This window comes from Quercus suber, unplaced genomic scaffold (assembly GCF_002906115.3).
Source record: "Quercus suber isolate HL8 unplaced genomic scaffold, Cork oak 2.0 scaffold_600, whole genome shotgun sequence".
NCBI lineage: Eukaryota > Viridiplantae > Streptophyta > Magnoliopsida > Fagales > Fagaceae > Quercus > Quercus suber.
Window position 1 is genome coordinate 367578 of NW_027070044.1, and position 69648 is coordinate 437225.

A 69648-nucleotide genomic window follows, 5' to 3' on the forward strand; every position below is an offset into this window, starting at 1 on the left:
AACAAATCTCGCTGAATTAAGAATAGGCGATTGTAAGAAGTGCCAATATTTGCCACCGTTGTATCAACTCCCAACTCTCAAACATTTATATATTCGGAAAATGGATGGTCTGGAGTACATGACAGAGGGGGATATGAATGATGAGATATCTGCTTCACTGGCATCACCATTAACATTTTTCCCATCCCTTGAGAGACTCATACTCGGTTATTGCCGAAATCTAAAGGGATGGTGGAGGAGTGTGGATAAGGGGAATGAGGCAACAACGACATCAACAATATCATCATCAACTAATCACTATCACCAACACATGCCGTACTTTCCGCGTCTTTCTTCTTTTCATTTCGTGGTTTGCCCTAAGATGACTTGCATGCCGCTATTTCCAAATCTTGAAGAAGGGCTTTATTTGAGGAATAGCAGTTTGAAGGCATTGGAAGAGACAATAGAGATGAATAATAATAGGGGAGGAAGGGCTTCTTCATTTCCGTCCTCTTCCTCTTCCTCTTCCTCCTCCTTCTCCCCTCCTCTCTCCAAATTAAAGAAATTGTATCTGAGTCTAGAGTTGGAGTCTCTGCCAGAGGAGTGGTTTAAAAACCTAACTTCTCTTCAGACATTATATATTCAGTATTGTCCCAATCTGACGTCACTTCCCGAAGGGATGAGTCATCTCACCTCTTTACAGAGCTTGACAATTGAGGGCTGTCCCCAATTAAAGCAAAGATGCGAGAAGGAAAATGGAGAGGATTGGGATAAGATTTCTCACATCCCAAATCTTGACATAAATTGAACTACTGCATACGCTTCCCTGGTATGTTCTTCACTCTTCTCTGATTTTGTTTTTTTTTTTTTTAATTTGAAAAAAAAAAAAAAAAGAAGAAGATTTTGACCACCTTGTCAATGTTCCATTAAATAAGATGTATGTTATTATTATTATTTATTGATGGTGTACTTCTTCAATGATATACGAGTTGAATTTCTGTTACATGCTGAAAGGAATACAGGAATCCAATTTTTGCAACAACATTCAAGGCTTTCAATACCATTTTTCTCAGCCAACTGCGGCAATGTTGAATGTTGATTTTTTTTTTTAAATCCTCTTAAAATTTTGCTGCCTTACCCTCAAACGGCTATGATTTTGAATAAATCAGAACAAATAAGTTATACGTCTGCAATCAAACATAGTCTGTATCATAACATCGCATATATCTCCTGCCGCCAAGATTAAAATGCTCAACTTTCAACATTTCTATAATCACCATTCAAATGGTAATCACCCCTAGAGTCTGGCCACTGCAATAAGTTAAAGAAAAAAGCTGCATTGAATTTTCCTCGGCTTTACTTTACTCAATATGTAACTTGTGCTGTGTGGTTATTTGTGAACATTAATGTTGTTGCCTGCATAAGCAGGTAAGTGACGCAGATGGCTATCTTGAGAGAACATTCACGAGTCCAGCTTCTTTGAGGGCTGGTAACCTTATTCGTGGAAGGATGGAGGATGCTGGTTTGAGAACGTTAGCTCTCTACCTTTTTATGTTGTAAACAGTGTTGGAAGTTCGACTGATATTTATGTTGATTTCCAGTTGGGTAGACCATTTGGGCAATTTAAACGGTCAAGTTGAGGGAATGAATGCAAGTGCCGAGGCTCTGTTGATTGGTTCTCACCTGGTGATGCTTTTTTTTTCCCTATTTTTTAATTTAATATTTAGTTTGCATACAAATACATAAATACACGCACACATACACAGAACATGCCACAAAGACATATTTCATCAATATTGATATGGGATATTCCTTCTTTATGATAGGATACTGTTGTTGATGCTGGTATATTTGATGGTTCGCTTGGCATAATCTCTGCATTATCTGCTCTGAAGGTTTTGAATGTCAATGGGACGATGGGAAAATTAAGGCGGCCGATTGAGGTCAGTAAGACAACAACTTTGGAACATTATATTTACTTTGTTTGTCTTGATTGATATTTAGTGGATGAAGATTAATCTTTGTCTCTTCAGTAACATCTGGGAAAACCTTTTTATATCTGCCTTTTAACTTGTAGGGAAAATATTTAGGATATGCTTTCCATCTTTTGGGTTCCATTGGCTCAAATTATGGTATAGTCTCATTCATGTGCAAGAGAAGCATGTTACAACGTGGGACGAGATTTAAAATCCTGCTATTGGTGAAACAAATAGATTACATGCATGAAATACAAAGGAAATATATTTTGAGACTCTGAAACATATATGTGAGACATGATCTCTTGAATACATCAGTTCTTATTTTTTACTCTATTCTCTATCTAGAGCTTTAATTGATGCAGACTCGATCTTGTCCTGAATTGTTTTTACAGCACTGCAATCTGATTCAGCTGTAAATTTAGATTTGTAATATGTTGGAGGTGGTGGCTATGCAGCAATTCTGATTATAGATGTCAATGAATTTCCTACTATTGCAGGTGATTGCATTTAGTGATGAGGAGGGAGTGAGGTTTCACTCTACTTTCTTGGGCAGTGCTTGGGTGTGAGGTTTTCTAGTTGGCTTTCATTCTTAACAAATCTCATTGAATTAAGACTACACAATTGTAAGAAGTGCCAATATTTGTCACCGTTGTATCAGCTCTCATCTCTACGAGAACTACTTATTTGGGATATGGATGGTCTGGAGTACATGACAGACGAGGATATGAATGATGAGATATCTGCTTATCTGCTTCACTGGCATCACCATCAACATTTTTCCCATCCCTTCAGACACTCCAACTCATTTATTGCCCAAATCTAAAGGGATGGTGGAGGAGTGTGGATAAGGGGAATGAGGCAACAATGACATCAACAATATCATCATCATCATCAACTAATCACATACCCCTGCCCTCCTTTCCGTGTCTTTCTTATTTTCAGTTATGGAATTGCCCTAAGATGAATTGCATGCCGCTATTTCCAAATCTTGAAGAAGGGCTTTGGTTGAGGAATAGCAGTTTGAAGGCATTGGAAGAGACAATAAAGATGAATAATACGGGAGGAAGGGCTTCTTCATTTCCGTCCTCTTCCTCTTCCTCTTCCTCTTCCTCTTCCTCCTCCTTCTCCCCTCCTCTCTCCAAATTAAAGCGATTGACTTTGCGGCAAATTAAGGAGTTGGAGTCTCTGCCAGAGGAGTGGTTTAAAAACCTAACTTCTCTTGAGACATTACAGATTTGGCAGTGTCCCAATCTGACGTCACTTCCTGAAGGGATGAGTCACCTCACCTCTTTACAGACCCTGAGTATCCGCAATTGTCCCCAATTAAAGCAAAGATGTGAGAAGGAAAATGGAGAGGATTGAGATAAGATTTCTCACATCCAAAATCTTCAGATATGGGGATGAAAAGTTGAACTACTGCATATGCTTCCCTGGTATGTTCTTCACTCTTCTCTGATTTTTTTTTTAAAACTTCTTTGATAATTTCTATAATTCTAGACGCAATATTTCTAAAGCTCAAACAAAACCAAAATTAAAAAACTCTATAATTTCTGGTATGAACTTTTCCACACACAAATTAAAAAACAGAACTTTTCATTTTCTTTTTCCCAGTTTCTTTTTCTTCTCCTAGATATAGCCTGGGCCTCATTATATGGGTTTCTGAATGTGTGATTGATGCTAAAATTGCAGAAAGAACAAGAGGATTTCAAATGGGAAGAAGAAAGCGTAAGTATTATATAAGCAAAACTCTACATTTTTTTAATTTGTTTTGATTTTTGTTGTTTTTATGTAAAAATATGAAATTTTATATAAATCTTTTATGGGTTTCATTTAAAATATACATTTTTTTTTTCTTGCTGGGTTCCATTTTATGGACATGTTTGCAGTTATTCTTGACATTTCAGAAGTTGGTACACAAGATTCTTCTGGACAAAAATGGCTGATTCAGACATGGATGATGATAATGACAAAAAAAGTAGCACTCCTGCCACCGGGTGCGTTTTGTGTGTGTGTGTGTGTTGTTGCTAAGAATATGTTTATGATCCGTGTACTTCTATTATAACCTCCTCCTGCCCTGTGTAATCAGCTGTAGCATTATTAGGATTACAACTGTGGCTTTCTACTTCTTCAGTGTGCTAGAACCCCTGTTTCAACCTTCTCTTGGTAAACAAGAGTTGCCATGTGAAGAAAAATATTGACCTATTGTGTCTACTGGAAAAACTAAAATTATATAGTTTACAATAATAGCTTGGTTCACATGGGTATAAGAAAATATTTTGAATTATTGAACTAATGAATTAAGGAGGGGAATACTATCTATGGCAAGATTAATGTTACTGTGTATTTTAGGTAGTATTTCCTTTTTTAATGTCCCTGTAGTTCTAAACTTGCTTGTACCTTCTTGCTTTGTGTTGCAATATAAATCCACAGACCATTTCCAATGATTTCAGTGTATCATAAACTTGATTGTACTGTTTGAAGAAGAGATTGCGAGTTGGTCACTACTGACATCAGGCATCTTACTGCACTAATAATTAGGTTTAAGGATTTCTAGGTTGAGATTGGGCTTAAATAATCACTGGATATGGTTATAAACTCTGGAGAACAAATGCAAAAAGGATAGTTTAAAAGAAGAGGAAGAAAAAAAAATAAAACAGAGAGAGAGAGAGAGAGAGAGATAAGATTGCCTCAGAATCAAAAGAAAGCATTTTTAGAGTTTCAGCTAGAAAATAATTACTAGAATCCCTATTGTCAGTAGGGTGCAACCACTTCAAATTCTTAAGTATCGATGTTTTTAGTTATTTATCCATAACTTGCACAAAACATCTGCATAGTGTTTTATTTTATTTTTTTTCTTCTGATGTTTTGGAAAATTTAATTACTATTTCTATATGTAGAGATATTTTGAAGCGCAAAGCAAACTTTTGAAAGGGTGTCAGCAAGAACAGGGGACGATTGGTAAAAACTTCTCACATCCTAGGTATGTGCATAATTGTTTATTCTATACTGTTTTCTTATGATGAGAAGCATCTCAGTTGATCTCATATGCAGAACCAATTGGTCCTCATTCAAACTTTAGGGCTCTGTAATTGTGCAACAAGTCAGCTAATGAAGCATAGGGAAATCAAGGTTTTATAGCAAAAAAAAAAAGAAAAAAACTTTTTTCTTGGTTGCATATGAGGAACGGAATTTGGATCCTCAATGAATCAAAAAATAAAAATTCATTACCAGAATGACCTCTCAATTTGCCCAAAAAAGGTTGAAAAGGAAAAGTAAAAAATTGCTACTTCTCCTTCAACAAATCATTTCTTCTTTAATGGTAATGTTCATACTTTTTTGGTTCTCTCTCACTTTTCCACTGTGTCTCCCATGACCTAGAAAACCTGACCGCTCAATAGCAGTGGCTTCATGGAGCTTATCAATTTATTTCATGCGGGATTTTTGAAAGAAAGTTGCATTGTTGTGTTATGTAGTGAGTGAAAAAGACCATGCTTTCAGCATTTGATTTTGTGTTGGGTGTGGGTCTGCTGCGAGGTTAATGGGGGTGACAATCACCTGCATTACATTATTTTGACTTGATTCATTCTGCTTTAATGTTGTTAAATATGTTTCTGTTGTTTGCTTTCTAGTTTAAAATTGTCAAGCAAAAATATATTATATTACATAAAATATGGAAATATATAGATATTGACTAATTTATTGTTTATAGTATAATCAAATTAGTTGGATTCTTTGTTCTTCTGCTTATTTACTGTAATGTTTCTGCTACCCAAACTTTGCTCGCTAACAGCTATCTCAAACCCTCTCTGCATTGTGTTTTCCTGTATTTGTAACCTGTGATCACTAACATGGTTACTTCTTCGTTTTTTTTCTTTGTTACTTAATCTCAATTCTCAAGGAAGTTTCAAAATTTTCATACAGGTTCAAATACTTGTGGATAATCTGGATATAGAAAATGTAAACTCTGCTAATTTGAGGGCTGCAATTTCAGCGGCCCTCCTCCTTTTGCCACCAAAATTCACTGAGGTTTGCTTCATTCTCTAATACAGCAATGCTTGAATCTTGATCATTGTTATAATTATTAGATTAATTAGATTCACTAGTAATTATATGTTCATGCAGGAAGATCTATATGCCAAAATATGCAGTCTCTCATATATGGGTGATTTGCGTATGCTTTTTGCAGAGGACAGAAATAAGGTAAAGCTTGACAGCTCAAATCTCTAAAGGGAAATGGCTTCCTGCCTTTTATGTCATTAACACACTTAATGCTTGCCTGGTACATACACTTATGTACATAAACTGATGGATCTATTGAAATTATTAAATTTTATGTTGCCCTGATTTGTAAGACATATTTAGCAATTAGCAATTGGCTAAATTTATGGACTACAATTAGCAATTAGCTCTGCCCCAATATGGCATATACAACCAAGATATGCCTGTGGAAGGCATATTACTCAAATCTAATTACTGGAAGATTTCTTAAGCTCCAGTAGTTTACCTCCACTTCATTACATGATTTGCTGTTCCAACTGCTTATTGGATGTCCTTCTTATTCTCTATTTTTATATTGGGGATATTACTGAAAGTTACATATGTTATGACATTTCATTGACGAAAAAGGACCAATTGCTGAACATATATTGCTTTTACTAAAGTTCAATTGTTCTTTCATATAACCTGCCCCAGGTGAAGAAGATTGTACAAGGGCAGTTTGATTTATTCCAGTTAAAGTATAAGCCATTTCTTGAAGAGTATGAGGCTAAAGAGTTTCTGAGACTTGCATCATCTGGTAGTAACCAAAAAAATATTTCTCAGGTTTGTTTAGATCCTCGAGCTCTCAAATCAAAGCTGATTCAATATGTCTACAGTTTCTATGTGCTATTCTAGAAAGACCTCAACTTTCTAGCCAATGAACTCTAGCTCAAATGGTGAAAGACCTCAACATTCTAACCTCATCTTCTGTTAATGAATCAAATATGTATGTGGCCTAAAACTAATCCATGAAGAATACTTGTAAAGTTTAGCATAAAAATTTCTACTTCCTTTATTTGATGTAGTCATCGTCAGGCAAGCAATACTGAATATTTGTTTAGATTACATTTACTTTAAATAAATAAATCAGGTTTTTCTTTCTGCAAGGCAAGCAATACTGACATAAGAATTAGTTAATTAAGTGTTTAGATACCATTTACTTTAATACATAGCTCAGGTTTTTTCATTCTGCAAAGCTGATACTATTGGATATATTGATACTTGCAGTTTATGATTTTTCTGCCTTTCATCTCCTCTATGAAACAGTTTAAATTTGAGCTGATAGTAAAATCTATACTAGTATAAAGTTCAGGTCGTCAGAAACTTCTTGATGGCATACTAAATGATTTATCTTTTGCTCAATGTGAAACCCCTTAAGTAAATGTCTTGTTCTTTTAGAATTCATTTATCATTAGGATTTTCGTTTAATAAAAAGCAAAAGATAAAAAATTTAGCAAGACATTGTTATTTCCAAGTTGGTTCCAAAGTTTAAATAAACATTGTGTATTTGAACTATCTCCTCTTTTGAATAAAATTAATTTTACTTATAAAAAGAAATCAAAATACTTTTTTACCTCTTATAACAGGATTTTGGCTTATCAGTAGCTCGCTCTCTTGTTAATTCTCTTCCTCCAATGGTCAGAAGCCAAATGGGAATGAAGCTAGGAGAGAAGAAGAAGCTTACTGAATCTGGTATGAGCTTCAACTTGTCTATTGTGTTTTTACTAGACATCTGCACTCATCCCAACTTTGTGCACTCAATTGTAGTTGGAAAAACTTGATTTTGACAATTCATTTTGAAGCGTACTTCTGGATGTCCGGTGACAGGCAATTGTATCACCATGTTAGACTTAATTAGACAATAGTTTCAACTAATGCCAATGTTGAATTGATAGTAACATTTTTTTAACAATAAAATTGAAGGTCGTAAGTGAGTTTTTGATTGGCTCAAGAGAAGAGGCTGCAAAATGCACGCAAAAGATTTTGAGGCGAACAGTCATGGTTTCAAGTACAAGGCAGGCTGTCTCCGGTCTACTGACAGTTGGTGCTGTTACTGCTGTTAGATATCTTTCTAACAAAATGTGCAAGGCTTGGAAATCCTGGAGATGATACTTTATACCCATTTTTATTTTTTTGAAACACAGTTTGCCACAATGTACTAGTTTAGGCTAAACCTGAGTTACACTCGAACCTAATCCTTTGGGTCCCTGGGCTTGACATAAGAGTTATGATGAAGGATGACGTTTTGGTCACGGTCAGCCTGAGATCATACACCAACACTCCACGTGGTCTTGCTTGGATTGCTGATCAACTTGTTTGCAAAATAAGAGGTCTATAAATGTTATACGAATCCTGAGATTGGATAGCAAGAATATTTTCTGGTTGGTGGAAAAAGCAAGTTTTGTATTGACATTTATGGTATTTGAATTTTCTCCTAAATCAATCAAGGAAGTAATAATTCAGTTTTGTCATTGTTAAATGATGCTTTCTTTGTTTCTATTTCAATCTGTTCACTGACAGGGTCACCTTGACATTTTCTTTTTCTACTAACACCACCGCTCTTTTTATTCTTGTCATTATACCATAGAGCATTGAAATAAAGGCTTGCTAGGTTGATTTGTTTGGATGCAAAGAGGACTTCACAAGCAAGGAAGCTGTTCTTATTGAAGAATTTCATGACTTTGATCTGCGTTGTTTCATACAAATAGAATCATTCAAAACATTGTTATAATTATTAGATTAATTAGATTCACTAGTAATTATATGTTCATGCAGGAAGATCTATATGCCAAAATATGCAGTCTCTCATATATGGGTGATTTGCGTATGCTTTTTGCAGAGGACAGAAATAAGGTAAAGCTTGACAGCTCAAATCTCTAAAGGGAAATGGCTTCCTGCCTTTTATGTCATTAACACACTTAATGCTTGCCTGGTACATACACTTATGTACATAAACTGATGGATCTATTGAAATTATTAAATTTTATGTTGCCCTGATTTGTAAGACATATTTAGCAATTAGCAATTGGCTAAATTTATGGACTACAATTAGCAATTAGCTCTGTCCCAATATGGCATATACAACCAAGATATGCCTGTGGAAGGCATATTACTCAAATCTAATTACTGGAAGATTTCTTAAGCTCCAGTAGTTTACCTCCACTTCATTACATGATTTGCTGTTCCAACTGCTTATTGGATGTCCTTTTTATTCTCTATTTTTATATTGGGGATATTACTGAAAGTTACATATGTTATGGCATTTCATTGACGAAAAAGGACCAATTGCTGAACATATATTGCTTTTACTAAAGTTCAATTGTTCTTTCATATAACCTGCCCCAGGTGAAGAAGATTGTACAAGGGCAGTTTGATTTATTCCAGTTAAAGTATAAGCCATTTCTTGAAGAGTATGAGGCTAAAGAGTTTCTGAGACTTGCATCATCTGGTAGTAACCAAAAAAATATTTCTCAGGTTTGTTTAGATCCTCGAGCTCTCAAATCAAAGCTGATTCAATATGTCTACAGTTTCTATGTTCTATTCTAGAACGACCTCAACTTTCTAGCCAATGAACTCTAGCTCAAATGGTGAAAGACCTCAACATTCTAACCTCATCTTCTGTTAATGAATCAAATATGTATGTGGCCTTAAACTAATCCATGAAGAATACTTGTAAAGTTTAGCATAAAAATTTCTACTTCCTTTATTTGATGTAGTCATCGTCAGGCAAGCAATACTGAATATTTGTTTAGATTACATTTACTTTAAATAAATAAATCAGGTTTTTCTTTCTGCAAGGCAAGCAATACTGACATAAGAATTAGTTAATTAAGTGTTTAGATACCATTTACTTTAATACATAGCTCAGGTTTTTTCATTCTGCAAAGCTGATACTATTGGATATATTGATACTTGCAGTTTATGATTTTTCTGCCTTTCATCTCCTCTATGAAACAGTTTAAATTTGAGCTGATAGTAAAATCTATACTAGTATAAAGTTCAGGTCGTCAGAAACTTCTTGATGGCATACTAAATGATTTATCTTTTGCTCAATGTGAAACCCCTTAAGTAAATGTCTTGTTCTTTTAGAATTCATTTATCATTAGGATTTTCGTTTAATAAAAAGCAAAAGATAAAAAATTTAGCAAGACATTGTTATTTCCAAGTTGGTTCCAAAGTTTAAATAAACATTGTGTATTTGAACTATCTCCTCTTTTGAATAAAATTAATTTTACTTATAAAAAGAAATCAAAATACTTTTTTACCTCTTATAACAGGATTTTGGCTTATCAGTAGCTCGCTCTCTTGTTAATTCTCTTCCTCCAATGGTCAGAAGCCAAATGGGAATGAAGCTAGGAGAGAAGAAGAAGCTTACTGAATCTGGTATGAGCTTCAACTTGTCTATTGTGTTTTTACTAGACATCTGCACTCATCCCAACTTTGTGCACTCAATTGTAGTTGGAAAAACTTGATTTTGACAATTCATTTTGAAGCGTACTTCTGGATGTCCGGTGACAGGCAATTGTATCACCATGTTAGACTTAATTAGACAATAGTTTCAACTAATGCCAATGTTGAATTGATAGTAACATTTTTTTAACAATAAAATTGAAGGTCGTAAGTGAGTTTTTGATTGGCTCAAGAGAAGAGGCTGCAAAATGCACGCAAAAGATTTTGAGGCGAACAGTCATGGTTTCAAGTACAAGGCAGGCTGTCTCCGGTCTACTGACAGTTGGTGCTGTTACTGCTGTTAGATATCTTTCTAACAAAATGTGCAAGGCTTGGAAATCCTGGAGATGATACTTTATACCCATTTTTATTTTTTTGAAACACAGTTTGCCACAATGTACTAGTTTAGGCTAAACCTGAGTTACACTCGAACCTAATCCTTTGGGTCCCTGGGCTTGACATAAGAGTTATGATGAAGGATGACGTTTTGGTCACGGTCAGCCTGAGATCATACACCAACACTCCACGTGGTCTTGCTTGGATTGCTGATCAACTTGTTTGCAAAATAAGAGGTCTATAAATGTTATACGAATCCTGAGATTGGATAGCAAGAATATTTTCTGGTTGGTGGAAAAAGCAAGTTTTGTATTGACATTTATGGTATTTGAATTTTCTCCTAAATCAATCAAGGAAGTAATAATTCAGTTTTGTCATTGTTAAATGATGCTTTCTTTGTTTCTATTTCAATCTGTTCACTGACAGGGTCACCTTGACATTTTCTTTTTCTACTAACACCACCGCTCTTTTTATTCTTGTCATTATACCATAGAGCATTGAAATAAAGGCTTGCTAGGTTGATTTGTTTGGATGCAAAGAGGACTTCACAAGCAAGGAAGCTGTTCTTATTGAAGAATTTCATGACTTTGATCTGCGTTGTTTCATACAAATAGAATCATTCAAACAAATAAAATCATCTTTGAATTTTACTGGGTTAAGTCTTTGCAAGGGCCCCCGCCCCATTTTGATGTTACCCTCACCCCGTCTTGACTCATGAGCCTTGACTTATCAACAAGCATGTGGGTGTCCGCAGTAGAGTTTTCTTGTGATGGATAAGGCTTTGTTGGTTATGAATAGCGTGAGAGCCCCGCACACAACACCCAACAGATCACACATGTTACCTTTTTTGTAATCTTGTGGGGGACCTTTTGATCAATTGATTATTCTAGTCTAATAAGAGATAAACTCCAATACCCATTAGGGGTTTGTGCCTGCTTCATATTTTAAAAGGTAAAATACTATTTTGGTTCATAAACTTTATCAAATATTTGTTTTTCATTCCTTATTTTTAAGAAATTCATTTTTTGTCCCTAAACTACTCTCTCCATCCCAGTTTATTTGTTCTCTATTCTATTTTGGGATGGTTCTTAAACTTTATCAAATATTTGTTTTTCATTCTTAAATTTTAAGAAATTCATTTTTTGTCCCTAAACTACTCCTTCCGTTTCAGTTTGTTTGTCCTCTATTTCATTTTGGGATGTTCCAAAATATTGTTCTGTTTCTAAAATTAGAAGTCAATAATTTACTAATGTTCCTATTAAGCCCCTACTTTATTTCCAAAACCATTTGAAAAGATAACCAAAAAATATTTAAAAAAATCAAATTGATTAAAAAGATGAACTAGAATTTGTATTTGAAGTAATCCAAAATTGCTTGGAGCCAATACCCAATAGTTTTTGTATTGTGGTAGTTGTAGATTTTTCAAATTTGATTAAGAGGATAAGTTACAATTTGTGCTGTGTAATTTCAAAAATGCTTATACTGTAAGGAGCAAATTTTTGTGACTGTAATTTAAGATTTAATATTCTTATTTTTTGATAAATTTATTTAAGGGTAGTTTTGAAAACTAATACATTTTTTTAAGGCAAACAAGACAATAAATGATATTCCCTTAAAAAGTTTAATTTTTGAAACAGGACAAACAAATTATTGTGGCCCTATTTTCTTTAATTTCAAATACATGATGTTTTGCCACAATATTTGGTCCTGGTTTTGCCACCAAACACATGATGTTTGGTCCTAGTACTATTTATTTTAATTCTTCTAATGAAGTCCTCTTTTACCAAAAAAAAGAGAAAAAAGAAGCAATCTGAAACGACCTTTTATTTTACATTTATAGCATTAACTTTTGACCCATAAAGTTTAATTATGAATAGTTGGGGAAAATGAATTGAAGTAAAAAGAACAGACCGATTCCGTAGCTTAAGTCTGACAACAGCACCAATCTTTTCCCAAACAGGAAACTCAGATGTGTCCCCAAAGCTCCGATCAAATGTGGTGACTTCCATGGCAGGACTCGTGAACCCACCTCCTCCTCCTCCTCCTCCACTTCCAGTACTCTCTCCTTTTCTTACGAAAAATGGGATAGAGAGGATGGTAAAAATCTAAAGCGAGGCCAATTTGAAGCTAACCTATTTGCTAGTTAAAATTTTTAGTTTTAAACAATTCTTAGATCTATTTTATCTATTTTAATACACTATTTTATAACTCACCCTACATTTTATTTCTTATTTTTCACATAATACCAAACACTATTAATTAATTTATTCATTTCACTGTTATTGTTGAATTATTAATTATTATTGAATTAATTTTCTTTATTAAGTAATTAGATTATTTCAAATCAGAATGTTGAGAAGCTTCTATTAAACATAATACAAAGAGATTATTGTATTTATCTAATAACAAAAGTACATGAAAAATGCTTCAATATTTTTTATGGCAAATTTTTTAATAATAAACGTACTGTTATTAAATACATATATGTACTTTTATTTCTCTATTTCTGTATTTTTATGCTGAATTTTTTATATGTACTTTTGTTGAAAGATGTCAAATTTATACACGTCCATATATTTATTGCATTATACAAGTGTCATATATTATTAACTACGTTTTAAATTAAAATTTACAAATTTAAAGGTGTAAGGACTCAATTTGGATTGAACTCAGAACAGGGATGAGTTTTTAGTCCAACAAGGCCAAACAATAAATTTGTAGAGGGTGAAAGAACTAATTCTATTATGTAGAAAAAATCATAATAATTATTGAGTAAAGAGCATTTAATACAAATAAAATGAGAAAAACTGTCCTCGGCCTGGCCTCAGGAGTTTGGGATTTTATCTTATTGATGAACAAGATTACAAGTGTTTAGTCCTTTTTCTTTCCGGATTTTCTGATGTGTCTCCTCCTTTTTCTTTAGGCCACCTTTCCATGTTATATACCACGATCTGGGCATCATCTTCGCCATACATGTGTAGGTTAGATTCTAGGAACTCCTTCCTGTCCCATCCAACACCTCCCAGAACCTTCAACTAGTAGCCATAAGGCTGCTTGACTACTGTTCAGGTATCACCTCCACATTAATGCGGCCAGAGAGTTAGTTGGGAAGCATTTAATGTGGAGGTAGTAGCTTTAGAAGATATTTGCTATCTCCCTTGGCTCATCCCTTATCCCATATCCATTTCCTAGTTGTAATGCAACCGTGCGGAATATCCAGGGTGATAAGACAGTTGCATCAACCTTGGACCCTCGTTTCCGAGATGTACTTTCTCCTCGGACGTATTTTGGACTATTATATACAATCTCCATTTCTTTTTCTTATACTATTCCCACCATGTTCTTATTTGACCATCCTCGGATGGACTAACATTCTCGGACTGAGCCATTGGGCCATAGGCCCACTTCCTACAGTCATAACAGTACCTTTTTAGATGACTGGCCCCACAAAAGGTATACAAACTTTCAAAGGCGAATACACCAATAAGAAAGAATGAATAAGTACAAGTTGGGGAAATGAAACAACTTAGACGAAAATTCAAAATTACATTGGTAGAATTAAGAAAAAAATAATCAATTAGATAAGTAATAGAAAATATAGTTGCAAATAAAATAAAATGAAAGAAAATAATACATACGACTGATCCTAATTTTTTATGACAAAGAACTTCACCAAGGCAGAGCCCTTTGAACCCTCCCCTACAGAGCAAACACAAATACACAACCTCACCCACCAGAACCATATATTGGGAGTTCAAGAGAACTCTTTATTGGGATTGAACTCACAATATTTGGGTCTACAACTCATCCAAAACTTCCAACCACTAGGTTGCACCCTTATAGGTGACTAACTTCAACTAATTTGTTGAGAATCCATAATCGGCTCCAAAAAGTTGGGAATTAAAATCTTCTTGTTATTTTTGTTGAAAGGTGTATAGATTGACACATCAATTAAACAACGTGATAATCTATAAAGTATTAGATAAAATAAATAAATTAATATGAATCTTGAAATAAACAATATTGACAATATTTAAAATAGAGAGATCATGTTCTCGTGTTTTTACTTTTCTTTCTTTGTTTATTACTTTATTTAAATATTTTTTTTTTTTAAATATCTGAATGAGATTTTTCTTTTAATAGGTAATATAATTGATTAAGTAAAATGGAATATATCTGAATGAGAATATTTCTTTACATCATTTGAAAAATATGAGTGTACCAAGGTACATTCCAAAACAGAATACAGGCTAATCTATTCAAATTAAGGGTCCATTTGAATATAACTTATTTTGCTGAAAACTGAAAACTGAAAACATGTAGCAAAATAACTTTTAAATGTGTGAATAGTACATTGGGACCAATTTTTAATGAAAAAGTTGCTGAAAAGTAGAGTTTGTGGATCCCGTGAATAGTGCATGGGACCCACTGATGTGGTTGAAAATGAGTTGAAAAGTCAAATAGTGCGGCTACTGTTCATGAACAATAGCCGCACCTTCAGTTTTGCTGAGCTAAATGCGTGCAAAAAAAAAAAAAAAAAGAAAGTAAAACGCGTATTTGCGCAAAACGTGAAATGTGAATTCAAACCCACAATAAATGGTTCCACTTCCGTGTGACTATGGTGAGACTCCAGAGTCCGGAGACAATGAATCCAGGTGTGTGATAATTAATACCATTCAGATTTTATCTGCCCAACTTTGGACTCAGCTACAAGCCAAAAATTGTCTGCCCAACTTTGGAATCAAAAATTGTCCTTAGATGAAACGCATTGGTACGTAGAGCTATTTTATGTCCCAACCTATTAGTTTGGATGGAAGATATTATCTTCTATAAGATGTTAATTCTGTACCACAGGTTGATTTACAAAGCAAAATAAGATGAACTAATTTTTTCTGTACTGCAGCCTCCTTTAATAAGATGAACTGATTTTTTTCTTTTAAAAAAAAAAAACTCACAAAGCAAAATATATAGAACTAGTATTTACTTATTTGGGGGAATGACTTTGATGTCCAAATTCTAAATTACTAGGGAAATAAAAGTGATGTCTTGGTCTTAAAGACTACATATATATTAGAAGAGATTAAATTTATGAAAATGTGGTGTAAAATTCAAGTTTTATACCCTTCAATCTCAATATGCCACACTATCAAATCACATATTAAAAAATAGGCCTAACTACACATAATCAATTATAATACCCATCATTTCTAAAAAAAAAAAAAAAAAAATTCTACCACCCATCAATATCAATATATATATAAAAGCAGAGACATCATGCGAGAGAGCATGAAGTTCTGCCATGTGGCGCACTCTATGAAGAGAATTAAAATACCCTTAAGCCACATTAGATATAAGAACAAATTTAAAAGTAGACTTTTTATTTCATTTGGTTTAATGTTTCAAGACTATTTTTGTTACATTATTTATTCAATGTTTTAAGACTACTATTTATTTCATTTGGTTCAATATTCAAGACTTTTCATCTCTCTCACACACAAAAAACTCTTTGCATTTCCATTCACCCTTTTCACTTCTACTTCTTTATATACACATGTCCATAGCCTTTCATACCTATTGTAGTATCATTTGATCGTAACCTGTATGAGTCGGCTATAACCAAGGAAGAGGGCTTGCGTTTTTTATTTAGTGACGGTAGCTTACAGTTTTAATGTTGAAGTCAGACATTGTAGATTTTGTCAAAATTATAATTCGCTTGGAGTCTTTGGGTGTTTGAGATTTTGGTTTGGGAAAATTATAAATGTATTTTTTTTAGAACTAAAGAAAAATAAAAAGAAACACTCTAATTGATTATTTATGAAGTTAGCTATTTTTTTAATAAATTTTGTGTTAGAATTCATAATTTGTTGTTTCTTTGTAAGTTTATTTTATTGTTATTTTGTGTGGTATGAGCTATAGTGATAAAAACAAAAAACAACGGTGATTTAAAAGTGTTTTTCGCTTTTTTTTTTTTTTTAGGATACAAAAGCCCAACTAAAGACAATTGAATTTTGATAAATGAATGTGTTTTTAGAACATTTATCTTTGTTTAATCACATTCTCTTTATGTTAATACTTACAAATGATTCCCTTAATTTTATTGAGATAATTAATTGAGTGTTTGTGATCAAGGTCTCCATATTTGGTTATGAGAATAAAGTGGTTGAGAAAGTGTTTGGTAGGTTGCTGAGGTTCTGTCATGTGGCGCTCTTTATGAAAAAAATTGAAACACCCTTAAGCCACATTAGAGATAAGAACAAATTTAAAAGTAGAGACTCTTTATTTCATTTGGTTCAATGTTTCAAGACTGTTTTTATTACATTATTTATTCAATGTTTTAAGACTACTATTTGTTTCATTTGGTTCAATGTTTCAAGACTTTTCATCTCTCACACACACAAAAAACTCTTTGCATTTCCATTCACCCTTTTCACTTCTACTCCTTTATATACACATGTCCATAGCCTTTTATACCCATTGTAGTATCATTTGATCGTAACTCGTATGAGTAGGCTATGACCAAGGAAGGGGGCTTGCATTTTTTATTTAGTGACGGTCTTACAGTTTTGATGTTGAAGTCAGATATTGTAGATTTTGTGAAGATTATGATTCGCTTGGAATCTTTGGGTGTTTGAGATTTTGGTTTGGGAAAGTTATAAATGTATTTTTTTAGAACTAAAGAAAAAGAAAAAGAAACATTCTAATTGATTATTTATGAAGTTAGCTATTTTTTAAATAAATTTTGTGTTAGAATTCATAATTTGTTGTTTCTTTGTAAGTTTATTTTACTGCTATTTTGTGCGGTATGAGCCATAGTGATAAAAACAAAGGTCAATGGTGATTTAAAAGTGTTTTTCGCTTCTTTTTTTAAAGGATACGAAAGTCCAACTAAAGACAATTGAATTTTGATAAATGAATGTGTTTTTAGAAAATTTATCTTTGTTTAATCACGTTCTCTTTATGTTAATACTTACAAATGATTTCTTAATTTCATTGAGATTATTAATTGGGTGTTTGTGATCAAGGTCTCCATATTTGGTTGTGAGAATAAAGTGGTTAAAAATGTGTTTGGCATGTTGCTGAAATTTATGTAATTTTAGGATATAAAAGTATTATATACTTTAAATTCTTATTTGTAGATTTCAAAATCATTTAATCAGTTTGAAAAATAAAATCTACTTTTAACAGTAAATATTATAATATATTATAATCTTACAGTGTTATACAATTTTTTTTTAAAAGAAAATATGAATTAAGAAAATCAAGTTTCAAAATTAACAATATTGTGGACAAACATAAATATTAAAAAAATATAAGTATTAATTATTATATGTAGATTATAATATACATAAATATTATTTCAAATATGCTTTACAAACTGAAGTATCACATTTTACGTTGAGCCACATCAGCATCCATGTTATTATTCTTTTTTTTTTTCCCAATTTTCCTATAATTATTTTTTAACATTTACTTTTTTTTTTTTTTAATAATTGCACTTTCTCCAACCTTTCTCATGCCTTCACATTTTCATCTCTCCACTACCCTCAACCTTAATATCACTTTTTATCTTTCTTTATTTTGTCTCTTCATCTTTCCCTCCCTTACATTTTCATCTTCCCACTACTCTCAACCTTAATGTTACTATTCATCTTTCCATTCATCTTCCTTTATTTTGTCTATTCATATTCACATCATCTTCTATAAATTTGTTATTCTCTCTTCCATTCTTTACATAGTTTTCCATCACAGAAAGGTGTCTTTTCATCTTTCTCTCCCTTACTTTTTCATCTCCTCACTACCCTCAACCTTAATGTCACTATTCATCTTCCTTTATTTTGTTTTTTCATATTCACACCATCTTTTATAAATTTGTTATTCTCTCTTCCATTCTTTGCATAATTTTCCATCACAGAAAGGTTCTCTCTCTCTCTCTCTCACACACACACACACAAACACATAATAATTTTTGGAATATTGTTTTTTTTTCCCCTTGCATCTATGCTTAGTTTTGTGTTTTAAGTTTTTTTTTGTTCTCTTTAATTGTTAAATATTATACTTTGCGTTATAAAAAAATTAAAAAAAGATAATATATAAGAATATAATATATATTATTCTATTACATAACATGATTTGGGTAATTTGGTATTTATTGTTATATATACATACATACATATATATATATATATATTATTTTTACTTTTTTAATATTTTCGTCTTATTTTATTCAATATTTAAACTCAGTCACATCATCCATATAATTAAATTATTTATATTTTCTTTTTTAATTAAACATATAATATTTTATTTAAATTTAAATAAATTAAATTGTACTCACTTTTTTTAACATTTACACTTTCTCCAATCTTTCTCTTTCCCTTTACATTTTCATCTCCCCACTATCCTCTCTCTTAATATCACTCTTCATCTTTCCCTTTATTTGTTTCTTCTTATTGTTATCCTTTTAGTATAAATTTGGCATTCTCTTTTTCATTATATGCATAATTTTTCTTCACAAAAAAACTTATTTCTCTCTCTTTCTCTCTCAATTTTTCTGATATATATATATATATATATTTTACATCTTTGCTTTAGGCTGAGAAATTTTGTGTTTTTAAAACTCTACTTTAGGTTGATGCGATTTAATTGTGTTTTAAGTTTTTTTTTTTTTTTTCCTTTCACTTTGGTTGTTAAATTTTATCATATTGCAATGAAAAGAATTAAAGATAGTATATAAGAATGTAATATTATAATATTACATAATATGATTTAAATAATTTGGTATTTATTTAGAGATAATTAATTTGGTGTTTATTGTTATATCTTTTATTTTTAATTTTTTTCTTCTCATATTATTTTATTCAACATTATTATTATTATTGCTGTTGTTGTTGTTGAATTAATATATTAGATTGTATATTTTTCAAAAGTCAATATATTTACTTGAAAGAAATTGAAATACCAACTATTAACCAATAATAACTAAAATGATAATATTATCACGCGCAATGCGCGGGTCTACGACTAGTTTTATAATAAATTCTGTTAGGATATTTCGTGTTGGCTAAATTTTGTGTCAAATATTTCATTTCTAATCATATTATTCAATATACACTGAAATTTAATTCATTTGTAATTGCATTGTGTCAAAGAAGATCAAGTATGATGATAGTGTATAAAGTGCTATAGTAAGATTTTCACTTGAGAGAGAATCTCATGTTAGGCGAGTTCAACAGATTTCGAAAAATAATTACCCAAAAATATTTGCTTGAAAGAGGTCTGAATTTGGTTCTAGTGAATTTTCACTAGAGAAAAACTTTGGTTATTTCTTTATTGTATTTATAGCCAATCAAGCCTCAATTGTGACTAATATATCCATGATTAACCCTAAAAATGTAGAGATAAGGCTGAGAGTATCATATCCCCTTCAGAGAAAAATCTTTGTAGCCTCCGTACCTTCACCCTTTCCAAATTAACTTACCCTTTGAGAGGAGAACCCGACCAAACATCTTGATTCCTTTGTGTGTATTGGATTGGTGTTGGAAACCACAAAGGCAATTCCGAACCTTCAAGTGGCTTTAAAGAATACAAAAGATTGGATTTATGGTCAACATCTAGACTTGCAAAACCGAAAGCTATTGAAGAGAAGCAATTGGTGCAACTTGTTGCTACTAGGAGGGAGGAGCTCGGATACAAGAAAATATACATAGACCTAAAGGGTTTTGTATCACAACTATCTTCATAGTTGATTAGTTTGATAGGTTTCACAAGAGCTGTATGGCATGGTTCTCATCTCTCAATCTATACCTTAAGTTTAAACCAAGCCCTTGCCATTCAATGGCTTTCTACCTGCATCATATGAAAAGATTTAGTTAATCAAGAGAAGAACTCGTATCTCCAATCACTTTTCACAATTATATAGTCTCTTTGGAACCATAGAAATCCAATGGTTCATGATAGGAAGACTCCAAATCCGATAGATATTATTCTGACTAACAGGAGGCCTATAAAAATGAATAATCATAACCTCAAGATCTCAGCAAGCCGACTCAAACTCATATCTCAAATAGGAATTCGCAACTCATCATCAAAGTGGTTGGGCGTAGGAAAAGGAAATTCAGATGATAAAAAAAACTGAAATAGAATAATCATCATGGAAGAGACTCTAGCTTTATGTCACAACCCAGTTAATCATGCTAAGTGAGTGAGCAGGTTGACATTACCATTCAAGTGATTAGCTTAATATTCTTTTAGGACAAGTACTAACAATATTTGTTTCTTAACTTCTATGGGTTCCAACTATTTTTACGATTAAAGGTTGGTTGTCATGACCATTTTTGGTCATGAAAGATAATTGCCTGATTGTCTATTTCACTCTGATTATGTGCACTTTTGTGCTGTTTTTTGAATCTCATTGTAAATTACATGATTTGTATTGGGGTGTTGTGCTCCAGGTGGTTGCTTAGGATCGTTTATTTTGAAAATCAATAGCAATTCAGGCAGTGGCAGCTCAGTTAGTATCAGAACTGCAAAGTACTCCATAGCTTTGCAGTATCTGATTTTGGAGGGGATAACTGAAGACAGTGAACAGTAACATTGTTTGTAGATTCAGTCTATGAAAATATAGTTGTTAAATTACTCTCTTCTGATTGAACTTAAGTGTCTGAGTTCTACTATGTCACCATCATTATTGGAGCTCTTCTGTCACAAAGCAACTCCTAATTCTGTGGAAATGCTTAAAACTTCGTAGTATTTATATCTTTTGGCATATGATTTGAATCTCACTATTTCAAATTTTTTAATAAGCAGGGGTTTTACAAATTCAGCTCCAATTTTTTGTCTTAATCTTGGATCACATATTGATTATGCAGACGAATTGGGTTACCCTAAGAAAGAAATAGTAGGAATTAGGTTATTACTTCTTTGATGCTGCTCTCCTTTGGTTTGAATTTGTACATTTTTTCTAAGGTGAATAGGTAATGGACAATTCAGATATCATTCAAAATTTCAATGTGCATCAAATTCTGGATCTTGGAAGCTTAGTTTCTATGGTATGCTGCCTTCGCAAGCAAATGAAATTGCATCATAGGACTAGAACTTCTTGGCAGTCTCTAATATCTAAAACTTAAAACTGAAAATTCATGTTTATCAAAATAGGCAAGCATAGGCAATTTTTTTCAATGCATAATAACAATCTATAACTAGATTTCCCATTACTACTAACTCACCAAAATTTTCGTTTGACTCATCCATGATATTATTCTGCTGAAAGAAAGTTACATAATTAGCTTCTTAGACGAGTGCATCATTATTCATGGTTACATACATTGCCAAGTTATAGTTTTTCACAACATAAACAAAAGAAAAACATCAACAGCAAAACCAAGAAGGGAAAATAGAAGATGACCCATATATATTAGCATCACAAACTTCCCTTTGTGAATCGGATTTTTAGTAAACTCCTTTCTGATAATCGGGTTCACGAAATTCTCCTCCGAGATCATCACAAGCCTTTGTTGGGAACACCCTGTAGAGCAATCATTAACATATATAAGATACAATTTTAATTACCCTTTTTTTTTTTTTTCAAATATGTCATTGCAATTTAAAATTATTAAACTCCTAAGATCTTACATCTTCGGCTCATTGTACTCGAAAACTCTCATCACCCCTCTGCAGAAAACAAATCAGCAGTAGAAACATCCATGGACTCTTCCCCTTGTCTTGACAAAGCATCTGCTACCACATTTTCCTTACCCGTCTTATACTCAACCAAAAAATTGTAACCAAGGAGCTTAGTAATCCACCTTTGTTGAGCTCTAGTACCCACTCTTTGATCCAGCAAGTATTTAAGACTCTGCTGATCAGTTTTTATAACAAAAGGTTTACCCACCAAGTAGTGCCTCCACTTTTGAACAGCTACCACCACAGCAAGGACCTCCTTTTCATAAGTAGAAAGAACCAAACTTCTACCTTTTAAGACTTGGCTGTGAAATGCAATAGGCTTTTGATCTTGCATTAGAACAGCACCAAGACCAAACCCATTCCACAGTTAAAGTCTTGGAAAAATCTGGAAGGGCTAACACTGGAGGATTAGAAATAGCAAGCTTGAGCTGTTGGAAAGCCTGAGCAGCAAGGTCAGACCAGACAAAAGAGTTTTTCTTCAAAAGAGCAGTCAAGGGTGCAACTATCTGACCATAACCTTTAACAAATTTCCTGTAGTAACCAGTGAGATCCAGAAATCCCCTCAAGGCTTGACATCGTTAAGGACAGGCCACTGTTGAGATGAGATGCCCCAAACACTCCACTTCCTCACAAGCAAACATACATTTGGATTTCTTGGCATATAAATGGTCTTTAGCTAATAACCCCAAGACAGTTCTAAGATGCTCCACATGGTCAGGCAAAGATCTACTGTAAACTAGAATATCATCAAAGAAAACCAAAACAAACTTTCTAAGAAATGGCTTAAACACCTCATTCATTAAAAATTGAAATGTTGAAGGGGCATTTGTTAACCCAAATGGCATCACTAAAAATTCATAGTGGCCTTCATGAGTTCGAAAATCTGTTTTAGGGATGTCTTGCTCCCTCATTCTAATTTGATGATATCCTAACCTCAAGTCTAATTTAGAAAAGAGACAAGCCCCGTGAAGTTCATCCAACAATTCATCAATAACAGAGATAGGTTACTTGTCTTTAATGGTAGCTTGGTTTAAAGCTCTATAATCGATATACATTCTCCAAGATCCATCTGCCTTCCTCACCAATAGGACAGGAGAAGCAAATGGACTCTGACTATTTCTACTGAGCCAATAAGTTCCTAAAACCACTTCACAAACTCCTAAGGGCAACACATGTAATTGCACCATAAAAGTATAACCTTGCACCTGTATCGCCACATCTCTACATACTCCTTGTGTTTTGATAATTTAAGCAACAAAGCAGCATCAACGAAGTTATGAGTACTACCAAAATCTAAGATAATGATCAACCCTTCTCCCATAATCATGCCATTAACCCTTATTGTGCCTGGAGTGGGACTACCAACAAGTGCATACAGAGTAATCTCAGCCTCTTCTATTCCCTCATCCTGAGACTTAATGACTCCCTCCATACCATCTTCTTCCATTTCAGTAATCTGCACCCCTGAAGCTGGAACTATCTCTACACCTTCTAACAAAAATAGCTTAGCACTCTTACACTTATGACCTAGTGCCCATTTATCATCAAAGTTATAGCAGAGTCCCTTTTTCTTCCTCTCTTCCATTTGTGCTGGTGAAATTCTCTTAATAGGCATTCTAGTCTTAGCGTCTATAGGAGAATGAACTTAGGCAAGCCAAGTATTGAAGACTTACCTTGTTCTTGCAGAAGCTTTGATGGTGGTAAAGAACGTTTATTTTACAAGGAAAGCTAGCATAATTACAAAGTTATTTGTGCAGTTAACTACAGAATTCAAAACATCAATCCTAGATTGGAGGAATAAGCATGCCGGAAACGAATTCAACATATGATCACAAAGTTACTTAAAAACTTATGCTCCTGGCTTAGAAAGCAACTTTAGCATAGCAGGTAAACAATACCACATTAAACTATGGGTTATAGAATTTGTGGGTATGTGATATGACTCAAAAGAAATGAATTCATGTCTAAAAGAAACACACGCGCCCACACACACACACACATATAAGAAAATTCATGTCTGACTGTATTCATAGAAAACAAATAAATACACCAAATAAAGTACTTTCACTAATTTTACCAACCAGCAGCTCATATTGTTCTATCAGCTCTTCAGTCAAGTAACAAACATACTAAACAGTGATTTGTTTATTTTACCAAAAAGAAGAAAAATTGAGGCCAGAGTATGGCTCCTCCCAATCTTAAACGATAGTATACAAGCAATACAAAGCTCTTAGCATCTTTTGAGCCATACCACGAAGCATCCACAATGAACCCTCAATCTCATTTACTTGACAGTAGCCCATAAATAGACTAACTGACACATTTTCAATACTAATCTCCTAGTTCAAGGCCATCCCAGTTCAGTTCCTCTGTTTATCCTCTCACTTAGCTTTTGATTCAAATGCAGTTAATGAATATTCCAGATGTGAGGAACATCTTGAACCAAAACACTAACAATCAAAATTCAAGAATGTACCATTTGTATAAAGCAAAAAACTTATAACAAATAACTGATCTTGACAGCATCACCAACCACAGGAATGTGTATTCAGAGTTAACACTACCTCTACCATATAGCAAGTATAGAAACACATTAACAGGCAGTAATAGAAACATAGAGCAACCTATCAGTTGAGGAAAAAAACAAAGAACGGTGAGGTAAAAAATAAAAAGAACGAGGAGATTGTAAAATGAACAATTATATTGAGTCAGAATCGTTAAGAAAATACAAATACCCTACCAAAACTTTTCAATAAGTAATACAAATAATGATCAAAACTCTGTTTTCATTTACATGAAGTCAACAAACTAAATTCCCTATCCTAAATCATCCCACATCAAAATATTCATATACAGAAAAGTCCATTATCCACAGAGTAGTTTGTCACATAGGCTCATGCCTTCCTTCAGTGTCCACCAAACTTGGCAAGTCAGCTTCAGTGTCAGGGAATCCAAGTTGATTCACATCAAAACCAAAATCCAGTACTGAATCTGTGAAGTCATGATTATCTTCTAATAGTGCCATAAGTTCTGCCGCATCAAATAACTCATTTTCAGAAAAAGCCAGCAATTCCTCCAGTCCATTATCAGTAGATTCATCCTTTACCAAACTACTTGTACTTCCATCAGCCGAAGCCTCAAATCCCGCAGGAGTAGGACCCGACATAGTGGAAACAGACTCTGGAAAGTTGAGTCTAGCCGAGGCAGCATACATTGCTCTTGCTGCTTCATCATAAGCAGAGGTGGCATCATCAGCAGTATCAAATGTCCCAAGCCAGAGCTTCTTCCCCCTATTTGGTTCGCGAATCTCCGCAACCCATTTGCCCCAGGTCCTTTGCCTAACCCCCCTGTAATTACACTGTAAATTCTCAGCCCCTCCTTTTTCTTTCATGCACCCCTTCTTTGGCCCTTTGGAGGAAAGTTTACGAGCAAGTTTCGCATCATCACCAGAAGAATCAACCTGGGCATTGTAGTCTCTCCACTTGGCCAATGTCTCAGCCACAGACAATTCATCGCCTCTAGTCTTCCTCTTCTTTGAAGATTCCATGGGCACACCTTGATCAAGATAACTCATGTGAGACTTTTCCAAAAAACTCCAATGATTGCTCTGTTCAACGAAAAACAGAGAGATTCAGATAACAATGTTGGATTTCCCAAAGAGAAAAATCACATAAACCCTTTTGCAACAAACCCCCAGGAAAAAATCAAGAAAACCCAAAACAGAAAAAGGAAATTTAAAAAATCAGAAATTGTTTAAAAATAACCCAACCTCTCAGAGATTCAACAAAACCCCTAAAACCCTTAACAATATTTGAATTTCCTAAACTGGAAAAATCACAAAACCTTTTTGCAACAAACCCCAGAAAAATTCAAACAAGAAATATAAAGAAAACCCAAAAATAAAAATAGAACAAAAGAAATTCAAAAAAAAAAAAAGTACAATTTTTTTCAAAAAAATTAACGAACCTCTCTTAGTCGTAGAAGAGTGAAACTAGTCGTAGAAGAGTGAAACCCCCCAACGGCAATGATTGTAAACTTGTAGTCTTTCTTTCTTGCGTTGAGTGAGGTTTGATTTATGAGTCTGAGAGTGAGAGAGAGAGAGATAGAGAGAGAGAGATTTTGTTTTGGATTCTTGGAGAGAAAGCTTGAGCTTTTAGAGAGAGAGAGAGAGCGTGTGAGGAGTGAGAGTAAGAGTGAGGAGTGAGGCGTATTTATAGTCTTCCCTAGTTGTCAGTTCGTGTGGGCTTAAGGAGAGAGATATTAGAGTTTTCTATGTGGCGTGGCGCTTTCTGGACCGTTTATTTTACTAAGTAAATTTCAAAACCTAAACGGACAAGGAAAAACTTTTAGTTAGAGAGAAATCTTAGGGTTTTTGTTTCTTTTCCAGTTTCTTTTATGTAATGTCCAGTCCGCCTATAGTGTGGTTTTTACAACTAAAACCAAAACGTAAACAAAAACTTCCTTCTTCTTCTTCTTTTTCTTTTTACTTTTTTTCCTTTTTTTTTTTTCAAAAAAAGAAAGCTTATTCTATGTTTATTTAGACATGACATTCCAAATAAATTATGATAACAAGTTAGAATTTTATAAATTTAGGACCACAATATATAATATGGACATCACATAACTATGAAAATAAACAAAATAGTTGAAATAAATGATCATTGTAATTTTACCTAATATAAATTTTAAATTTCTTATAGTTTAGAAAATAGACTGTTATTCATAGAAAATTATTGGTTAAAGAGTTTGATCTACATTAACTATTTATTGTCACTGTATTAATAATTAATTAGAGTAAACTTTTTTAGGCATTTAGTAGTATAACCTATTACCAAAACACTATAATTTCGAAAAGAAAAAAATTGAAAAGGAATTGACTGATTTAGAAACTTTTGAATTTCTTGAGGGCATTTTGAGCTTGATTCTAGTAGAGATCTAAGATTGATATTTGATAAGGATGATTTGAATGATTTTTTGTTGAATATTCGTTGTATTTAAAGGTTGAAGTTCTTGAAGTTAAGGCTTTGCATCTTGATTCCTACTAAGATTTGATACTTTTAAATGTCCACGTACGAAAACTAATGAGGGCCTCTGCTTGTAGGTATCTTAAGGGGGGTATAACACACTTGACCTAACTAAAGTCAACCACATCAATTAAAAACCCATGTCATCTCTAACTTAACAAAACTAACAGAAATTTGTTTTCACAACTAACCCCTGGACTTTCCAAGACCTAAAAACAACCACCACAACCAAAAAGAAAATCTATGCTCCTCCTCCTCCTCCTCCTCCTTTGAAGATGCTGCCCATTACTCCCTCGCCCTCTACCATGCTCAAGCCCACCAAATTCGAATAAGAGTTGTTGTTGGCAATCTTGATAAAGTATTTCATTTCAGTCTCATTGGTTGATGTTTCGCATAGTTTTGTAGTTTACAATATATGATTGAGGATTGGGAAAGTTATTGTAAAGTTTAAAGACGAAAATAATATGATGCAGAATAAATAGAAAAAAAGAGAGAAAGGAAAAAAAAAAAGATAAAAAAAAATAATTTAGAGAATAAAAAATATAACCTTCAAAGTTTATTTGGCAAATGGAGTGTTAATGTTTCAACGCAGCCAAGGCCAAAATTGTCAAAACAAATTAACCCTTGGCCATGGTAAGAAAAGAAAACGTTAAGGAACCGTTATAAGAAAAAGTCATAATCCTAATAGCCTAAATAGGACCTAGTGAACTTTTTAATATGTATATATTGTTGATTGAATACCACCCGAGCTAAAACCATAACAAGTAATGCTATTACGGAAATTTATCTTTCTATGGTCCTACCAAGACATGTCTGTGCTAAATACAGGCATTGTTGAGAACAAAGTCCTTATTAAGCCAAAATGCAAACCAACTACATAGAGAGATACCATGAACGGCCCAAACTTCTTTGCTAATACTAACAATTTGAACTATATGTTCACAATGGTTTCAAGAAAAAAAAAACTATCAAGTACACAATTGATTGATATCTTAAGTTTGATCTGTCACTCTTCTAAATCTATGGCAAACCATTTTTCTCTTTTGCTGTTACAAGTTACAACAATTATGAGCCATTCATATCCAACCACACACAGCCCTTTGCAAATTATTGCTTTAAGTTTGAACCAACTTATGCATGCAGCATAAGAAATTCGATCTCTAGCTTTGGATACCAATTTTCACATTTGAAGTTTCAATCCCATATCCACTCTATGGAAAACTTCAATTTCTTTCCTCTAAACCATCATCCTTTGCTTCAACTCTCATATGCATTACTCATAATTTCAAGTATTCCCTGTGCTGTCTCTGACATCATGAACACATACATTATCAATGACTACCGAAAATTTATCTGGATTCATAAATTCGGTTTCTTAAAAGATGGCCACACCTCCATTTCACTAAAAGTTATCTCTTGGAAATCAAAGAATCACACAGCACAGCTGAACCCTTCTTCCATCGGATTTTTAGTTTCCGAAAGATGAACCCGGTCCTCAATCTTCAATGAGTCCATGTTCAACAAAGATTTCTGCATTTTTTCGGGTAATTATGGGAAATTGTTATTCACATTTGAAAAGCTCACCACCAACTCATCAACTTATAATTTTACCACCTTCATTAATGAACCTGGCGACTATGTTTTGATGTTTGGCAATTGCCAAACAGAGTTTGAACTTTCAATGGATATCCACATTGAGATGTACAATTTGAAACATGGTGAAAAGGATTTCCTTTCTGCAGGCGAAACCAATTTGCCAATGCTCTATTTTCTATTCTTTCTCATATATACAAGTTTTTTCATTATATGGGTCTTCACATGCATCAAACAAAGATCAATTATTATATGCATATAATTATGGGTGCATTACTTCTCTTCAAGGCGCTTGCAATCATATGTGCTTTCCAAGACCATGTGGATGTGAAAAAAACTGGAACTTCTCATGGTTGGGATGTAGCATTTGACAATTTCCAGTTCTTCAAGGATATTCTGCTTTTCACTGTTATTGTCCTCATAGGGAATGGATGGTTCTTGTTGAAACCTTACATACAAGAGCGCGATAAGAAGGTTTTAATGATTGTACTTCCATTACAACTTTTGGAGAATATAGCTTATGCTGTTTTGGTGGAAATAAGTCCCATAACAAAGGATTGGTTTACATGGATCCTATTTATCTATTTGATTGATATCTTATGTTGTTGTGCGGTTTTTTTCACAACAAGTTCTTCAACTAAAAGCTTACGAGAAGCATCCAAAAAAGATGGCAATGCAGCTAAGAATCTTGAAAAACTAATACTATTCAAGCAATTCTACATGGCTATGGTGGGGTACTTGTATTTTACAAGGATTGGAGTTCTGGCAATTGAACTGATGATAAATTATAGATATGCATGGGTTAGGGATGCCGCAAATGAGGCTGCGAGCTTGGCTTTCTATGTGTTTATTTTCTATAACTTTATGGCAATTGAAGGGAATCCATACTTTAAAATTGTTGAAGACGAAGTGGAGGCAATAGACAAGTTGTTGGAAGAAGATTTGAACTCTAGGCTTTGAGCTAGTATGTTGTCTCTTCAGGTCTATTCTATACAGTGGAATGAGATTCACTATTCAAGCTTCTTGAGAAACAAGGACAAGGACACAATCGTACTGCATATTTTAAAGTGCTTTTATTCTCTCACATTTTCACATTACATCCACTTTTATGTATTAAAATGTGAACAATTTTTTTTTTTTTTGGAAAACATTTTAAAGTGTAGATATTCTCACTTCAATTATAGACGTGCTTGAAATAGTTAATATAAATTAATGTGAAAGTATATTTCCCTATTTTAAATGCAATGTATGCATATTCAAGACTCCTTTCAAAAGCCTGGTCCCATCTTCTAAAACTAAAGCCTTAGCAAATTTGCAATCTAGCAATTCTCTAATTCTTAAAGGCTTAGAAAGCAACTTTAGCATAACAAGTAAACAATACCACATTAAACTATGGGTTATAGAATTTGTGGGTATGTGATTTGACTCAAAAGAAATGAATTCATGTCTAAAAGAAACACACGCGCCTACACACACACACACACTCACATATAAGAAAATTCATGTCTGACTGTATTCATAGAAAACAAATAAATACACCAAATAAAGTACTTTCACTAATTTTACCAACCAGCAGCTCATATTGTTCTATCAGCTCTTCAGTCAAGCAACAAACATACTAAACAGTGATTTGTTCATTTTGCCAAAAAGAAGAAAAATTGAGGCCAGAGTATGGCTCCTCCCAATCTTAAACAATAATATACGAGCAATACAAAGCTCTTAGCATCTTTTGAGCCATACCATGAAGCATCCACAATACACCCTCAATCTCATTTACTTGACAGTAGCCCATAAATAGACTAATTGATACATTTTCAATACTAATCTCCTTGTTCAAGGCCATCCCAGTTCAGTTCCTCTGTTTATCTTCTCACTTAGCTTTTGATTCAAATGTAGTTAATGAATATTCCAGATGTGAGGAACATCTTGAACCAAAACACTAACAATCAAAATTCAAGAATGTGCAATTTGTAAAAAGCAAAAAACTTATAAAAAATAACTGATCTTGACAGCATCACGAACCACAGGAATGTGTATTCAGAGTTAACACTACCTCTACCATATAGCAAGTATAGAAACACATTAATAGGCAGTTATAGAAACATAGAGCAATTTATCAGTTGAGGAAAAAAACAAAGAACGGTGAGGCAAAAAATAAAAAGAACGAGGAGATTGTAAAATGAACAATTATATTGAATCAGAATCGTTAAGAAAATACAAATACCCTACCAAAACTTTTCAATAAGTAATACAAATAATGATCAAAACTCTGTTTTCATTTACATGAAGTCAACAAACTAAATTCCCTATCCCAAATCATCCTACATCAAAATATTCATATACAGAAAAATCCATTATCCACAGAGTAGTTTGTCACATAGGCTCATGCCTTCCTTCAGTGTCCACCAAACTTGGCAAGTCAGCTTCAGTGTCAGGGAATCCAAGTTGATTCACATCAAAACCAAAATCCAGTACTGAATCTGTGAAGTCATGATTATCTTCTAATAGTGCCATAAGTTCTGCCGCATCAAATAACTCATTTTCAGAAAAAGCCAGCAATTCCTCCAGTCCACTATCAGTAGATTCATCCTTCACCAAACTACTTGTACTTCCATCAGCAGAAGCCTCAAATCCCGCAGGAGTAGGACCCGACATAGTGGAAACAGACTCTGGAGAGTTGCGTCTAGCCGAGGCAGCATACATTGCTCTTGCTGCGTCATCATAAGCAGAGGCGGCATCGTCAGCAGCATCAAATGTCCCAAGCCAGAGCTTCTTCCCCCTATTTGGTTCGCGAATCTCCGCAACCCATTTGCCCCAGGTCCTTTGCCTAACCCCCCTGTAATTACACTGTAAATTCTCAGCCCCTCCTTTTCCTTTCATGCACCCCTTCTTTGGCCCTTTGGAGGAAAGTTTACGAGCACGTTTCGCATCATCACCAGAAGAATCAACCTGGGCATTGTAGTCTCTCCACTCGGCCAATGTCTCAGCCACAGACAATTCATCGCCTCTAGTCTTCCTCTTCTTTGAAGATTCCATGGGCACACCTTGATCAAGATAACCCATGTGAGACTTTTCCAAAAAACTCCAATGATTGCTCTGTTCAACGAAAAACAGAGAGATTCAGATAACAATGTTGGATTTCCCAAAGAGAAAAATCACATAAACCCTTTTGCAACAAACCCCCAGGAAAAAATCAAGAAAACCCAAAACAGAAAAAGGAAATTTAAAAAATCAGAAATTGTTTAAAAATAACCCAACCTCTCAGAGATTCAACAAAACCCCTGAAACCCTTAACAATATTTGAATTTCCTAAACTGGAAAAATCACAAAACCTTTTTGCAACAAACCCCAGAAAAATTCAAACAAGAAATATAAAGAAAACCCAAAAATAAAAATAGAACAAAAGAAATTCAAAAAAAAAAAAACAACTAAAAGTTTTTCCTTGTCCGTTTAGGTTTTGAAATTTACTTAGTAAAATAAACGGTCCAAAAGCGCCACGCCACATAGAAAACTCTAATATCTCTCTCCTTAAGCCCACACGAACTGACAACTAGGGAAGACTATAAATACGCCTCACTCCTCACTCTTACTCTCACTCCTCACACGCTCTCTCTCTCTCTCTCTAAAAGCTCAAGCTTTCTCTCCAAGAATCCAAAACAAAATCTCTCTCTCTCTCTCTCTCTCTCTCTCACTCTCAGACTCATAAATCAAACCTCACTCAACGCAAGAAAGAAAGACTACAAGTTTACAATCATTGCCGTTGGGGGTTTCACTCTTCTACGACTAAGAGAGGTTCGTTAATTTTTTTGAAAAAATTCTACTCTTTTTTTTTTTTTTTTTTTGAATTTCTTTTGTTCTATATTTTATTTTTGGGTTTTCTTTATATTTCTTCTTTGAATTTTTCTGGGGTTTGTTGCAAAAAGGTTTTGTGATTTTTCCAGTTTGGGAAATTCAAATATTGTTAAGGGTTTCAGGGGTTTTGTTGAATCTCTAAGAGGTTGGGCTATTATTAAACAATTTCTGATTTTTAAAATTTCCTTTTTCTGTTTTGGGTTTTCCTGGGGGTTTGTTGCAAAAGGGTTTATGTGATTTTTCTCTTTGGGAAATCCAACATTGTTATCTGAATCTCTCTGTTTTTCGTTGAACAGAGCGATCATTGGAATTTTCTGGAAAAGTCTCACATGGGTTATCTTGATCAAGGTGTGCCCATGGAATCTTCAAAGAAGAGGAAGACTAGAGGCGATGGATTTTCTGTGGCTGAGACATTGGCCAAGTGGAGAGACCATAATGCCCAGCTGCTTGAGTCTTCTGGTGATGATGTGAAACGTGCTCGTAAACTTTCCTACAAAGGGCCAAAGAAGGGGTGCATGAAAGGAAAAGGAAGGGCTGAGAATTTACAGTGTAATTACAGGGGGGTTAGGCAAAGGACCTTGGGCAAATGGGTTGCGGAGATTTGCGAACCAAATAGGGAGAAGAAGCTCTGGCTTGGGACATTTGATACTGCTGACGATGCCGCCTCTGCTTATGATGAAGCAGCAAGAGCAATGTATGCTGCCGCGGCTAGACTCAACTTTCCAGAGTCTGTTTCCACTATGTCGGGTCCTACTCCTGCGGGATATGAGGCTTCTGTTGGTGAAAGTACAAGTAGTTTGGTAAAGGATGAATCTACTGATAATGGACAGGAGGAATTGCTGGCTTTTTTTGAAAATGAGTTATTTGATGTGGCGGAACTTATGGCACTATTAGAAAATAATCTTGACTTCACAGATTCAGTACTGGATTTTGGTTTTGATGTGAATCAACTTGGATTCCCTGACACTGAAGCTGACTTGCCAAGTTTGGTGGACACTGAAGGAAGGGATGAGCCTATGTGACAAACTACTCTGTGGATAATGGACTTCTCTGTATATGAATATTTTGATGTGGGATGACTTGGGATAGGGAATTTAGTTTGTTGACTTCATGTAAATGAAAACAAAGTTTTGATCATTATTTGTATTACTTATTGAAAAGTTTTGGTAGGGTATTTGTATTTTCTTAACGTTTCTGGTTCAATATAATTGTTCATTTTACAATCTCCTCATTTTTTTTTTTACCTCACTGTTCTTTGTTTTTTTCCTCAACTGATAGGTTGCTCTATATTTCTATAACTGCCTGTTAATGTTTCTATAATTGCTATATGGTAGAGGTAGTGTTAACTCTGAATACACATTCCTATGGTTGGTGATGCTGTCAAGATCAGTTANAGCTCGCCGGAGAGCCCAGCTTCACGATCGCCACGACCCAGACCCAGCTCGCCGGAGAGCCCAGATCGAAACGGAGAGCCCAGCTCGCCGGCGAACCCATCTTCACGATCGCCACGACCCACCGATGTTCGAACCAGAGCCGGCGATCCACGAACCCAAAGCCCAAACCGATGTTCGACCCAGACCCATCTCAGTTTTGTTTTTTAAACTCACCGGAATCAATTTGTTGCTGTTGTTGTTGTTGTTGTTGTGTTGCCGGAATCAAATTTTTTTGTCGTTGTTGTTGTTGCTGTGTTGTTGTTGTTGCTGTTGTTGTTGTTGTTGTGTTGCCGGAATCAATTTTTGTTGTTGTTGTTGTTGTTGCTGTGTTGATGTTGTTGTTGCTGTTGTTGTTATTGTGTTGCCGGAATCGATTTTTTTTTTTTTGTTGTTGTTGTTGTTGTGGTGGCCGGATTCAATTTGTTGTTGTTGTTGTTGTTGTGTTGTTGATGCCGGAAAATAGCATTTTCCTAACGGAACCAAACACATGAAATTATTTTCCATAACAATTTTCATAATATAACCAAACACTTAAAAATATTTTCCTTTTCCGGAAAATAGCATTTCCGGAAAATAGGTATTTTCCGAAAAATATTTTACGGGAACCAAACGGACCCTAAAACCAAAACGTAAACAAAAACTTCCTTCTTCTTCTTCTTTTTCTTTTTACTTTTTTTCCTTCTTTTTTTTTTTCAAAAAAAGAAAGCTTATTCTATGTTTATTTAGACATGACATTCCAAATAAATTATGATAACAAATTAGAATTTTATAAATTTAGGACCACAATATATAATATGGACATCACATAACTATGAAAATAAACAAAATAGTTGAAATAAATGATCATTGTAATTTTACCTAATATAAATTTTAAATTTCTTATAGTTTAGAAAATAGACTGTTATTCATAGAAAATTATTGGTTAAAGAGTTTGATCTACATTAACTATCTATTGTCACTGTATTAATAATTAATTAGAGTAAACTACTTTTTTATGCATTTAGTAGTATAACCTATTACCAAAACACTATAATTTCGAAAAGAAAAAAATTGAAAAGGAATTGACCGATTTAGAAACTTTTGAATTTCTTGAGGGCATTTTGAGCTTGATTCTAGCAGAGATCTAAGATTGATAGTTGATAAGGATGATTTGAATGATTTTTTGTTGAATATTCGTTGTATTTAAAGGTTGAATTTCTTGAAGTTAAGGCTTTGCATCTTGATTCCTACTAAGATTTGATACTTTTAAATGTCCATGTATGAAACTAACAAGGGCCTCTGCTTGTAGGTATCTTAAGGGGGTATAACACACTTGACCTAACTAAAGTCAACCACATCAATTAAAAACCCATGTCATCTCTAACTTAACAAAACTAACAGAAATTTGTTTTCACAACTAACCCCTAGACTTTCCAAGACCTAAAAACAACCACCACAACCAAAAAGAAAAATCATAGATTTTCCCATGCTCCTCCTCCTCCTCCTTTGAAGATGCTGCCCATTACTCCCTCGCCCTCTACCATGCTCAAGCCCACCAAATTCAAATAAGAGTTGTTGTTGGCAATCATGATAAAGTATTTCATTTCAGTCTCATTGGTTGATGTTTCGCATAGTTTTGTAGTTTACAATATATGATTGAGGATTGGGAAAGTTATTGTAAAGTTTAAAGACGAAAATAATATGATGCAGAATAAATAGAAAAAAAAAGAGAAAGGAAAAAAAAAAAAGATAAAAAAAATAATTTCGAGAATAAAAAATATAACCTTCAAAGTTTATTTGACAAATGGAGTGTTAATGTTTCAACGCAGCCAAGGCCAACATGGTCAAAACAAATTAACCCTTGGCCATGGTAAGAAAAGAAAACGTTAAGGAACCGTTATAAGAAAAAGTCATAATCCTAATAGCCTAAATAGGACCTAGTGAACTTTTTAATATGTATATATTGTTGATTGAATACCACCCGAGCTAAAACCATAACTAGTAATGCTATTACGGAAATTTATCTTTCTATGGTCCTACCAAGACATGTCTGTGCTAAATACAGGCATTGTTGAGAACAAAGTCCTTATTAAGCCAAAATGCAAACCAGCTACATAGAGAGATACCATTAACGGCCCAAACTTCTTTGCTAATACTAACAATTTGAACTATATGTTCACAATGGTTTCAAGAAAAAAAAAACTATCAAGTACACAATTGATTGATATCTTAAGTTTGTTCTGTCACTCTTCTAAATCTATGGCAAACCATTTTTCTCTTTTGCTGTTACAAGTTACAACAATTATGAGCCATTCATATCCAACCACACACAGCCCTTTGCAAATTATTGCTGTAAGTTTGAACCAACTTATGCATGCAGCATAAGAAATTCGATCTCTAGCTTTGGATACCAATTTTCACATTTGAAGTTTCAATCCCATATCCACTCTATGGGAAACTTCAATCATCCTTTGCTTCAACTCTCATATGCATTACTCATAATTTCAAGTATTCCCTGTGCTGTCTCTGACATCATGAACGCATACATTATCAATGACTACCGAAAATTTATCTGGATTCATAAATTCGGTTTCTTAAAAGATGGCCACACCTCCATTTCACTAAAAGATATCTCTTGGAAATCAAAGAATCACACAGCACAACTGAACCCTTCTTCCATCGGATTTTTAGTTTCCGAAAGATCATCCCGGTCCTCAATCTTCAATGAGTCCATGTTCAACAAAGATTTCTGCATCTTGTCGGGTAATTATGTGAAAGTGTTATTCACATTTGAAAAGCTCACCACCAACTCATCAACTTATAATTTTGCCACCTCCATTAATGAACCTGGCGACTATGTTTTGATGTTTGGCAATTGCCAAATAGAGTTTGAACTTTCAATGGATATCCATATTGAGATGTACAATTTGAAACATGGTGAAAATGATTTCCTTTCTGCAGGCGAAACCAATTTACCAATGCTCTATTTTCTATTCTTTCTCATATATACAAGTTTTTTCATTATATGGTTCTTCACATGCATCAAACAAAGATCAATTATTATTAAAATCCATATAATTATGGGTGCATTACTTCTCTTCAAGGCGCTTGCAATCATATGTGCTTTCCAAGACCATGTGGATGTGAAAAAAACTGGAACTTCTCATGGTTGGGATGTAGCATTTGACAATTTCCAGTTCTTCAAGGATATTCTGCTTTTCACTGTTATTGTCCTCATAGGGAATGGATGGTTCTTGTTGAAACCTTACATACAAGAGCGCGATAAGAAGGTTTTAATGATTGTACTTCCATTACAACTTTTGGAGAATATAGCTTATGCTGTTTTGGTGGAAATAGGTCCCATAACAAAGGATTGGTTTACATGGATCCTATTTATCTATTTGATTGATATCTTATGTTGTTGTGCGGTTTTTTTCACAACAAGTTCTTCAACTAAAAGCTTACGAGAAGCATCCAAAAAAGATGGCAATGCAGCTAAGAATCTTGAAAAACTAATACTATTCAAGCAATTCTACATGGCTGTGGTGGGGTACTTGTATTTTACAAGGATTGGAGTTCTGGCAATTGAACTGATGATAAATTATAGATATGCATGGGTTAGGGATGCCGCAAATGAGGCTGCGAGCTTGGCTTTCTATGTGTTTATTTTCTATAACTTTAAGGCAATTGAAGGGAATCCATACTTTAAAATTGTTGAAGACGAAGTGGAGGCAATAGACAAGTTGTTGGAAGAAGATTTGAACTCTAGGCTTTGAGCTAGTATGTTGTCTCTTCAGGTCTATTCTATACAGTGGAATGAGATTCACTATTCAAGCTTCTTGAGAAACAAGGACAAGGACACAATCGTACTGCATATTTTAAAGTGCTTTTATTCTCTCACATTTTCACATTACATCCACTTTTATGTATTAAAATGTGAACATTTTTTTTTTTGGAAAACATTTTAAAGTGTAGATATTCTCACTTCAATTATAGACGTGCTTGAAATAGTTGATATAAATTAATGTGAAAGTATATTTCCCTATTTTAAATGCAATGTATGCATATTCAAGACTCCTTTCAAAAGCCTGGTCCCATCTTCTAAAACTAAAGCCTTAGCAAATTTGCAATCTAGCAATTCTCTAATTCTTAAAGGCTTATATGTATTTTTCTCACAATCCAAGGAAAAATAGGTATTGTTAATTAATGATTAAGGGCACATGTTAACTAATAATAAATACTTAATTATGAACTGTAATGTACATTTTTTTTTAACAAAAAGAATACCTGTTAATAATTCATTAGTTTGCACTTACAAATTTATTATGATTGTGTATGTGCTTTTCTTGATCCTATGTGATGTACATATATATATATATATATATTTTGAGAATGTGATGTACATATTAATATGTTATGTACATATTATCGAAACTTTAATAGAGTTTCATCTAGATTAAATTATCTAAACGCAAACATAAATTTAACATCTTGGTGTAAGAATATATCTAATTTGTAAGTTTTATTATATTAAAATATGATATATGATCAAAACAATTAAAATAAATTTTGGATTCTATTTTAAATTCTTGAGATCTTTTGAAGTATAACTTTAGTGTTGAAACTACTCTAACAAAGTTTACCTAAAGTTAACTATCTTAGTTAATGAGAATTTGACCGCTTGCCAAAGAGAAAAAGATAGGCAAATCGTGCATTTGTTGTTTCCATGACTCTACTATAATATAGCATAAGATATATATGTATCATTTTTCGTAAAATTTTGTTGTGAGCGTTATGAGTTAGCTATTACTTTCTAATAAAATTGTGGCCCAATGGTAAATGAAAAGTAAGAATAACGAATATCAAGATAAAATTTCATTTGTGAAACATAATGGAATTTCCAAAAAACCAAGTAGACTACAATTTGCCACAGTATTTTTCCCTTAAATTCTTGTAAGATGCTATCTTTTTTTACTTGTTTGGGTTCTCTTATGCTTTGTTTGGTTGAAGATATGAAAAAGTGGGAGAGAAAACCCTTAGACCCTCTATATATTCTTCACTTTTCTTCACGTTTCTCTCCCCTATTTTCCATCCCTCAATTTTTACACCAACCAATCAAGGTGTTAGCATTGTACATTTAATAGTAGTTTCTATTCACGTGCAAATTTTATACTTTGTATACTAGCTATATATATATATATATATATATGCACGCTCACACAAACACACAAACAAACACAATGCTCTCTCTCTCTCTCTCTCTCTCTCTTAATTATAGATCACTTCAAGATTTGAATCTCCTGTCCACTAAATGATGAATACTCTTTATGATAAATCCAAAATATCAATTGTTGATTACTAATTGGTTTTTGATGTAGACAAAATTCAAAGTCAAATCCCTAATTCAACCAAAAAAAAAAAAAAAATTAATTGAACTAATTAGAACATAGAGAGTAAATCTAGAATTAGAGATATAGGAAATTCATAATACATAGCCATGTAACAATTAGAATGAAGATTTTAAAAATCAAGCCCAACCATATAATGCTTTAAATTTATGAAAAAACTCAACTAGAAATGTATTTTTTCAATTTAAACCAAATGGAGGAGATGATTGTTAAGTGTCTTGTAACTCAAAAATATTAACCAGTTTTTTTAATGGAAAAAGTTTATGATTAAAATGACACTCCTCCACTTATTAAAATGTTTATGGAAGAAGTTTGAGGCCAATTTCATTATTATGTTTCATTTTAGCTATGTTTTTTTGTTTTCGTCAATAATTTGATTGTCTTTTTTTTTTTTTAACTTACAAAATATTTTAGAACAATTCAAGAAATAGTCAAACATAAATGACATTTTTTTTATAGAAAAAACATAAAGGATACTTAACGGTCAAATTACTAATAAGAATGGATAACAGTATCAATATGAAAACAAAATCAAATATAAAGAGACAAAAAATTAAATATAATGAAATCAAATATGAAATATGATTACACTACCAATACCATAATAAAAACAACTTCAAATTTTAAGAACAAAATAGTTACTTCATGATTGGTATATATATATATATATATAACCAACAAACAAACAAACTAGAGGATATGATTTTTAGACTCTACACTGCACCACATCATAAAAACTATGGCATCTAAGGTGAAGCCCAAAATCTCATAAAATAATTAGTACGTTAACATCTCAACCGTAATAACTAATAACTGCCATCTACCAGTACCAGAATCAGATGTCTTGCTACACTATTCAACCACTTTCTCCTCTCACTCTCCCATTCTCTTCACGTAGTTTCACACTGCCTTCCCTCCAATCTGACCGCCACACTGTCCATTCTCAGCCTCTCACCACTACATCACCACTACTACTCTCACCTCCACCACCACCACCACCACCACCACCACCACTTTCTCTGCAAAACCCTTGTCTGAATCACGCTCTCAGGACTCATGGGTCGAATCCCTTCGCTTCCAAGCCCGGTCCAATCTTTTTCTAGAAGCCATTTTAACGTACATCCAAATGACTCAACTGGGTATTCCACCGGATAACTTTGCTTTCCCGGCGGTCCTCAAAGCCGTGGTGGGTCTTCAGGACTTGAATTTGGGGAAACAGATCCACGCCCATGTCTTCAAGTTTGGGTACGCTTCCTCCTGGGTTACCGTGGCCAATTCCCTTGTTAATCTGTATGGGAAATGTGGGGATGTCGGGGACGTATACAAGGTGTTCGAGAGAATTACTGAGAGGGACCAAGTTTCTTGGAACTCTGCCATTTCTGCCTTGTGTCGGTTTCAGGAGTGGGAGCTTGCTTTGGAGGCATTTCGGTTAATGTTGTTTGAGAATGTGGTGCCTAGTTCATTTACATTGGTAAGTGTGGCTCTTGCTTGTTCGAATTTGCATAAACATGATGGTTTGCGGCTTGGTAAGCAAGTTCATGCTTATAGTTTGAGAACGGGTAATTGGAGAACGTATACAAACAATGCATTGATGTCTATGTATGCTAAGCTTGGAAAGGTTGATGACTCGAGATCCTTATTTGAGTTATTTGAGGACCGTGATTTGGTTTCATGGAATACCATGATAAGTTTATTATCTCAAAATGATCAATTTTTAAAGGCTTTATTGTTCTTGCGTCTCATGGTTCTAAAAGGAATTGTACCTGATGGGGTCACCTTTGCAAGCGTACTTCCTGCCTGCTCTCATTTGGAGATGTTAGACAGAGGGAAGGAAATCCATGCTTATGCATTGAAAAATACTGATTTAGTTGAGAATTCTTTTGTGGGCTGTGCTTTGGTTGACATGTATTGTAACTGTCAACAAGTTGAAAGTGGTCGCCGAGTTTTTGATGGTATCTTAGAGAGAAATATTGCAATTTTTAATGCTATGATTACCGGTTATGCACAAAATGAGCATGATGAGAAGGCCTTGGACCTCTTCTTTCAAATGGTAGCACTTGATGGAATTCGTCCAAATGCCACCACAATGTCAAGTGTGTTGCCAGCTTGTGTAAGCTGTGAACTGTTCTCTGACACGGAAGGTATGCATGGATATGTAATAAAGAGGGGTTTGGATAGGGATAAGTACGTGCAGAATGCACTTATGGACATGTACTCCAGGATGGGGAAGATAGAAATTTCAAAATATATTTTTAACTGCATGGAGCAAAGAGATATAGTGTCTTGGAACACATTGATCACTGGTTATGTTATTAGTGGATGCCATGATCATGCACTCAACCTTCTAAATCAGATGCAAAGGGTAGAACTGGAAAGATACGGAGGTGATGATTGTGTGGATGAAAATAGGATTCTTAAACCAAATTCAGTTACACTAATGACTGTTCTGCCAGGTTGCTCTGTTCTTGCAGCACTAGCAAAGGGGAAAGAGATCCATGCTTATGCTGTCAGACATTTATTGGCATCTGATGTTGCAGTTGGTAGTGCACTAGTTGACATGTATGGAAAATGCGGCTGCTTGAACTTATCTAGGAGAGTTTTTGATCAGATGCCCATCAAGAATGTAATTACCTGGAATGTTCTCATCATGGCTTATGGGATGCATGGGAAAGGGGAGGAAGCCTTTGAATTATTTAAAAATTTGGCCACAGAAGGAGAAAAGAACATCATTTTAAGGCCTACTCAAGTTACATTTATTGCAGTTTTTGCAGCTTGTAGTCACTCAGGGATGGTTAATGAAGGCTTACACTTGTTCCATCGAATGAAAGAGGACCACAGGGTTGAACCTGCACCAGACCACTATGCTTGTGTTGTGGACTTGCTTGGTCGAGCTGGTCGGGTGGAAGAAGCATTTGAACTTATCAATACTATACCTCCTGAGTTTGACAAAAAAGATGCCTGGAGTAGCTTGCTTGGTGCTTGTCGGATGCACCATAACGTAGAAATTGGAGAGATTGCAGCAAACAATCTCTTCCACTTGGAGCCAAATGTAGCTAGCCACTATGTTCTTCTGTCTAATATCTACTCTTCTGCCGGACTCTGGGGAAAGGCAATGGAGATTCGAAAAAAGATGAAGGAAATGGGAGTAAGAAAAGAACCTGGGTGTAGCTGGATTGAGTTGGGCGATGAGGTTCATAAGTTTTTGGCTGGGGATGTATTACACCCACAAAGTAAGCTGCTCCATGGATTTCTTGAAACCCTGTCAGAAAGGATGCGAAAGGTGGGTTATGTGCCTGATACCTCTTGTGTACTCCATAACATTGACGAGGAGGAGAAGGAAACTTTACTCTGTGGGCACAGTGAGAAACTGGCAATAGCTTTTGGCATCCTTAACAGCCCTCCTGGAACTACTATTAGGGTTGCCAAGAACCTTAGAGTTTGTAATGACTGCCATATTGCAACCAAGTTTATATCTAAGATTGTAGACAGGGAGATCATTCTAAGAGATGTTAGGAGGTTCCACCATTTTAGGAATGGAACTTGTTCATGTGGAGATTACTGGTAATAAATGCCCAAACTCATTTATTCTTCTGAAAAATTACGAATTTTTTGTTTAGATATTAAATCATCTTGTACTGTTCTAGACTATGTTTCCACATTCTGAAATATAGTTGGAACGAACACAATTCTTTTGTAATTTAGGCTAGATTTTTAAAGACAGCCTGTATTCCAGATATCTCAAACTGCGAAGTGTCCAGTATCTATTTCAAGCTGTAAAGTGTTTAGGGTGTCCATTGAATAACGTCTTATGCTACACAAGTACTTTTGTTCTATTCACGTCCATTGAATGGCTTATAAACTACAAGTTGTTAGTTAAGTTGGAAGATTAGCCCAACATGGCTTCTCTGTCATAAACATCTGATCATTTTCTTTTTTGGCCAAGTAATTTATTTACAATAAAAATACCAGTGCACTAGGGTATATCCAAGAAGAAATGCTTCCATCTCTCTCTTCTCTCTCTCTCTCTCTCTCACACACACACACACACTTTTTTTAAGGCAAAATAAATCGTTAGTTCCTAAAATTTAACCTATGATAATGATTTTAGTCCCTAAAATTTAAAGTAATCATTTTTAGTCCCCAATAATTTAAAGTAATCACTTTTAGTCATTTTGCCAACATTTGTAAAATATCCAATGAAGCAATGGCATGACCATACTAAAATCTAGCATGCCATCACACTCTTAGACACCTTGAGGATTAAATGCGATCACTAAAAGTTTGATAGAGACTAAAATAAACTACTTTAATCCTTAGTGACTAAAATCAATCATTTTTAAGTTTGACTGGAACTAGAATCAATAAGTTTAAAATTTATGTTTCCACTACCATTGATTAACTTGCCGACTATGTTTTGATGTTTGGTAATTGCCAATCAGAATTTGAGTGTCAACGTACGTCCACACTGAGATGTACAATTTACAATATGGAGAAAAGTTGTTCCTTTCTACGGGCGAATCCAATTTGTCAATGCTCTATTTTCTCCTTTCTCATATGCACAAGTTTTTTCATTATATGGGTCTTTACAATTTACATGCATGAAAAAAAAAAAAAAAAAAAAAAAAAACCAATTATTAAGAAAATCCATATAGTTATGAGTGCATTACTTCTCTTCAAGGAACTTGCGATCATATGTGCTTTTCCCAGACTATATATACGTGAAATAAACTGGTACTTGTCATGGTTGGCATGTAGCATTTGTGCATTTTTAGTTCTTCAAGGTTATACTGCTTTTCAGTTTCATTGTCCTTACAGGAACTGGATAATTGTACTTCCATTACAGGTTCTGGAGTATATAGCTTATGCTGTTTAAACAGGAGGAAAAAGGTCCATTAACAAACGATTGGTTTACATGGATCCATATTTGTCTATTTGATTGATGTCTTGTGTTGTTGGGCAGTTTTTCTTCCCAATAATAAGTTGGTAAATTAAAAGCTTACGAGAAGCATCCAAAAAAGATGGCAAGGCAGATAAAAATCTTGAAAATCTACCACTGTTCAAGCAATTTTACATGGCTGTGGTGGGGGTTTGGTATTATGTTGATCAATTATAGATATGCATGGTTAGGGATACCTCAAGAGAAGAGAGGCTGCGAACTTGGCTTTCTATGTGTTTATTCTCTTCAACTTCAAGCCCATTGAGAGGAATCCATACTTGGTGACTGATGAAGAGGAAAAGAAGGCCACAGCAGGCAAGTTGTTGGAAAAGATTTGAACTCTAGGCTATTCTACACAGTGGGATGAGATTCACCATTCAAGCTTCTGCTGGAGAGACAAAGACAAGGAGATAATCATATCCCATATTTTAAATGCCTAGTGCTATCTTCTAAAGCTAAAACCATTGTAATCTAGAACATTAATTTTTGTTTCTCAAAAAAGAAACAAAGAAAAAAAAAGAAGAAAAAAAAAACGTTAATTCTTAAAGGCTTATTTGTAATGTTCTCTTCATCCCAGGAAGAAAAAGATATTGTTGGTGAATGCTCAACTCACATGTTCAAGGAATAATAAATATTTATTTATGAACAATAATACATAATTCTAAAAAAATAATAATACTAAAAATTAAAAACTTGTCAACATGCCAGACTTCAAAATCCACATTTTACTGCTTTTTATTTTATTTTATTTTATTTTTAAAGAATCTAAAAAGACTGTTTTATTATTATTATTTTTATCTAAAAAAATTGTAAAAAAAAACGCAATCTATATCATAGAATTGTACGTTCATTCTATCCCACCTTCCTAAACGACTATAATTGTGGGGGATAAAAGGATCAAGCCCAAATTAACGGGCCGAACACCCACGAGAGAACTGTTTCACATCCGAAGAGAAGGATGAGTAGAATGCAAGGTCCAGATTGGAGCGGAATCCTCTGGGCAGAGGATCATTGCTTTCCGAGGAGGATGTCTCCAGTCCGAGGAGGACATCTCCTGTCCGAGATGTAATCCAGAACATTAATTTTTGTTTCTCAAAAAAGAAACAAAGAAAAAAAAAGAAGAAAAAAAAAACGTTAATTCTTAAAGGCTTATTTGTAATGTTCTCTTCATCCCAGGAAGAAAAAGATATTGTTGGTGAATGCTCAACTCACATGTTCAAGGAATAATAAATATTTATTTATGAACAATAATACATAATTCTAAAAAAATAATAATACTAAAAATTAAAAACTTGTCAACATGCCAGACTTCAAAATCCACATTTTACTGCTTTTTATTTTATTTTATTTTATTTTAAAGAATCTAAAAAGACTGTTTATTATTATTATTTTATCTAAAAAAATTGTAAAAAAAAAACGCAATCTATATCATAGAATTGTCTTTGGGTTTACCTAGAGAAACTAGACCCTACAATAATTATTTCAAAATTGTTGAGAGATGAGAATCAAACTTGATCTGATCAGAGATAGATAATTTTTGTGTAAAGCTTTTTTTTTTTTTTTTTTTTTTAAATTTTTTTTAATGCAAATATAAACAAGTATTTCTGATGACAGGTTTTGTATCTATTCCGTCAAATGTTGGGACATTTTTTTTTTTGGATGGGAAAAAATGTTGGGATTTTATTATAGCTATATCTCATTTGTCTATGATATTGGCATCCTCTGGTTAGGAGTGTCATGTAAATTAAATGGTACTCCTTTAACTAGGTAATTGCCTGGTCTTGCAAGTGGCTGATATTCAAAAGGGGGTAGCATTAGCATGATCAATATTCCTATCTCAGCTAACAACTTTGCTAAATAGTGCTGTAGATTGAGAAATAGAAATTGGTTAATTTAGTATAGTATCGTTATTTGTTGCCACACTTAAGACTACATTCTAGTCAACAAGGGAATAAAAATTTAAAGACAATATTTATGAAAGGATAAAATATAATAATAAAGGATAAATTCCACTAACATACTTTGAGTTTTGGTTAATGCCAACCAATCCAAGACTTTTCATAATTAATCAATTCGGTTTTTAAAGCCAACTTAGTCCTAAACAATTAGTTATTTTTTCTCAACTTTTATAGGGACTAAGTTGGCTTTAGGGACTAAATTGGCTATCTTGAAAAGTCTTGAACCTAAGTAATATTAATCCAAATCTCAAGATACGTTCATGGAATTTACCCTAATAAATAAGATCTTGTAAATTTTATTAGAAATATTTTTTCTTAAACAAAAAGTAAGATCTTGTTTTCCTTCATCGATTTCCAAAACATCACTACTCTCCAAGCTCAAACACATTACTTAACCCAAAGTACCACTTAATTTGACAACCTTGATTTTATTAAATTCTTTTTTTTAATATATATATATATATCTTGTTTTTTTTTTTTGAGAAACAAACTAATTATTAAACACCTCACTTAATTACACTTCTTACTAAGGTCAAACACATTACTTAATAAAGTACCATATAAAAGGCATAACTCTTGTAGTAGTAGAGTGAAGTTTTAAGAATGAGAAAGAGTTACATCAGGCAATTGGACAACACCCACTTTATTATTATTATTATTATATTTTTTTAGAAATAAACTAATTGTTAAACATACACTTAATTACACTTTTCACCAAACTTAAACACATTACTTAACTTAAAGTACCATATAAAAAGATTTAATTCTTATAGTATAGAGAAGTTTTAACAATAAGAAACAGTTAGACTCAATGGTTATATTGTATATAGTAAATATTTTACACTTTTTAGATTGAATTTACAATATAAGAAACAAAGAATTTCCTATATATGTTGCTCTGAAACTGAAAACTAAAACTAAAATACTGTAGAAAATTTTAAATGTGTAAATAGTACCGTGGGACCCATTTTAATATTTTTAGTACGTGAACAGTGCCAAAACAGTGCATGAACAGTTTTTGTCTCTGAACAGTAAAATCTGTGATTTACTGTTCACTTTTCGGAAAAAAAAAAAAAAAAAAAAAAAGGGCAAAACGTGAAACGTGGACTCAGCAAAACGCTGAGTCAAACGGCCTCATAATATTGTGAGTGAAGTGGATAATGTTTCTCCGCAATTCACACTGGGTACTTGTGTTACAGCATATCACAAAACACGCTGACAGAAGGAGTATCTGAAATTTCAACTTCTTCAGTAGTATTTCTCATCATCTCTCTTCAATGGCTCCACTCTCCCTCTTCACCATCCCACCCACTGGTTCCTCTCCACTCCTAAGGTCTCAATACTCTCTCTCTCTCTCTCTCTCTCTCTCTCTCTCTCTCTCTGTATTTATGAAGCTTGTTTTCTCTGTCTAACTTTAGAAATTATGTAAAGCAGTTGAAGAGTTTCCACCATGGATGGTCACCACCGCGACCCAGTTGCTCTTTTCTTGCTGACACCCAAAATCAGATTAGACCCATTAGAGCAACCACTGAGATTTCTCAATATCCCATATTCCAACCTCCCCAAGTTGAAGAAGAATCATCCTCTGAGGTAAACACCACTCACTTTTCTTTCTTCATTTACTTGCTGTTTAATTTCTGAGAAAAATTAGGGACAAGAAAGTTGAATTCGTGAGCGCCAATATTGCATTGTTTTTAGCTCACATTATTTGCACCACCAGTGAATTTTCATGTTCATTGCAAACAAAGAACATATGCTATACAACAATGACAAAGCCTTAGTCCTAAAATTTTTGGGTTAGTGACTAAATTTTATGCTGACAAACCCCTCATTTTTTCGGGGTTGGGACCGGTTATGAACAAAATATATGGCACTAAGCAGAGACACAGGTTGAGTTGAGACAAAGAACATATATTATTGAAAAATTCAGTGTTTTTCTTTACATTTGTTTAATTTTTCCCAATTTTCTGTAAAAAAACAATAGTGCAGTTGTTTAGATATTCAGTTTTGATCATACCCTTTTGATGTCTGGGTTTTTCTTCGTCTGTTATTTTCATTGCTAAACATGTGATTTTGTATTTCACACAGTTGGAGTCAGCAGACCCTGATTTTTATAAGATAGGGTATGTAAGGAGCATGAGAGCTTATGGAGTTGACTTTAAAGAAGGGCCAGATGGATTTGGAGTGTATGCATCCAAAGATGTTGAACCACTTCGCCGAGCCAGGGTGAATTGCTAATCATTAGAGTTTCTATGTGTGCACCCACGTTTATAATTAGTTATTGCTTTTGCTCCTGCATTTTGTTACAACTTACAAGGCTATATGTATTTTGTGTTTTCGATTATTTTCACATTTTGATGTCATGGTTAATCTTGGAGTCACATATTTAGTATTCCATTGTAAAAGTAGTTTACTTAGTTGTGCAGGTAATTATGGAAATTCCACTAGAATTGATGCTAACCATAAGCCAAAAGCTCCCATGGATGTTTTTCCCAGATATAATCCCATTGGGTCATCCTATATTTGATATTATCAACTCAACCAATCCAGAGGTAATTGTAGTTTTCCTTGATACCAAAAATGAATGCTTAATTCTTGGACCCATTTATAGAAGTAAATTTTCTTATTAGACTCTGGTCCCAACATATAATGTCAATTTGATCAATAGGCAGACAAGTCTGCTTGGTTATTGAAATGATTTTCAATTAATAACCTTTATTTATTTATTTATATATATATTTATCATTTTTGTGAGTGGCTACTAATATTGGGAAACTCTTTGTGGCAGACAGATTGGGACCTGAGGTTAGCATGCCTTCTTTTATATGCATTTGATCGGGAGGATAACTTTTGGCAGTTGTATGGTGACTTTTTACCTAGTGCAGAGGAGTGCACTAGCTTGCTTTTAGCTACAGAGGTGCATGACTGCAGACTAATAATCTTTTTAGCTTTAATGGTTCTTTGATTTTATTTTTGGTTGTTTTGCCCCCTTATTTATTGATTCTCATGTATTTTATCTGACTCTATTTGAATGCAATACTCTTGATTTTGAGTGATGAAGAGAATAAATGACTGAGTGAGTACTATAAACAAGCATTTGCCATGGTGCCTAGCCAATGGGATTGTTTTGATTGTAAATGTAGAAATCATAATAATATAAATTTAGCATCAACTTGAATTAATGAAGTGGCTCTATTTCACTGAGCCCAAGAAGTGTTTTTACTAGTAGTTACTCTCTTAGTGTTATTCAAAGAGTCTGTTTGTTAATTCTTTGTAGTTTTTCTTGATCAGTCATTTCTTGTAAACCACTATTTAACTATGTTTCTCTTCCCTATTGCTATATATATGCTACAGGAGGAGCTTTTGGAGCTTCAAGATCCTAAGCTTGCTTTAACTATAAGAGAACAGCAGCACCGCGCTTTAGAATTTTGGGAAAAGAACTGGGTACCAAGAAACCTGTCTGTCTTATACTGTAGAAGCATTCTATTTTTCCTTTTCCATTATGTACTCCACTATTCATTGACATTTTTAATAATATATTGCACCTGTTTAATTGCACTCAGCACTCAGGTGTACCCCTTAAAATAAAGCGCCTTGCGCGCGATCCTGAGAGATTTATTTGGGCAGTGGGTATAGTACAATCACGATGCTTAAACATGCAACTAAGGATTGGTGCACTAGTTCAAGATACAAGTATGCTAGTCCCTTATGCTGGTAAGATTATACCCTCGAAAATTCTTAGAATCATATTCTCTAATCTTTTGCTCATCATACCATACTGCAAATATAAAAGTATAAAACTATGAGGGTTTAAAACAATTAATTGGTTTTCTATTTAGTAATATAGATTTTTTCATTTGACTATACATAAATTTTTTCTAATTTGATAAAGAATCATGTAATCTTGTGTAGGGAATTCAATTTTTATTTTTGTAAGTTGAATAATGTAGAAATGATACTTTGTCAGTTTAAAGTAATGCATTAAACCTTTTACATTCCTTTAGCAATGGGGATAGATTATTTGAGATATATATATATATATATATCAACCTAATGTGTAATAGACTATACACATTCATAGTATTATATAAAATTTTGATAAATTCGAATGTAGTTTTTTTATATTTCAAAGTTAATTAGTTAAGACACATGAATTTGCTAGTAAATATAATTGAAACATAATTATAATATAATCAGAAGGACACTTGGCATTTAATTGAACTGTATTTAAAATTTAGAGACACTTGACATCAAATAACAAGATAATTAGAATGGGACTTGGCACAAAAATGGAGTGCAATTAGAATCTAGTTTGGATTCTTGATTGAACTTTTTCTTACCTTTTTTCTTTTACATAATGTATAAGATATGATAGAAGAAATTGATATTACAATGAAGCTAACGAGCCAGAAATAGACAAGTTGCTAGACTTGCCTTTTGGGTGAATTTTAATGTGGTAAAGTATGAGCTGTATTTGGAGCTGCATAATACTGCATTCTAGTAGCAGATACTTCCCAAGAAAATTTTCATCGGAATACAACCTGCAGAAGAGTTTTTGTTTTGCCTAAAGCCTTGATCTGGTTAGAGACTGTGGTCCGCTTTCCTACAAGTTTGTGGATTCTTAACAAAATTAAAATATGTGTCCTCTCTTATGGCCAAGAGAGCTCCAAGAAGAAGAAGATATGATAGTGAAGATCTTAGATGGACACTTTTTTTGCATCCCACATGTCCAATAGAGCACGCAATCAAGGTGCTTGGTTGTGACTAATTTCTTTTGGTGGTGAATTCCTGTCACTTCTAAAGTCAGGAGAGATGCAGCAGAAAACGTTTGAGTGAAAATTAACGTTTTAACATCACTTCTAAAGTTAGAAGTGCCACGACTCATTTTAGGACTAGTTATGCTTGTTTCCTTCCTTTTATGGAATCTTAAATCTTGCGAAACTTTCCATATATAAGCAAAATTTCACCTCAAATTTTCCCAACTTATTTGTATAGATTTATAGGTTAAGTTGGCTACTTTGTTATTAGATAAATGTTTGATAAACTTGCTTATATATTTGCAGACATGCTAAACCATTCCTTTCAGCCAAATTGTTTTTTACATTGGCGTTTTAAGGATCGTATGCTTGAGGTGATGATAAATGCTGGACAACGGATTAAAAAAGGAGATGAGGTAATATCTTTTAAGATTATCAAATATTGAATTGATCAATTCTCTGTACAGTTTAAATGTTTCTGCATGAGGAAATGCACAGATGGTGTTGCACAAAAGAGTAATTGACTGTACAAAAATATATTTAGGACCATCTTAGTTAAAGAAAAACTAAATGCCAGTCTTTCTCTTGGTTTTCCTTTTCCTCTTCCTAGTCAGTTGTCAGGATCTTCTCCAAGCTAAAGAAACCAAATAACAAATGTTTACGTTTATTAATTATTTTCCTTCCTAATAGTTACCTTCATGCGAGGACATGTAAACAAAATCAAAAGTTAATAAATAAAAAGGGGGAATAATGTTCAGGTCAGGTGATGCAGGACAATTAAAAGTAAAAAGGAAATTAAAGAATAAGCCTAAGAATCAGCACTTAGGGTTGCTTGGAATCAGCACCGAGCTAAACTTAGGCATTAGCACCTAAGGCGATAGGATCAACACCCAACTATTGGAATATATCCAATCTGAATTTCATTAATCATGTCTATATTCAAATACTAATAAACTAGTCTCTTATATAGAGCTAGAATTGGAAAATAAAGAGATAAAGAAAACAACATACAAAAACTAATCCTAACTAAACTCAAATACTAATCCCTATACAAATAAAAGTCTACAATTATCCAATTTCCTATAAGATAAACAAAAAAAAAAAATTGAAAATATAAATTCTAAAATAATTTTGGTTTTTCTCCTACATCATACTCCCTTGTTTGGAAAAAACTCGACCTCGAGTTTTAAAGCGTTGAAGGATGAAAAGTGAAGACTTTGGCACATAATACTTGTTGCAGTTAAGAATTGCCTTTGGGGGCGTTGAAAATAGATAAACCTTGTATTCCACCTCAGGAAACTTTTCTGGAATCACAAATTCAATGATTGGAATTGGAGTATCAACCTTTTCGACTCTATCAAACTGTAGATCTGCATGCACCAAGGATGATTATTCAAGTATAGAAGCTTCTTATTGTTTAGGCTCTATAGTAGACTCGTCTGGTTGCATGAACATTGAAACTTCAGTTGACTCTTGCATTTTGTTGTCAATATCAAGGTCTGATGGTACTTGATTTTCCTTCATTTGAGTAGTCAAGTCTTGAACAACCTTCATTTGAGTGGCCAAGTGTTCAACAGTTTTCATTAGATTTCCTAAGTCTTGGCATATGGCAGATACTTCATGAGAGAGCAGAGCATTGTTGCACTGCCTCATACTAATCCCTATCTAATCTCAAATCTAATCCCTATCTGAATAAATTTCTACAATTATCCAATTTTCCTATAAGATAAATACAAAAATCTGAAAATATAAATTCTAAAATAATTTTGGTTTTGCTCCTGCATTATCAGGGGTTTGGCTTTATGAGATACTCCACTAATAAGGGATTATTTTGAATCTTATTTATAATTAATAACAAATCCTAATTCCATGATAATGTGTAACCAAATCCAGAATGCATGCACTTGGTGGATTTTTGAACTTTTTTTCATTAAAAAAACTTGAGTCAAATATGCAATGGTAGTGACTACAGAAATTAAATTGTGATTTTGTTCTTACTAAAAATAATGCTTTTGTTAATTTACATCTCAAGTTGTTGTCCTTGCATTTTTGGATAATTTATCCAAGTGAAGAGCATGTAAAGGATATATCTGTCTTAAATTTAGGACTGGAAAGTGGAAACCTGTAATGGCACCATGTTTATATCTGGGAGGGTGATTCTTGCTAAGCTTCTGAATCTTTGTAGAATTTGTAGTGTATTATTGCTTTTCCCAATAGAATCTTTCTTAAGCATTTCTACTCATGAATTCAACTTGATAATGAAATTCTGATAATATCTAGTTGCAAAGAAGTGTCAACTTTTAAAGCTATTTATTGTACATAATGATACTGATGAGATTATGGTTAACCTTCTAAATTGGAATTGGTTTCACCTCTGTTATTTATTTTAATATTTTTACTCTTCCTTGTGTTATCAGTTATTTTCTATATGCACAACTACTTATCGCTCATGTTAGATAGAAAGAAAAACCTAGGGTTAGTTATATCTTCTTACTGCTATACCAACTGCTGCTAATTTCATAAATTTCCACAGATGACCATCAATTACTTTAGTGGTCTGAAGAATGACATGCTCATGCAGAGATATGGATTTTCTTCACCTGTGGTAATTTGCTTTCAGCTCTGCTCTATTCCTTTTTCTGTTTCAGATGGCGCTAATTTCGTTGAGTTAGTAATACAAATCAAAAAGGTGATACTTCATGAAAACTATTAATATTTTTAAGTGATTACTGATAGTGTTTCAGCCCATAAAACGGAAGGGAAGGGGGGTGAGGGAATTTTAAGTAAAGAAAAGAAAGGGTGGGTGGCTACTGATAGTTTTTAAGGGAGGCTAGGTGAAATATCTTGACACCACCTTGAAATACAGCAACAACCTAATTTTGGTTGGTGCTAGAAAATCTAGCAATTAAATAAAATTTTAGAAAATGTTATCTTTATGTCACATCTGGAATCTGATGTTCATGTCACATGCTCTGTACAATTTAATAACTATTAGTAATCTTTTTTGTATCTTTCACATTATTTAAGTATAAACTTTCTCATAATGTAATCTCTAGCAATAATCTTCTTGATTAATAGAGTGCTTGTGGGTGGAAGAACGAGCATCCGCTTCATAGCACCTCTGTTTAGTATAATTTGGAAGTTAATATTCGCAAGTAAAACTTGGTTTTTATTTGTGATAAGCTTTTTGAAATTATTTTCTAAGCTATATATCTGGCTTGAGCTTGCAGAATCCTTGGGATGTGATCCAGTTCTCAGGCAATGCACGTATTCATTTGGATTCATTCTTGTCAGTCTTCAATATAGCTGGCCTTCCTGAAGAGTATTATCATAACAGTATGGATTTTCTAAATTTTCTGTTCACAACTTGGTCCATATTAAACTCCATTAGCACCTAAAGACCTAGATTTGTCTTCCAAATGATCCAAATAAAACTTTTAGCAGGTCGGCTATCCAATGATGGAGATACTTTTGTTGATGGAGCAGTCATAGCAGCAGCAAGAACGGTTCCCACTTGGTCAGATGGGGATGTGCCTCCAATCCCAAGCCTGGAAAGGAAAGCTGTGAAGGAGTTACAGGAAGAATGCCAACAAATGCTTGCAGAATTTCCTACTAACTCTGAGCAAGACCAGAAACTGCTAGGTAAGGTTTCAACGTTAATCCCACTCTCAAAGACTGGATTGATAATAGGAATATACGTACTTTTGGCGTTTGATATGACATATGGTAAAATTAACATTTTGAAATGAGATCTGATGGAGTTGGCTCTCTAATTTATTTGGATAGCTAGCAGATTACTAATATGCCTGAAAGTTAAAATTAAGAGACATTTGAAGCTTATATTAATCTTCTATGATACTACCAACAGATTCCATGCCAGAAGCTAGTAGGGCACTTGACACTGCAATAAAGTATGTGGTCTTCACATAATCTAATTGTTTACTCATTACCGAGCCTTTTGGCTTCTAAATCTTGCAAAAAGTGAGACCCCTTATTGATGATTTCAATGTTAATCTGGACCATGCAGGTATAGGTTGCACCGAAAGTTGTTCATAGAGAAAGTCATTCTGGCATTGGAGATGTATCAAGAGCAAATATTGTTCTAATTCTTAAGTTTTCAACTTTAAAGATGTAGGAAAATTTTGTTTAGCTAATTATTCAAAAACTTTATTAGTTGAAGGACTAATGTTAGTAAACTAGTTCAAAGTGTTTGGAAATCTGTGTTTGTGCAAAGTTGTTTGCCTTTTCTTTTACTATACTCTTTGCTTAATCCTCTTTCTCGGCAGCTGATCATATAAAGCAGCTACATATACCTTCATACTTTTTATATATTTCATACACATCAAAAAGAAAAGAAGTGTGAAGAGTTTGTGAAGCATTTCTGGTTATAGTGCTGTCAAATTTTCATACAAAACTATCTTTACTAGAGAAAGCACTCTTTTTAGTAGAAAGAATTACTCATGCTTGACTCTGGTTGGGAAGCCATGAATTTAAAGGCTTGCTGGCGATGTACGTTCCTCCTTAATTGTAGCCATTACCTCAGTTGTGGTCTAAATAGATGTTGATGAGGCCATCATGAGTGAGATTCTTGGGTTTTGGTTGTTGACTTAAGTGAATGGAGGTTATGGGAACCGTTGATACGCTTTCTTTTATGGGGACACAAATCCTCAATGGTGGTTATAGTCATCTATTGAGTTTTACATTTGTGCCTAAGCTCAATGCATGAGTCCAACGTTTTATTTTGATGGGCCCTAAATTATTGGAATAAAGTGGGTTGGGCTGCATTCTTGTCTCACGAAGTGGTAAGGGACCGTTTAGACCATACTATTGTGATAAACGATCTAATGTGGCCACCCCCAAAAAAAGAAAAAAAAAAAACTAGTCTTTTATTGAATTTTTTTTTTTAAGTGTCCCTTAAAAAATAATAATATTACCAATAGGTTATAAATTTTTTACAAAAGCTTAGTCAAATGGTCAAATTCATTTTTTTATGAAAATAATACGTGACAATTCTTTAGCGGTTGTTATAAAAGTTCTTTTTTTTTTTTTTTTAGGAATCTAATACAATTCCTTTTAAGGTATGTGGCAAAAGAAAATCCATTGTCAAATCCAAAGTAGAATATCTATTTAATATGAGTGATAAAATATTATCCAAGGAGTTTTAGGCTTTGTCAACTTAATTTCAACAATGCACCTTTCAAATTATTTTTTCAAGTTTTCATAGTTTTCTTGACTACTCAATTTTTTTCTTCAACGTATTGTTCTAGTATTAAGTTTGTTGATCTTTGAGACAAGAGTGCAAAGTCGCATAAGATGTCAATAAAATGAAAATAAAATTTTAAATAGATTTTGTTTTATAAGTAAGTTTTTTTAGAGATCGAGTATTGACTATTGTGTTTGATATTTGTGGGTCATATATGCTTGGATTTAATGTAATTCAAAGTTTGACTACAAACTTGATTGTAATCTAAAACTACAACTTTCACCAAAAAAAAAATATGACTACCTATTTTCAAAATCTAATCGTTGAAGTACACGTTGTTTAAGTTCTTAACTCACATATCAAATTTCGTACCGATCAAATATTGTTTACTATTCGATCTATGATCAACTTATTTTTTTTATGCATAATTTTAGACTGCAAAAACTTGAAATTTAAATATTTGCTTGAAAACATAGCTATTGATCTTTGATTTTCTAGAAATTTTGTAAGTATGGACGATATAAGAAGAAAATGTAATTGGATTTGTCAAAATTCACATCCAGTAAATAAATATTGAGTAAAGTTGTTGTAGGGACTCAGTTTGGATTGACCCTGAGTATGAATGGGTTTTCAGCCCAACAAGCCCAAACAATAAATTTTTAGAGTATGGGTCCAAGAACTAGTACTGTTTTATAGGAAAGGTTCTACTCATCAAGTAACAAGGGATACTTTAGGTTCATTCCTTGAGAAAAACTCTCCTCGGCTCTCCTTCAATCAGTCTCTCTCCTCTTTTTTCTTTTTTCTGTCAAAAAGTCCCCTATTATTTCCTTCGTTCCTATGTTATATACTCCATTCTCCCCTCGTTTCCATTGTATACGTGTTGTTCTTATCGTGGGAGCTTCTTTCTGTCTCATCCAGCACCTACCGGAACCTTCAGCTTAATGGCCATAAAGCTGCTTAGTCATTGTTCAGGTATCACCTCCACATTAATGCGGCCAGAGGGTTAGCTGGAAAGCATTTAATGTGGAGGTGATGGTCTTAGAAGATATTTGCTACCTTCCCCGACGCCCCCTTAAGTTATATCCAACGTCCAGTTCAGATACAACTTTGCGGAGTCTTCCCAATAACATGAAAGTTACATTCACCTCGGACTTTTGCGTCCTCGGACGTACGTTATGCCGCTGTATACAATATCCACTCATTTCTCCTATATTATCCATTTAATAATAATAAAACTTTTATTTTTTTTTTTTTTTTTTTTTTTCAGATTTTAAATTTAAATGTTTAAGAAGTCAAAAGTTTCATTAAAAAAAAAAACATATCTCACAATGAATGAATAAGTTAAAATATATTACATATACGATATGAATACATACATAATTTAATTTTAATTTTTCTATAAAACATATCTCAAATTGAGAATTAATTTTAATTTTAATTTAGTTATTTCTAACCAAATATATATACAATTTTTGTTAATTTTTTGATGAAAAATAAAAAAATGTATTACATAATTTTTGTTATAAGTTTTCTTAAAATAATTATTCAATGGTTATTTTCAATGCATATATAATTATGTGTGAGCATGCATGTGTATGTGTTTGCACGTGCACTTTGAATTCTATATTATTTCATTTTGGTCCTAAGTTGGTCCCCAAAAGAATAGATTTATGACTCTGTCCCTGTCTCTCTCTTACCCTCACTCCTAGCATGCATATATGCAAAAACAATATATTTGAAAGCAGCCATTAACTTTTAACTGTGCAAGTCACTTATTAGTAAATAACAAATAGTAATCATTTAAAAATATATATATTATTTCAAATCTATAGCGTCGATTTTCACATCATTTTTATGTTGACAGAGCATTTATTTTCATTTTCCTTGAACCATTTAAAATTGTTTCTTGTACTTGAATCTTAATATTGGTTGAAATTTTATATTGATCGAATTTTCTAAATCGTGGCACATTTAACTAGTACTTTTGACACGAATAGCAAAAGAAAAGGTCTTTTCCATTTCCATAACTAATCAATATTTTCTTTTACTTTAAAAGATCATATAACTTTTATTTCTTAGTTTCTCTTCAATTTAGCTTCGCATATGTACTAACAAGTAACAACCTTGTTAATTTTTTGGGAAAATATAAAATAACTTTTTCTTTTCTATTAGTTTAATTATAAATGTATTAAATAACCCGTAGGAAGTGCTTTGAAGTTAGCCCATGCGGTAACCAAATTGATAAAAAGTTAATTTTTAGGTGTAAAATGACAAAAATGACATATTATAAGTGATTTGTATTTATTTTATTTTATTTTATTTTGGAGATTTGAACCCTGATTTTTGCCCTCTCACACCCCAAGTTGACAATTATGTCAAAGATGCGTAGTGGTAAATGATTTGTATTCATTTCCATAATTGTGCTTATGAATTTAACTTTTTGCAAAGTAAATGTAGGACATGTTTGGTTTAATTCCTAGCTTGAACAAACTGCCTTAATTTAATATTTTTAAGTTCAACAAATTGAAATTTGCAAAAAAAATGATTTTGAGGATGCCTTGTGTGTGAAATATATTGCTTTGTGGGTGGGTTGGATTATTTTTAAGATGGTTTGTGAATTTATTAAATAATAATTTATTACCTCGTCATCAAAAATTTGTCAATGTATTTGACGTGAAGATAATCACCGACTAGCTATTTAATGATTTGATTGATTTCTATTAAAAGCCGGTATATTGAACCTTTCTTTTTTATAAACAGAAACTTTTATTAAGAAGGAAACAAACTACAACAAGCCATTGGACTCTCTAAACACAACAGAAGAGAAACAGTCCGGGCTAAAGCTAATATCAAAAGAGCCAAAAAAATTGCAATACAAAGACCACTTGGCTAAAATGTGGGCAGCCTCATTACATATCCTAGGCACCCATCTGACTGCTACATTACTATAACTAGATAAAAAGGACCTCAAATCAGAGCATAAAAACCTGATTCTCCAAGGGGAAGGCGCTGCTAGGTTCGAGCTGAGATTGGCCACAACTTGTGAGTCTGTTTCCACCGAGATAGAACCACACCTCAGGTTCGGAACTAAAGAGAGCGCCCATCTCACTGCTTCCGCTTCAGCTTGAAGAGGGAAGATGGTGTTCACTTTCCTTGAACCAGCAAATACCACATTCCCTCTCCAATCTCTTGTGACTGCAGCAATGACAGAGAATCTTGTACCTACCGCAGCGTCAACATTTATTTTTAAGCCAAGCCTCGGTGGAGCAACCCAACCCAAGGCTGATGCAGAAGCTTGAGATCTCACAAGAGGGGGTCTAGCACTTTTATGCTCAACAAAAAGGCTAAAAATTCTGGCTGCCACACTGTCCAGGTTTATGTCCATGTTCTCAAATATGGAATTGTTTCTTTGCTTCCAAACAACATCACAGAGGATAGCACCATATAACAAAAAGTCCTCTCTATGGCTAGGCAACAGATTACTTGCAAAATTCGGATTTAAAAGAAAGTTGACAAACTCCAAAGGGGATTCAAAATTCAAAACTTCCATTCTCAACCCCCATTGACTTTGATACCACAAAGATTTAGAAAATGGACAAACTGTGAAAAGATGCAAGGTTGTCTCCAGTGCTGAACTGCAGAGAGGGCAACAAACATCCAGACTCTCATTAAATCTGCTAATTATATCTTTAGATGGCAGCAAGTTAGCAGCAATTCTCCAAAGAAGCATCTTGAATCGTTCATGTATTTTTGTCTTCCAAATCTGACCCCTAACAGCATCAATATTGGAGGGAGGAGATTCCACTCTTGAGAGCCAATAGGCCGATTTAACAGAGAACAGCCCGGAGTTTGAAGCTGTCCAAGCCCAGCAATCTTCCCTTTGGAAAACAGGGATGGGAATGCTTAGAATTTGCTCAACCACAGATTCTTTAAAAAAATAATTTAGTTTGGCCATGTCCCAATTCCTTTGCTCTGGCGTTAATAGTTGCGAAACCACCAAGGCTGAATCTGAGTTAGCACCCTCTTTAGGAAAAGGGATAAAGCCTGGAAGGTTGGGAATCCAAGGATCAGACCAGATTCGAGTTGAAGCACCGTTCCCAATTTGCAAGCAGGCTGCCTTAGCTACAAGGTGTCTAATGCCCATTAAACTTTTCCAAAAAGGAGAAGCTTTACCCGAAAAGGAGAGGGAAAGCCAATTATTTCGAACCTTGTATTTTGCTTTCAACACCTGAACACATAGACAATCTTTTCCTGATACTATCCACCAGCCAAATTTGGAGAGGAGAGCTTGATTGAAGTCCCAGAAATTTCTGAAACCCAAGCCTCCCTCCTTTTGGGGCCAACACAAAGACGACCATGACATCGAAGTCCAGTAGGGACCTGATTTTGCTTTTGGATTCCACCAAAATCTACTGATTGAAGCATCAAGTTGGTCACATAAGCCTTTAGGGAGCAAAATAGCAGACATGGCATAGATCGGAATCGCTTAAGCAACCGATTTGATAAGAGTAGCTCTACCTGACCAAGACAAATTTTTGCCTTCCCAGCCACATAACTTGTTATCCAGCTTCTCCTTAATAAATCTAAAGTCTTTATTTCTGCTCTTGGACAGAAAGAGGGGGACCCCAAGATAGGTGGAGTTTTGAGGCAATGTATTGAGACCCCAAGAATGCTTAACTTGACTAATGAATTGGGAACTGACCCCTTTAGAAGCAAAACAACCAGATTTCTCCACGCTAATAAGCTGACCCAACCAAGAGCAAAATTTTTCCAAGCATGATTTGAGGATGGCAATCTCAATAGATTTAGCTTTACAGAACAAGATAATGTCATCCGCGTAGCATAGCTTGGAGATGGGCGGAGCAGTGTTAGACACTTTAACCCCCGATAGCCTTTTTTGTGATACTTCCCTGTTTAAGAGCCTCAAAAGCACCTCACTTCCAAGGATGAAGAGATAAGGCGATAAAGGATCGCCCTGTCTAAGACCCCGAGAAGGAGAGAAGATCGGACATAGTCCCCCATTTAACAACAAGGTGAACTCTACTGACGATAAGCATTGGTGGATGAGCTTGGTAAAACTGCTGCTAAACCCAAAGGCCTTAAGAACCGCTATCAAGAAACTCCATTCCATTCTATCATAGGCTTTTTGGAAATCTAATTTAATACCAAGGTAACCTTTTTTCTTCCCTGTATGTTTGAAAGTATGCACAATCTCATGGGCTAGTACCACATTCTCATTAATCCACCTATTTGGCACAAAGGCTACCTGAGCTGGATCTATCATTTTGATTAACAAAGGTCTCAGCCTATTCACAATAATTTTAGATATCACCTTATAACACACATTGCAAAGACTGATAGGGCGAAAATGATTAAAATTGTGCGCACATTTCTTTTTAGGAATAAGAGAAATAAAGGTTTTATTGAATTCCTTCAGCAGCTAGCCATTGTGGAAAAAGCCCTGGACAGCAAGCGTTAGCTGATCACCAACAATATCCCAGTAGTGCTTATAAAAGAGCATTGGGAAGCCATCTAGCCCAGGAGCTTTAAGAGCCTTCATTCCAAACACTACCTTTTTAATCTCCTCTCTAGAGGGTACTCTACAAAGCTCCAAATTATCTTGGTCGGTCACACAAGGTTGTATGAGATTCTCAAAGTTCTCAGGAAACTGAGGATGGCTCGTATTGTATAAGGATGAAAAATTATCCAGAAAATAACTTTGAATATCCTCCCTGTCTCTGATCCAAGACCCATTTTCTAGCTTGATCTCAGAAATGTAATTTCTTCTCCTTCTAATGATGGTTGAAAGGTGAAAGAATCTAGAATTGCGATCACCTTCTTTAACCCACAACTCTCTAGAATTTTGCCGCAATCGCAAATCTTCTCTGGCTAGCCATTCATCAAGCTCCATATTTAGAGAAGCCTCAAGGTTCAAATTCTCTTTCGTGGGCACTGCTTGTTGGATCTTCAATAGCTTGTCTTGAAGGTCTTTAATTTTCTCCTTTGTATTCCCAAAGGAGTTTTTGTTCCACCTCACTAACTCCCTACTAGTTACAGATAGTTTTTTTGCTAGCCTAATACCATGAGAACCTTCCACCCTAGTCTGCCAGGCATTTTCCACCACCAAATTGCTTTCTTCTTCTTTGGTCCACATTGCTTCAAACTGAAAAGGTCGAGAACCCATCTCAGTTTCCAAATTGGTATCTAGCATAATCGGATTATGGTCCGAATTTAAGTTACAAAGATGTCTAACCCCAGCCTTAGGGAATAAGGACTGCCAAGCTTGATCACACAAACACTGATCCAATCTTTCTCTTATGTTAGCCAGACCTTCTCTTCTATTTGACCAAGTAAAGGAAGGACCAATGAATCCTAAATCAATAGCACCTGAATTCATCATGAAATCTCTAAGGCAATTAGTTGAGCTTTCTGCTACTATTCTCCCACCACATTTTTCCCTAGCCCATTTTATGCAGTTAAAATCCCCAATCACAACCCAGGGGCCTGAAAAGGCAGTCACCATGCTTTCAAGCAACACCCAAAAATTCCTCTTTTTAGACCTCTGATACGGACCATAGATGGCAAAAAGAAGCCAAGGGGCTTCAGGGGGGTCCGAATACACCAAAGCATTGTGCAGAATAATTCCATAGTTTTGATTATGGTGAATAACAATACACTATACCTTCTTCTTTGCAAATGCTTCCTTTACTAGTACTAGAAGCATATTCTTCTACATTCTTCTTTTTTCACTTTATTTATTAATTCATGTTTCAATTTATTTATTTTTAGCTTTTTTTGGCTTCAGATGCAATTGGAGAAATCTAAGCTCTAAGGGTTGGTCCAAGAGCTAAACTAGCCAGTAGCCATATGGCAATTTTAAGTATCTCTTACATTAAATTCTAGTTTTGAGTTGTAAAATATTTTATGTCGAGGATACATATTTCTTTATGTTGTATTGCTGTATATTTAAGTTTTAAACTTATGCTGACTGTGGTATCTTTTGTCCAAAGATGTAACGCACCGAATTTTAAATCGGATTATAGTGATATATTTCCTGTCTAGTTGGTTTATCTATAATTTGGGAATGTTGATGTTACCTATAGCAAGTTATAATGCTTATGTTGTGTACACATAATACTTCAAGAAATGTTATATCCATTGCTGGGAATTCAAAGTTGATCTCTTTCCATACTTCAAAAGCATCATCAAGCTTGGGACTACATTTACTAGACTAATGAATAATTTCATTATTCTCACGAGTAAGATCACGTCACTCGATCTTGTACACATGCTTCTAAAGTTACTCGATTGGCTATGACACTAGACCTATTTCCCCAATGGTGCCCCAAAGTTCCTTCGCCACCAAATTGTATAACTGTGTAGTGTTAGAGGGAATAATGGCTAAAATAATACAAATACAAGGCCAAAATGGCCAAATACTATTGTTTACCGAAATATATATTAATATACTATTGTTTCGGAAATACGTAGGAATTTACCACCTTTTTGAAACTCGAGTTTGTGTGAAACTCGAGTTTGCCATGTAATTTGAGTTCCATAAACTCGAGTTCTTTGAAAAAATTGCCTTCAAAATTGCCGGAAAATTTTTAATGGAACTCGAGTACCATAAAAAATCTTCAAAATTTTTCCATAGAACTCGAGTATCATGGAAAGCTCGAGTTTCCCAAACTCGAGTACCCAAAAAGTGATAGATCCCTACATATTTTTGAAACAGTGGTAAATTGATATATATTTCGGTAAAATATGCTATTGTGACATTTTGGCCAATAAAACAAAACAACGATAAATTGTGCGCAACAACAAGGGTATAAGGGACTTCTCCTTTAAAATAGATACGGTTTATAATTCACATCAAATTTATAATTTTCAAAAACATGACTCTCTCTCTCTCTCTCTCTCTCTCAAAGGTTCTTGAAGCAAGTGGCTTGGTATTGCCACAGTAAAAATGAGAATCCAGGTGCTATTTATTTAGTGTCTTTTGTTGGGGTTAAGTGGTCTTATTGTGTTAGAAGTGACTTTGTTTTGAGGCCGGGGTTTGTTAGGTCTGGTCTCTAACTCTCTATTTGGCAACTTGCTGCATGTGTTTTAAACTGACTTGTTATGTTTTGGTTAATAAGAGGTACACTTATTCATTAAAAAAAAAAAAAAAAAAAAATACGTACTATTAGATCTTAAAAAAATATTAAAAAAAAAAATCATAACAGTAAAATGAGCTCTCTCCATTGAGGATCTTGTTTCCACATTCAAAGATTAATACATGATAGTGCAAACATCAAGTCTCTAACGGCAATACGTCCAATATGCATTTGGAAAACTAAAGTTACCAATTCTTTTTTTATTTATCCACAAGATTTGTTCACTCTCTCTTTCTTTAAAAATCAAGATTTCACTCTATTTTTGCCAGGTTGATGTTTGTTTGGGGGAAGCATCGATCAATGATTAGAGAATATAATGATGGAGAGAGGAGTTATTCGCAAAAGCTACAAGGCTAACTAGGGGTTCCTTCTTGTGCAACACAGGTTTCACATTGCTTTGTTGTTTTGACTTTTGAAGCAGTTTAAGAGCTTTTCAATGACATGGGTATTTTTCATTCTACACAACCGAGAAATGGTTCCAAGATCTCATGAAACATCTAGTGGAGATGATTGAGCCATGGTTTTAGATCTGCTTACGATGAGGAAAAAAATGGAGTCAAAATAGAAAAGGGGTGTAGTGGCTTTGCAAAAACTTCCTCGGTTGGAAAGAAAGTGATCATCAAGATCCATCTTCATAAGACAGAAATGGTAAATATTGATAATTTTTATTTTCTAACTCAATACCTATCCACTTTGGTAATGCTTACCATGAGAGAGTTCAGAAAGTATTTGATCCAAAGTTGCTAGTGAAACTGATGTGAGGCACTAAGTATGAAAAAACGGCAGGCGACCTAATTCAAGTGTCTGGCTAGTAGATTCTGCAATGTTTTGCCTACTCCAATAGGATGAAGAAGGCTAAGCATCATTCATGTTGTTCAATCTTAAAAGGACCCATAAAACCCAGATTTGAGAAAGACGCTACAAGTTGTAAATGTAAAATCATCATAGTGGAAGAGATGGCAAGCCATAACCGGATATTCTAAATTCAGGAATTTTATTTTTCATTTAAAAAAGACAAAATTAGAGCCGATTTCCAATTTTGGCAATATTTCATATAGTCCTAATAATTTAGCATTAGTCTAGCAAAACTCCTTACCAACGTTTAAAGAAATTTACAAGCACTAAGTTAAAATGCTAGAAGTTTATAACATATTTCATTAATTATTTTCAATAATAATAATAATAATAATAATTATTAAAGTTGTGTCTTATACGTTTTATATATATAGACGTTTTTTCTTTTCTTACCAAATGCTGCAATAAAAATTATTAGCCTAGCTGTCTTTAAGCATCTATAACCAAAATTTCGATCACCATAAGTTCTCAGAAATTTCAAATAAGTTTCATTATTTCAAGGAGATTTTTTTTTGGGGGGAATGTATTTCTGGTAATCTATTAAGCAAGGTTCCAAAGTGGAAAACATTTTCTACCATTTTACAATTCTTTTCCGTTGATTTGTGTTTTCCAACATGCTAAAGATCAGAAATATATATATATATATATATATATATATATATTTTCATTGAAACAAATTAGGTATATCCGTACATGTACTTTTCCACCTGAGGATAAAATCTTGTATAAGCTGGGTGCATAGCATAAGGTACTTTGCCCCACCTGAGGCGGATGTAAGTCCTCCCATCAAACCTCAAATGGTTGCAAATAGTAACAGCGTGCAAGCTGGGTCAGAAAAGAGTTGGATTCTAGTGTCAGTTGAGTAGACTGGACTAGGATCCTGGCAATGTATCACACACGCCCATCCCAGAGGTTGACTTTGACTGGTTCTACTTCTACTTGAGCATCTCTAGCAGATTCAGCAAATTTTTGTACTATTTGGAGAATGAATAGTGACTTTTACCTTTATCTACCCACTTTTTTAAATACACATTCCAACAGATTCTCTATCTCATTCTCTATTTCATTTAAATATTATTTTTTCTTTCATTATTTATTCTTTTTTTAACAACTACACATCTTCCAACATTTTTTTACTCAACACTTAATTATTATAATACAAAATAAGAATTTGAAGAATGAACAGTAGCCCATCAGACTTGATGGGCTACTGTTCATGAGCCCAAAAAAAAACTGACTTTGCCTAAGCTGCTGGAGCACTAACACAACCCATATTCTCCAAATTTTAGCTAATATAGGTGGATGCCAATGCTCTTGGAGATGCTCTTAGTACTTACCCACCATCCAAAATAATAATAATAAAACAAAATATACAAACAATTATAACCCCTTAGGAGCTGGAAGGTTGTCTGAATATTGTTCAGTTATTTCATTGTTAGGAAATATATGTGCACTTGTTTAAGTGATTATTTTCCAGCTAGACTTTGTCTTTTCTTGTAAGACAATGCCATCAAATTTGTATATGTGATTTTCAGAATTCACAACACATATCAATTTGAGGGATTGTTTGATAGAATGGTACCGGTCTACTAGGTTCTTCCTTTTTTATGAGGAAGACTCAGAGTCATCAAACAATGGTCAAAGGAATGATCTTTCAAGGAAAAATACTGTACTTTGAACTAGAAATTTTCAAAACAAGTTGAAATATGGGGCAAAGAGAAAATTTTCAAATCTTTGAAAACAAGCTAGAAATATGGAGGAAAAAGAAAAAGAACTTCGTTGAATCAACAAAGTAAATGACAAGCATAACTGTGGGAGGTAGATCCATCCCTTTCTAATGTGGCTCTTCCAGAATGAATAATAATCATATGTGATTAGGCATATGATCATATACTTAAAACAAATACTTTAGTTGAGGTAACACCATTCGTTAGGAGAAGAGGAGAGGAAATAATGACAGAGACTGCCGTGACCCTCATCATTGACAAGTTGTTCCAGTTGCTTGTCCAAGAAGCAAATCTGCTAAGAGGTGTCCACAAGGAAATTGTGAGTATTAGAGATGAACTGGAGAGCATCAAGCGTTTCCTCCAAGATGCTGAAGCAGGGACAGAGAAGGAGACCTCCACAATGGTGTGAAAACTTGGGTGAAACAAGTGAGGGAGGCAGCCTATCATATTGAAGACATTATAGATGAATACATTCTTCATATTGCACAGCATCGTCATGAGAAAGGATTTGTTGCTTTCCTCCACAAAATCAGTAGCTTACTGAAAAATCTAAAACCACATCATGAGATAGCCACCAAGATTCAAGATAGTAAAATATTAGTCCGTGATATCAAGGAACGAAGTGAAAGATATGGCTTTAATTCCTCAGAGCAAGGATCACAAACCAGTGCAACAAATGCTACATGGCATGACCCTCGAGTGGGTCCCCTTTTCATTGAGGATGGTGAAGTTGTGGGGGCATTGAATCTACAAGGGATGAGCTCATAAGCTGGTTGGTAGGGGGGCCCTCTAGACGCTCGGTGATTTCAGTGGTAGGCATGGGCGGAATTGGTAAGACCGCTCTTGCCAAGAAAGTATATGAGAATGATTCAGTGAAGGGACACTTTGACTGCCGTGTTTGGATCACTGTGTCTCAGTCATACAACATGAAGAAGATACTCATGACAATGACAAAGCATATCTACCAGGCAAAAAATGAAAGAGCTCCAGGGGAAATATACATACTGGATGAGATCATGCTAATTAGCCAGCTCAGGGAATATTTACAGCAAAAGAAGTATGTCGTTGTTTTTGATGATGTCTGGAAGACAGAGTTCTGGGAAGTTGTGAAACATGCTTTACCCTGTAATGACAGAGGAAGCAGGATAATCATTACCACACGCAGTGATCACATTGGTGCTTCTTGTAAAGAGTTTTCATCTGATCAGGTCCACAGGCTAGAACCTCTGTCCCAAGAAATGGCCTGGAAATTGTTCTGCAGAAATGCATTCCAGTCTGAGTTTCAGGGCTGTTGTCCCAGAGAGCTGGTGAGATTGTCGCTTGACATTGTTAGAAAATGTGAAGGCTTGCCACTTGCACTTGTGGCCATTGGTGGTCTTCTGTCAACCAAGGAGAAGGTTCCATTAGAATGGCAAAAGTTACATAATAGCCTCACTTCTGAACTACAAAGTAATCCCCACCTTACAAGTATTACAAAAATACTCTCTCTCAGTTATCATGATCTACCTTACTACCTTAAATCTTGCTTCCTTTACTTCGGCATCTTTCCGGAGGACTATTCAATTACTGATTCAAGATTATTTCGGCTATGGATAGCTGACGGCTTTATAAAAGCAAAGAAGGGAATAACATTGGAAGAGGTGGCAGAAGAAAACTTAATTGAGCTAATCCACAGGAACTTGGTTCAAGTGTCAATTAATGACTATGAGGTACGTAAAAAGTACAGGATCCATGACCTGTTGCATGAAATCATTCTATCAAAGGCTGGAGAGTTGAATTTCTGTCAAATTTTAGAGGCAGATGACTCAAGTTTCATTGGAAAAAGTCGGTGCCTATCAATCCATGATGGTCGAGAAAATGTTTTAGAGACAATTACGTACTCTCAGGTACGTTCAATCTTTTTTTTCAACATAAATGAATTGACCAAGTCTTTCATGATTAAATTGTTTAAAAAGTTCAGGCTTTTAAGAGTGTTGGATTTTGAAGATGCTCCTATTGATTGTCTTCCTGAAGAAGTGGGTAAATTATTTCACTTGAAGTACTTAAGTTTGAGGAATACAAAAGTGAAGATACTTCCAAAGTCACTAGGTAAGCTACAAAACCTACAGACATTAAATATTCTGGAAACTCAAGTGCGTGAGCTACCAATTGCGATATTTAGGCTTTATAAGCTGAGACATCTTTTGGCCCATTATTATGACCTTGAAATTGCAAGTAGTTTGTATTCATTGCAAGGAGTGAAAATAAATGATGGGCTTGGATGTTTACAGGATTTGCAGACGCTAACACTTGTAGAGGCAAATC

General features: G+C 34.1%; 10 protein-coding genes and 1 long non-coding RNA gene across 18 annotated transcripts in view; 8 read left to right on the forward strand and 3 right to left on the reverse strand.

Moving 5' to 3' along the window:
• The window catches only part of LOC111997194 (putative disease resistance protein RGA4), a 3667-nt gene extending 2859 nt beyond the window's left edge, over positions 1-808 (forward strand). The window contains exon 2 of the mRNA XM_024029256.2: positions 1-808. This exon is cut by the window's left edge and continues 2324 nt beyond it. Within this exon, the coding sequence (XP_023885024.2) occupies positions 1-787 (787 nt within the window). The 3' untranslated portion in view covers positions 788-808.
• A 54-nt stretch (positions 809-862) lies between these two features.
• On the forward strand, positions 863-8475 carry LOC112038430 (uncharacterized). 6 transcript variants are annotated; one of them, XM_065765005.1, is made up of 12 exons: positions 872-1511; positions 1581-1665; positions 1806-1922; positions 2456-3391; positions 3648-3683; positions 3845-3952; positions 4856-4938; positions 5880-5984; positions 6081-6158; positions 6651-6779; positions 7583-7688; positions 7920-8475. In XM_065765005.1, the coding sequence occupies exons 9-12, from the start codon at positions 6117-6119 to the stop codon at positions 7928-7930; spliced, it is 288 nt and encodes a 95-aa protein (XP_065621077.1). In that variant the 5' UTR covers positions 872-1511; positions 1581-1665; positions 1806-1922; positions 2456-3391; positions 3648-3683; positions 3845-3952; positions 4856-4938; positions 5880-5984; positions 6081-6116; the 3' UTR covers positions 7931-8475. The 6 variants fall into 6 exon arrangements, 1 of the variants encoding a protein (XP_065621077.1); XR_010625596.1 differs by lacking the exons at positions 6081-6158; positions 6651-6779; positions 7583-7688; positions 7920-8475 and having other exon boundaries at positions 880-1511; positions 2456-2520; positions 2617-3391; positions 5880-5985; XR_010625600.1 differs by lacking the exons at positions 6081-6158; positions 6651-6779; positions 7583-7688; positions 7920-8475 and having other exon boundaries at positions 881-1501; positions 2456-2520; positions 2617-3391; positions 5880-5985.
• A 256-nt stretch (positions 8476-8731) lies between these two features.
• On the forward strand, positions 8732-11166 carry LOC136063960 (uncharacterized). The gene is made up of 4 exons (XM_065765023.1): positions 8732-8849; positions 9342-9470; positions 10274-10379; positions 10611-11166. Exons 1-4 carry the CDS (start codon positions 8760-8762, stop codon positions 10619-10621), a joined length of 336 nt encoding a protein of 111 aa, XP_065621095.1. The 5' UTR covers positions 8732-8759; the 3' UTR covers positions 10622-11166.
• Positions 11167-25181: 14015 nt separating this feature from the next.
• LOC112023013 (putative dehydration-responsive element-binding protein 2H) lies at positions 25182-26631 on the reverse strand. The gene is made up of 2 exons (XM_024055631.2): positions 26430-26631; positions 25182-26068 (listed from the first exon to the last, which is right to left on the reverse strand). Exon 2 carries the CDS (start codon positions 26035-26037, stop codon positions 25348-25350), a length of 690 nt encoding a protein of 229 aa, XP_023911399.1. The 5' UTR covers positions 26038-26068; positions 26430-26631; the 3' UTR covers positions 25182-25347.
• Positions 26632-29344: 2713 nt separating this feature from the next.
• Positions 29345-30040, forward strand: LOC112038433 (protein CANDIDATE G-PROTEIN COUPLED RECEPTOR 7). The gene has a single exon (XM_024071241.2). The coding sequence runs from the start codon at positions 29345-29347 to the stop codon at positions 30038-30040; it is 696 nt and encodes a 231-aa protein (XP_023927009.2).
• A 1247-nt stretch (positions 30041-31287) lies between these two features.
• LOC112038434 (putative dehydration-responsive element-binding protein 2H) lies at positions 31288-32451 on the reverse strand. Its single transcript, XM_065765021.1, has one exon. The coding sequence runs from the start codon at positions 32141-32143 to the stop codon at positions 31454-31456; it is 690 nt and encodes a 229-aa protein (XP_065621093.1). The 5' UTR covers positions 32144-32451; the 3' UTR covers positions 31288-31453.
• A 224-nt stretch (positions 32452-32675) lies between these two features.
• On the forward strand, positions 32676-34155 carry LOC112038428 (putative dehydration-responsive element-binding protein 2H). The gene is made up of 2 exons (XM_065765014.1): positions 32676-32872; positions 33229-34155. Exon 2 carries the CDS (start codon positions 33262-33264, stop codon positions 33952-33954), a length of 693 nt encoding a protein of 230 aa, XP_065621086.1. The 5' UTR covers positions 32676-32872; positions 33229-33261; the 3' UTR covers positions 33955-34155.
• Positions 34156-36794: 2639 nt separating this feature from the next.
• LOC112038436 (protein CANDIDATE G-PROTEIN COUPLED RECEPTOR 7) lies at positions 36795-38120 on the forward strand. Its single transcript, XM_024071243.2, has one exon. It carries the CDS (start codon positions 36795-36797, stop codon positions 38118-38120), a length of 1326 nt encoding a protein of 441 aa, XP_023927011.2.
• Positions 38121-40460: 2340 nt separating this feature from the next.
• On the forward strand, positions 40461-43585 carry LOC112038440 (pentatricopeptide repeat-containing protein At3g57430, chloroplastic). The gene is given in 2 exon segments (XM_024071249.2): positions 40461-40712; positions 40715-43585. Coding segments are annotated over 2 exon segments (2724 nt in total). The 5' UTR covers positions 40461-40591; the 3' UTR covers positions 43318-43585.
• A 4215-nt stretch (positions 43586-47800) lies between these two features.
• On the forward strand, positions 47801-55656 carry LOC112038438 (protein PLASTID TRANSCRIPTIONALLY ACTIVE 14). Of its 3 annotated transcripts, none has more exons than XM_065765019.1 (13): positions 47801-47979; positions 48078-48236; positions 48735-48872; positions 49073-49198; positions 49435-49563; positions 50001-50090; positions 50210-50360; positions 51710-51819; positions 53937-54008; positions 54634-54739; positions 54845-55045; positions 55272-55314; positions 55431-55656. In XM_065765019.1, the coding sequence occupies exons 3-13, from the start codon at positions 48783-48785 to the stop codon at positions 55507-55509; spliced, it is 1197 nt and encodes a 398-aa protein (XP_065621091.1). In that variant the 5' UTR covers positions 47801-47979; positions 48078-48236; positions 48735-48782; the 3' UTR covers positions 55510-55656. The 3 variants fall into 3 exon arrangements, with proteins under 3 accessions (XP_065621091.1, XP_065621090.1, XP_065621092.1); XM_065765018.1 differs by having other exon boundaries at positions 48081-48236; XM_065765020.1 differs by having other exon boundaries at positions 48081-48236; positions 54848-55045.
• An 11713-nt stretch (positions 55657-67369) lies between these two features.
• LOC136063954 (uncharacterized) overlaps positions 67370-69648 on the reverse strand; it is a 5701-nt gene continuing 3422 nt past the window's right edge. Inside the window, exon 2 of the long non-coding RNA XR_010625603.1 lies at positions 67370-68723. This is a non-coding gene — a long non-coding RNA (uncharacterized LOC136063954). The remainder of the gene's footprint in view (positions 68724-69648) is intronic.

What these genes read in the sequence shown, in the direction of transcription:
- LOC112038430 (XM_065765005.1), top strand. Translation starts at nt 6,117, where the DNA reads ATGGGTGATTTGCGTATGCTTTTTGCAGAGGACAGAAATAAG. An exon ending in TTGCAGAGGACAGAAATAAG is followed by an intron (nt 6,159 to 6,650) that starts GTAAAGCTTGAC and finishes AACCTGCCCCAG; the next exon opens with GTGAAGAAGATTGTACAAGG. An exon ending in ACCAAAAAAATATTTCTCAG is followed by an intron (nt 6,780 to 7,582) that starts GTTTGTTTAGAT and finishes CTCTTATAACAG; the next exon opens with GATTTTGGCTTATCAGTAGC.
- LOC136063960 (XM_065765023.1), top strand. Translation starts at nt 8,760, where the DNA reads ATGTTCATGCAGGAAGATCTATATGCCAAAATATGCAGTCTCTCATAT. An exon ending in TTGCAGAGGACAGAAATAAG is followed by an intron (nt 8,850 to 9,341) that starts GTAAAGCTTGAC and finishes AACCTGCCCCAG; the next exon opens with GTGAAGAAGATTGTACAAGG. An exon ending in ACCAAAAAAATATTTCTCAG is followed by an intron (nt 9,471 to 10,273) that starts GTTTGTTTAGAT and finishes CTCTTATAACAG; the next exon opens with GATTTTGGCTTATCAGTAGC.
- LOC112023013 (XM_024055631.2), bottom strand. Translation starts at nt 26,037, where the DNA reads ATGAGTTATCTTGATCAAGGTGTGCCCATGGAATCTTCAAAGAAGAGG.
- LOC112038433 (XM_024071241.2), top strand. Translation starts at nt 29,345, where the DNA reads ATGGGTGCATTACTTCTCTTCAAGGCGCTTGCAATCATATGTGCTTTC.
- LOC112038434 (XM_065765021.1), bottom strand. Translation starts at nt 32,143, where the DNA reads ATGGGTTATCTTGATCAAGGTGTGCCCATGGAATCTTCAAAGAAGAGG.
- LOC112038428 (XM_065765014.1), top strand. Translation starts at nt 33,262, where the DNA reads ATGGGTTATCTTGATCAAGGTGTGCCCATGGAATCTTCAAAGAAGAGG.
- LOC112038436 (XM_024071243.2), top strand. Translation starts at nt 36,795, where the DNA reads ATGGGAAACTTCAATCATCCTTTGCTTCAACTCTCATATGCATTACTC.
- LOC112038438 (XM_065765019.1), top strand. Translation starts at nt 48,783, where the DNA reads ATGAGAGCTTATGGAGTTGACTTTAAAGAAGGGCCAGATGGATTTGGA. An exon ending in AATTTTGGGAAAAGAACTGG is followed by an intron (nt 50,091 to 50,209) that starts GTACCAAGAAAC and finishes AATTGCACTCAG; the next exon opens with CACTCAGGTGTACCCCTTAA. An exon ending in GGATTAAAAAAGGAGATGAG is followed by an intron (nt 51,820 to 53,936) that starts GTAATATCTTTT and finishes AAATTTCCACAG; the next exon opens with ATGACCATCAATTACTTTAG.